We start from the raw sequence: 72089 nt of genomic DNA, 5'->3' as shown, positions 1-72089 counted from the left end.
GTAAATAAAAGAGGCATAACTATTTTATTTCCTCATGAAAGGGACAGTGAATCACAATGCTTTCCTCAGATAAATATAAATGGTAAAATAAAGAAGGGCTGTCTGCCTGCCCCCAAATTTCCAAGTCCTGGGCCAGCTTAGGACATATTTCCCCAGGCAGATACCTATTTCTCATTTCCTCAGGCCTTCTGTGGAGAGGTGCTACAGTTGGATGAAACCCTTGTTCCCCTGATGAGGTCATCTTCACCAACAGAGGAGAAGAAACACTGACCACTGGCAAGGTCAAGAATGGTTCAAGAGTGGCTTAATTTCTATTTAGGAACCAAGACAACACTCAAAACAAACAAACAAAACAAAACAAAAAAACAAAACCCCAAAACAACAACAAAAACCTGAGACTTCTTAGATATCAAGGTATCTTTTGCTTAAGGCAATGTTCAAAAATCAATTCTGTTTTCCAAAACTGTCAGCCTTACTTTGCAGCACCTGCTTGAACTGGTTAAAACTGACCTCAAGATAAAACCACTTGCATGACACCCCCCAGTTTTATTTAACACTGTATGCTTGGGCACTACAATCATTCTCAATGAGATGTCCGCATCCCTGCACCAATGAGATGTCATTTCCTCCCTGGAAGCGGCCCTGTGGTTTTGAGTATGTGTGCTCTCAGTTCCTTAGCACTCCAGAATATTATCACTCATTCATCCCTAAGAAGCCCTCATATGTGAGTCAATAGTCCTCAGAATGTATCACACACCACCTCCAACGTTGCTTCTACCTGGTAGACCTGTGGGTTACAGCCCCTTGTCCTTCTTCTCCTCTCCTCCTCCCTCTCCTCCCCCCTCCTCCCTTCCCCTCCCTCTCCTCCTCCCCTCCCCTCCTCTCCTCCTCCCCTCCCTCTTCTTTCTCTCCTCCCATTCCTCTCCTCCCCTCCCTCTTCTCTCTCTCTCTCTTCTCTTTAATTTTTTTCTTTATCTTTTCTTCTCCCATCCACTTTTCTTTCCTTCTGAAGATGGGCATTTAAATTTTCCATTTTTATTGTCATGCAATTAACAAAAAGTGTGCATTTTCAATGTATAAAATATGACGTTTTGGTATACACATGTTATGAAACAATTGCCACACAAGCCAATTAACATATTAATCACATATTAATAATTTTATTTATAGTAATAATAGTTAACATCTGCTCAGCAAATTTCAAGTATACAATACTTATATCTTCAGAATTCACTCATCCTATAACTTCAAGATTGTGCCTTTGGCCAGCACCTCCCCATTTTCCACTCACTGATTCCTCATTTCTAGATTTTTGTACTCGCTAGTTGTGTGTCAACTAGACACAAGCTGGAGTTATCACAGAGAAAAGAGCCTAGAGGAAATGCCTCCATGAGATCCAGCTGTAAGGCATTTTCTCAATTAGTGATCAAGGGTGGGAGGGCTCATTGTGGGTGGTGCCATCCCTGGGCTGGTAGTCATGGGTTCTATAAGAAAGCAAGCTGAGCAAATCAGGGGAAGCAAGACAGTAACATCCCTCCATGGCCTCTGCATCAGCTCCTGTGTGACCTGTGTGAGTTCCTGTCCTGACTTCTATTGTCTGCTACACAACCACACAATTGAAGAAATGTGCTTGCTGTTCTCCCTTTAAAGCAATTAACTTCAGGGGTTCCCTTTGTGATTTCTGTGAGTTGGTCTACAGTCTCCTGATGTTTCAGATGACGATGTCAGAGCTGCTTTTCTCTTCCCAAGTGTCCACCATCTCCTTGCAAGTGAGTTCATTCACTCCAGAGAAGCATTATTTTTAGGTGCTCAGTCTGGGTTCCTTCCAATTTCATCCTTGTAAATTTCCAGTGAGATTTCCCTCTCTTTCCTACTCTTCTGGCGTGAACACTTGTTCCCTTTAAAACTCATGTTCACATTTAGTGCCATTGTAACAATATCAAGACAGGGAATCATCAAGGGGGTAGTTAGGTCATGAGGGCATTGTCTTGATGGGCGGGATTGACATCATTATAAAAGGGTGAATTTAGACCCCATTTGTCCCCTTAGACCATGAGATACCAGAAAAAAAGGCCCTTGACACATGACTGAACATTTATGTGGACATGGTAGTCACCGGAATGGTAAGCCTATAATTGTCTTTATTAGAAATTTCTTAGTCTCAAGTGTTCTGTTAGAATATGCACAACAGACTAAGACACATTATCAAAAATTCCCCTCTCTCAAACACACTCTAATCTTTAATTTGGAAACATTTGTTATCTATTAGTTACCTTTATGAGCGTGTTGAAGATGTGAAAAAGAGAAAAGATCATAGCATACTATGCCCCATAGACCAGAGGAGAGATTCTGTAAGAAATAGTTAGGGTTAAAAATTATAGCATAATGAATTATAGCACTTTAATACTATCTGCAGATTTCCATAATACTCACTTTTTATTGACTAGGTGATGCCTCCTATGGAGGTCATTTTGCTCACAGTAAAACACTTTATGAGGTTATATCCCAGCTTCTGTTACTAGAAGTGAGAGCATGAATTCTTATGCAGTGCCTCACTGTTTTCCTTACAGAGGAGAAGGTCTTATTTTTAAATTGAAGTAGGGGTGATGCTCATTGTTATGAGATTTTTGAATGCTAATAAATACACAGAGGGCAGACTCTAGGCTCAGAGTTTTCCCAGAGTTTGTTCATTTAATCCTCCTAGCAATCTTGTGAGGCAGGTAATATTTCCTTAATTGACAGGTAGATAACTGTGAAACAGAATTTTTTTATTTTTAATAAAGTTTTTCTCTATGAGTTTTATAAAATTTTAATTTTGAGTAGAAAAACATGCAAATTCTAGTTTGGATAGTCAAAGGAAAAAAAAAAAACCAGTATGCATGCAGATGGTCTGAACTAAAATAAATCCTATGCACTTGAAAAAGAATGTCTTCTTATGAAAGAGAATGCGTTAATGGCTTCAATGGAGTTACTTGCCAATGGCTTCCGCATTGTACCAGAATCAGAACAATGACAGACCAATTTAGCCAACAAATAGCCAGGGGGATGTAAGGGCAAGGATGTGAAAGAAGGAAGGGGCTCTCAGTTACTGTTAAGGTAGTGTGTGTGTGTGTGTGTGTGTGTGTGTGTGTGTGTGTGTGTGTCATGGTGTCATGTACCAGGCTGGCTTCACACTTGTTCTGTCGCTGAGGATGACCCTGAATCACTGATCCCCTGTGTCTCCCTCCCACAGCCCATGCCAGGACAACAGGCATCCATCACTGTGCTGCTGCTGTGCGGAGCTTGGACTCAGGGCTTTGGCGTGAGCTTGTGCATCTCTTGTCATTTCCAGTTGTACATTTTCACACTCGTTGCAAAAGCAGGGGAAACAGTACAGTGAAGATACTATTTGCATAGATTTGAAAATGCGTAATGTTTTGCCACACCTGCTTTTCTCTATGCATTTATTTGATTCATTTTTAAAAAGTGATTGCTGGTACTGAGGATGTAGCTCAGCGATCGAGCAAATGCTCAACAGATGGGACCTTTGGTTCTATTCTACACACACACACACACACACACACACACACACACACACACACACACACACACACGGGGGGGCGGGGAGAGAATATAAATGCTCTATACTTTAGCACATATTTCTCAAGGGCAAGAGAATTATTCACAATAAGAATTAGGCTCAAGCTGAACGTGGAATTACCACTCTTATCGTCTTTTATAGTCTTTGCTCACACGCTGCCAACTGTCCCAAAGCATCCTACACACACCATTTTGTTTTCCATCTAATTCTGATTCCTGTCACAGCTCCCTCACAGCTTTTCTTTGAAAAGCCTTCTTAGTACTCATTAATCTAGAACACCTCCCAGACTTTCTTGTCTTTCATAACGCTCATCTCACAGAAGAACCCAAGTCAGTTGTTCTTTAGGTCGTTCCTCTATTTAGATTAATGCTATGTTTTTCCTCACAATTAGGTTTACATTAAGCATCTTAGCAGGAAGACCAAATAGATGACATTGAGATTAGTCTGTAATAGATTCTAGATTTACTCAGTGAATAACATAAATATTTTCCATTTCAGAATTAAATACATTTTATTTATTTTTTTATTTACAAAAATGTTTGACTCGCTCTTCTAGGGGCTTGGAACGTGAGAGTGTGTTGAGCGCCCAGTGGGGGCTTTCTATGCTGCAGGATTGCACGGGAGAGGCCTTCAGGCATCTTTCTCCTTTTACAGTCATGTAGGCCACTATGGGTGCCCTGACCTCATGATGTCATCTGATCCTGATTAGTCTCTGAAAGCCTCATGCTCAGGCACCAACTACCCCCAATTTGGGGATCATGTTTCCAACACATAAACTTTGAGCAATACATTTTAAACCTAGCAATGGCTGAAGTTGACGAACATAGGTCTCAGAGTGTACAGGTGAGCCAGGGATTCTCGCTTTTGCCAGGAGACCTAACGAAGGTGTTCTCTTATGTTATCCAGTGTCTCTCTGAATTGGTTACCTTATTTGAATATTTATTTTCAGGGCCAACAAGACAGCTCAGTGTTTGACACCAAGCCCGATAGCCTGAATTTAATCCCAGGACCCACACAAGTAGAAAAAGAAAATCAATTTCTGAAAGTTGTCCTGACCTTTACAGATGCACTGTTGTATACACACACACACACACACACACACACACACACACACACACACACAAAATAAATAAATGTAATAAAATATTTTTTGTTAAGTAAAATTTTACTCAAAATTGCTAAAGATAAGATGCAATTTTTCTATATAAATAACTCAAGAAATCCTTTGCATATTAGAAAGGAATACACATATTTGAATATGTTCTTATTTTATTTTATGTGCATCAATGTTTCGCCTGCCTGTGTGTACACATGCATAGAACAAGTGTGCCTTGTGCCCACAGAGACCAGAAGAGCATGTCAGATTCCCTGGAACTGGAGTTTCAGATGGTCCTGAGTCTTCATATAGGTGCTGGGACTTGAACCTGGGTCTTCTGAGAGAGAGACAAGTACTCTAAACCACTGAGGCATCTCTCCAGCCTCCTAATACACAACTTTTAAGAATAGCATAATGTGCCTTCAAAATATGAATGTCACTGGTTCAAATTATTTACACATTTACTATGTTTTAAACAATTAATTCACTTTCATTTTTGTCTAAATGGTGATGAAGCTCTAATGACGGGAGACTTTTCTTGGTAAATGTTGCTAGAAAGTAGAGTAAGCTAATAGGTTGTTTGGGCAGAATTGCTAACGCTGTTAGCAATGAAAATGAGACTCAGAAGAAACCCCCTGACACAGGCTTAACATATCTGCAAATTTTTAATGCATGTTTTACAATAGTCATAGCTGTTGTTTATTGAGTACACGCCATGTCTTTTATATGTATCTTCTATAATTAGTACAATAACTTAGGAGCAAACTATAATTACTACAATTTATAGACTGGAAACAAAAAACCTAAACCATTATGCCAAAGGCCTTCAGTTATTCAGTCTACGATATGTTATATTGTCTTGCTCTGATAGATGCCAGAGTGGTATCAAAATTCCAAGTGGTATCTGTGTACATGTACACATGCTTTTCCATGAAAAAAAGAAGAACAAACTTAAATTTACATCTGTGTAAACTATTTTTGTTGTTTTGTAGTACAGAATAATAACTCTGAAAATAGTTATATTTTTGTTATATATTTTATTGTCATTTAATTTTTCAATAAATGATATTAATCTGTTATAATGTAAACACTTATACCAATAACCAAAATGGTTAAAAAACAGAGGTGCTAATAATAATCTCATACTTAATAAGTTTTATGTTTGCTTCGGATGAATTATCACCTTGGCAAACTATCATTGTTTTTTTTTTTTGGTTCTTTTTTTTTTTTTTTCCGAACCCAGGGCCTTGCGCTTCCTAGGTAAGCGCTCTACCACTGAGCTAAGTCCCCAGCCCCGCTATCATTGTTTTTGCCACATTTTCCCCATGGAAAACATAGATTCGAAGAAGTAAAAAATTTATTTATTTATTTATTTTTAATTTTAATTTTCTCTAAATTTTAAATCAAAATCTGGGATAAATGTTATAACAATTAATCACAGCATGAATATATTTGAAACAAAGCATGACTAAACTCATGTGGTGGTTTGAATGAAAATGGTACCCGTAGGCTCAGATATTTAAATGCTTGGTCATCAGGGAGTGGAGCTGTTTGAAAGGATTAGAAGGATCAGGAGGTGTGGCCTTGCTGTAGAAGTGTGTCACTGAGAGTGGGTTTTGAGGGTACAAAAGCCTATGCCCTGCCTATTTTCCTTTCTCTGGATCAAGATGCAGCTTTCAACTATTTCTTGGCACCATGGCTGCCTCCATCCTCCCCTCCATTGATGATAATGGACTAAACCTCTGAAACTGTGAGCAAGCCGCAGTGAAATGCTTTCTTTTATACGAGATGCCTTGGCCATGGTGTCTTTTCACTGTGACAGAACAGAAATTAAGGCAACTCATAATACTAAAGTAGCTGTTTCAGACAGAAAGTCTATATAGTAAGCCTACAGAAGTACAAGGCTACCATGAATTGGGTTTATAAACAGTAAAAATAATTCTTACTTCAAATTATCAGCCAGCATAAGATTATAATTTCTGTGTATTTGTGTAAATAACTTTTCTACATCTAATAGTGTAACCAGACTGGTAGCTGGGGGAAGGCATGTGTAAATAAGATTTGTTTGAATATACCCGCGAAGCCACTGAGAGAGGATTTCTCCCAATGTTTGACTAAGTAATTTGAGAGTGACAGGCCCGGGGAGGAGAGAACTTCTGTACATATAGCACGCACGCCCCAGGGATTATGTAGGAAACCCGGATAAAAATGTCTGGCGAAACTGCTGTAATCTGACTCGCTTGTTTGATGTGATGACTTAAAACTGTGATAAGAGGCAGACAAAATGCGGTGTCAAGTTCAAAGCGTGGGTGGTCTGCCTTGCTTCCCACTTGTTGATCTCTGATGAAAATACTTTTCCACAAGCAAGACTGATGAGCAGATGGTGCAAATAAGGCCAAGTAAGCGCTAAGCTTCTGGAAGTGTTTGGCTGAGGGATCTCTTCAGGCTGGTTTCCGCTAATGGGCATCCTACGGCGTGCGTTTTTTCATTTTAAGAATGCAAATTCAAATACAGCAAATGCTATGCCTTTCTCCCTAGTTCCCAACTAAGAGTGGGACGTTGAGTCATGAATCTCACCCTACTGGAGAGAGTCAGTCTAGGTGATCGTTCTCTAGTAACTAGGGTATATGGGAATTTTCTACCATCTGGAATAAAATCTGGGAATGCACATTCAAAGTAAAGGGATGCCACAGGTGGAGGGGGCGATTTTGTCTCTGTTCATTTTTACCCGCACCCCCCTTTGGGAGTCTTTGAGTTCTTCTCGTTGATTTTAAATCTACATACTACGGTTTATTTGGATCATAGGCAAAGAAATTGAATTAATCATAACACATTGTCATTCTTGGCTCATGGATGATCTTTATTTGTTTTCTTTTTCTTTTTTTTCAGAGCTGGGGACCGAACCCAGGGCCTTGCGTTTGCTAGGCAAGCACTCTACCACTGAGCTAAATCCCCAACCCCTTTATTTGTTTTCTTAATGTTAGTTTTGTATTGTATTTTATTTGGATACTGGGGTTTGAGTTTGGGCTTTGAGTATGCTAGACAAGCTCTCTTCGACTGAGCCGTACCCACAGCCCTGGCTTCTACTTTATTTTTAAATTTCCCTTCCTTCAAAAAATTATTGTTTGTATCAATACTTCTTGTAGACTGATTTTTCTTCTTTCTCAATGTGCCCTTTAAATGATATTCTTTCTTCTGTGAAAGCCTGTGAGTAGCAAACTCTTGGTGCTGATGTGTGGTTCAGTTATCGAGTGCTGGATAATAAACTACAACACTTAGTGGCCTGACATAACAGGCATTATTTGCCCACAGTATGTGATTTGTTCAGAGCTTGGTTGGGATAGTGTGTCTCTTCTCTATACGTAATACACTGGGTGGCTTAACTGAGCAAAGAAAGAACTGAGCCCAACATAGTTCCCTCATGCGGCTGTCAGCTGGGCACAGAGGTAGGGCTGCAGTCAGGAGGACTGGGTTCCTCTCATGGCCCACTCTCATGTCATCCACGTCTAAGGGCAGGCAAATGATTGCCACTTATAACCTTCTCTCAGAAGTCACCTAACCCTGCTTCTACCAAGTTATAAAGCCCCAAGAGTCTCAAGGGGAAAGACTGCATTTGTTGGGTTTGCAAAGAGCTATAAAACAACAAAAATGATCAGCCATTTAAAAAAAATCATTATAAGAGGTTGGCAAAATGGGTCAGCAGGTAAAGGTGCTTGCCACCAAGCCTGATGAAATGAGTTTGATCTCCAAGACTCAGATAGTGGAAGGAGAGAACACATTCCTGAAAGTTTGCCTCTGGTCTCTGTATGCACACACGCATACACACGAACACTACAAAATAAATAAATAATTAAATGTATCTATAGAGAAAAAGTAAGTTTAACAGCACAATATCAAGATACATATTTCTATTTATGTATTTTAATTCTAGGACATTCTAAACACTTTCTCCAGACTTTGTTTCTAGAGTTCATTAACACATGCAGCGACAGTTCAATATAAAGCTGAACTTCCCATATATTTTCCCATGCTGTGTTAAGTGTTGATTCCAAAGCATTTTTCCCCTGTGTGAAAGAAATTTTAGTGACTATGATTTTTGAGACAAGGGCCATGTAGCCCAGGCTAGCCTTGAACTTCCAGTCCCCCTGCCTTGCCTTCCCCAGTGTTGGGATATAGGCATGTGCCACTAAACCCAGCAATAACTTGTTGATTTTAAAATTATTCCTACAATGGCTAATTTTTTAATGTAAAAGTATACCTGTTCATATTTAACTTCTTCCCGTGTTTTCTTTTATTGCTGCTTTTCTTGCCATTGCCTTTGAAGATATAAAATGAACCTGTTTCTAAGCACTTCCCTCATCCATAGTCTTTCAGTATAACAGTTTCTGTTATGTGTTGATGTTATTCATTATTATTATTATTATTATTATTATTATTATTATTATTATTATTATTCCTTCTTCTTTTGGAATCATATTTCCTCCTCCAGTTTCTTTCTAACAGTTGTGGAGTTGATAACATCTCCCCCTCTCCCCATGAGCATTCCGATTTAGAACACAGTTTTATATTTGTAAATTGATCCTCTTAGGAACTACTAAAGCACACTGTCTCTCAGAATTCCTTCAGCCTGGTCCTGGGACTTGTGACTCCAGCCCCATTACTGTGGCACGGGTTCTAATGTTCTGCACTTCACCGAGTGAGCCTGGCTACAGTGTCACTTCTGCTTTACTCTAACAAAGTATCTGACTTGAACAGGTTAAGTCAGGAAGGATTTATTTGGCTGTAGGGTTCCGGTGTTTCCAATCATTATGTCAGCAAGGCCACAGCAGAGCACAGCAGCCTACATCCTGACCACCAAGAAACAGAGCGCTGAGAATAGACTGGGAACTAGGAGTAACCTTCAAGTTCGTGCCCCCGGTGACCTATTTCCTTCAACTGGTTCTCACTTCCTCAAGTTCTCACTACCTTCACCTAGTCCCATTGGCTGGGAATGGAGCATGCGCTGAGCCTGGGGTGGGGTGGGGTGGTGCATTTCATAGCCAAGCCATAACAACCAGTAGAGCACTTTGAATTCTCATCGGTTTGAATGAGGTCATTTGAGTCATCTGAATTCCTGGTGCTCACTGCTCATAACCAGTACTAAAGCCCAGACCCTGCTTACTGTTGTTCTGTCTTGTTCCACGGAGCCAATGCTTAAAATTTGTGTAACCCTTCCCGAAAGTCGGAGGTAGGTACTATCTGCATTTAAAGATGTCTCATTAGCTTCCAATCTGGTTTTTACTAAATGAGGTTACATATATTCTGTCTAAATGGCTGCTTCTTGCTCTGGGATAGATGTCCTTTATATTACTTCGGTATTAAAGGGCCTTTTATTACAACCATAAAGATAGCCACGTGTCCTAACGTCCTTCCTTACCAGTTGAGAGACTGACAGTTTTACGTTAGGTCTCAGAGAGGTTATGAAATCTTGTTAGTCTACGATAACCAAGGTTTGAAAGCCATGGACTAACCATCCACCTATCTTTGATGAAAGGTACATCTGTGACTATCAGTCACTTATCAAAACAATTTAGCTATATGCAAGTGGTCACAATGTTGTGCTACTGCAGTAAAAATGATGCGTTCAGCCTTTCTCTTTTGAAATTTAAAATCGGCTAGAATACTACATACGCCAGAGTGTGTTCTCTTGCTCTGGTACTCAAGATTGAGGACCATGTCTGATTTATACTCTGAATATCTAATCACACTGAAAATGCGCTGTGGCTGTATTTAATTTTTAATTCACTTTTCTTTTTATCTGGATCATCATAACCACTATAAAGTACCATAAACCAGAGTTACAAAGCAGACAATGAATAAGTCTCTGGCCTCGAGGAACTCATAATCTAGTTAGAAAGACAGGAGGCGTGGGCAGAAAGATTAATAACTCAGAAAGTTAGTGCATGATTAACTTTGAACCAGTGGCGCGGGGACTAGGCAGGAGATTGCTAACGAAATGGGGTGAGTTGTGCCTGTGGCATGTGGACGCCATAAGCACTGTAAAACTCAGTGCCTCCCCAAACTCATCATTTAAAAAAGCTCTGCAGGGCAGGGTGATAAAAGTGGGATGTAACACCTGTCCCTTATGCCCAGAAGAATTCTACATCGCTAAAACGTACGCGCACATTCAATGGCGAAAAATGAGCAACTGCTGGACGCACTCTTCTTTGGGATGCAGCGGCTTTCTGCTCTTGTAAGAGCTTGCTGCTTACTCTGAGCGATTTATCAAGGTATTTCAGTCGCCGTCTCCCGCGGGAGTTATCTTGGTGTCTCGGCGATGTTTGGGCGCGCTTTACAGATTACTGCTATCGTCCTGCTTCATGGGAAAGACGACAGGAGGAACAGTAGAGGATTCCAGAAAGAGTCACAAAAGATATGGCATGAAGGAAGATGTAATGTGACAAAGACTGTGGTAGAGGCTATAACTGGCCATTGATTTTTGCAAATGAGATGGACTTTATGAGAAAACTCTCAGAAACGGAAGTTCACTCTGAACCTGGCCATTGATTTTAGTCGCCTGATAGGCGCCTGACCAAATTTGCCACACTGTGCTCTATTTCTAAAGTTGCTGATTGATACATTAGCTTTCTAGTGCAAGCATGATAAAGAGCTGCAAATAAGTAGCTTAAGAAATAAGTATTGGGGGGGAGGGGATGGGGTTGGTGGGGGGGGGAACTGGGAAGGGGGGTAACATTTGAAATGTAAATCAATAAAACAACCAATTAAAAAAAAAAAAAAAAGAAACAAGAAGTTACTGTTTCAGCTCCAGAGAAGTCCAAAACGGAAGTGTTAGGGAGGACTAGAGTTAGATTCCTTTGGAGGGCTGGAGTGGAAGATCAGGTGCCGGTCTTTCTCTACACCTTGTGGGTGGCGCTCTTCATCTGTACACAGTGTTCTTCCTGCATGTGTTCTGTGTGTCTGCAGGTTTCCTCCGTTTACAAGGATGCTGTCCATGTTGAAGTAGGGTTCACACTAGTGACTCGATCACCACTGTAAAGACCCCATGTCTTAACAAAGTCACATATGGCAGTTTGGAGATTCGGGACTGCAGCATTTGGATTTTGACGGTTAAACAATGGGATCTACTACAATAGAGAAATTATCTATTATTAGTATCAAAGTTATCAATGAACTCCTTAAAATACATCAGAGAGGATCAATGGAACTGAACAAAACCCTTGATTATGACATATGTATGTAACTGATATTAACAAAGATGGGGGGGCAAAGGCATAGGGAAGGGTAGTTGTTTCAGGGTTTATGGTAGCATATTAATTGTACAGAAATTGCTTTGTTATATGATTCCTTTAGATTAACATAATGTACTTTGATCATATCCACCATCTATTAGTGTTTCCTCCTCCAGACAAAGTAGTCAACAAGTGGTGACAGAACAGACAGAAAAATGTTGAAAAACTATCATAAAACCAAAACTGCCTACCCTTTACCTCACTCACACACATGCACAAGTTTATTTTAAATACTGTACCATCGTAAATCTAAGCATCAAAGCCATAAAAGCTTTAGAAGTAAACACAGTGTGAAATGTTAGATTTGGCAAAGGCTTTTTTAAAAGTATAGAGAAATAACAAGTATAAAAGGAAAAGATTTAAAAAAAAATAGAAAAAAAAACCCCGAAACCCATTCCTGCTTAAATGACATAGTTACAAAGTTCAAAATGCAAGCCACAGTCTGGAGGAAATCATTTGTCAAATATATACCCAACGGGGAATGTTTACCTAGCAATAAAATACGAATAAATCGATTGAAAAATGCCTAAAAGATTTGAAGAGCTTTCGCCAGGAATTGTTAATAACAAACCGACACGTGGGGAGGCTCGACATTATTACTTATTAGGAAGTTCAATTTGAAGTTTGAAAGAGCAGACTGTGCGGGCTGTTAGCGAGAGTAGAGCAGCTGGCAGTGTGAGGAGGGAAATGAAATGTACAACCACTTGGGAGCCCGGTAGGTCTGCCTTGTTTTATTTTATTTTACTCTTAAGGCAGGGTGTTGCTATAGATCTAAAGCTTGCCTGGAACTCACTATGTAGCCCAGGCTGGCTTCAAATTCATGATCTGCCTGTCTTAGCCTCCAGAGTACCAGCTGCCAGTTTCCTCATGACTTCTTAGCTCTATAAGGCTGTATACATTAAATAGTTTCCCACTTAAACGGCCCTGTTGTAAAAGTGAAAAGATAATTTTACTTGAAAATTCCTGAAAGGTGCTGTTTATTATGTGCCAATTATACCTCAGGAAAGCTGTTTCTAAAGGATTCCTTTTCTGTACTTTATAATTCTTGGAATGCCTGAAAAACTATATTATGTTTTCCTCCTCCTCCTCCTCCTCCTCCTCCTCCTCCTTCCCTCCTCCTCCTCCTCCTCCTCCTCCTCCTCCTCCTCTCCTTCTCTTCCTCATTCACATTTTGTTAAAGCAATAACAGCCCTGCAACTAGAACGAGACACGAGAAAACGAAGGAGGGGACTGGAGCGGAGGGCAGCTTGGTACTGGAGAGCAGGGACTTCTCTCCAGAGGATCAGAATTTAGTCTGCAGCACCCATATCGGATGCTCACAATTGCCTGTAACCTAACTCCAGGGGATCCGGCATTCTTCTCAACCTCCTGGGACACATAGTTCACATACAAACACTCATGCGCACATACTTCCACACAGATACACACGTATGAATACAGCTAAGAATAAAGCTTTTAGAAATGAAAACAGCATTAATTCGTTCTGCTTTAACATTTAAAAATTAGGTGATAAGACAATGATTTGTTTAATAAATTCTATTAACATGTGTAAACATTACTTATTTTTTTCTTCTGCTAATTTATGTATTCACTTTACGTCCCAATTGTAGTCCGTCCTCCCAGTCCCACCCTCATAGTTGGCCCCTCTCCCAACCCCCCTTCCCCTTTATCTCTGAGATGTGGGAGGTACCTGCTGGGTACCAGCTCACCCTGGCACCTCAGGTCGCTTGCAAGACTAGGCACATCTTCTCCCTCCAAGGCCAGACAAGGCAGACCAGCTGGGGAAACAGGATCCACAGGCCTGTTTAAACCTTACTTTAAATGCAACATTTTAACCTGCATGTATTCTATGTACCAAATAACATAAATCCTGCATTATTTAAAATTTTATGACATGTATTGCTATGTTAACACACCTGTTAGACAACAATGAACACAGCTGATACTGTTAATGCTATTGGTTCGTTGATCCAAAAGGTAGGTGAAAATTAATACAAAAAATACACAGCATATTTTTTCCTTTTTGTTTTGTTTTGTTTTTCAAGACAGGGTTTCTCTGTGTACCCTAGCAGTCCTGGAACTAGCTCTATAGACCAGGCTGGCCTCTTCTGCCTCCTGAGTGCTGGGACTAAAGGCGTTCACCACCACCACCTGCCTGAAGTTTGTATCTTATGACCTAATTCATGGAGTTTTCGGGGGAGCTGGAATTCTTCCTCTGAGTTTGGTCCTCGGTTGATGTTTTGCACTCTTCTTCTTCATACACTATAATCTCATTTTAAACTCCTGGTTCCCATTTCTTTAGTATGCACACACATGTACAGAACATTGTGAGTACAGGGTCCTCCCAGGGCTCCTAACTTCAGTTGCTTCATCTACATGCAATTTAAGGATGACTTTCAGCAACTAAATGTTGAAGCATTTTGAAGAATTTTAAAATTTCTTCTACAATCTTAGTGTCATAGTGCAACCAGTACAAATTGCACCAGTATATTTGGGAATAACTCTTTATTAGCATAAATGTCAAATATAGGAGCAGAAGTCCTAGGTTCAGTTTTGAATACTCCCAATTTCTTGCCCCCACAGTCAATATGTTTTATTTGTGAGAGTCAATTTGAAGCATTTTAACTTTATGCTCTGTATTTTTGTGTAAATAAAAGTAAACTCAAAATCAAAGGTAATGTAATTACAAAGAAATGAAGTCTGGTAGTTAATTTAGAGTAAAAGTGCTCAAAATATTAAAACAAAGCACCATGCTACACAGATTGATTTGAGTTATAATTTTGCAAGCAAATAGAATTAACTTAGTGAAATATTAACTGTATAAGCATATTAAAATGTTTCATGTGATCCCAGGGGAAATAATAATCAATACTGGAGCTCTTTTAGAAGCAGTTTAGGCTTAATTCAGAAACAGTAATTTTTCATACATTACAGAATTAATAATTGTTACTGAATATTTCAGATAATAGAAACATTCATTTATATTGTTTATCAATTCTCTCAGTTTATCTAGTTATTGATCTTATGTACTGATTTACAGATGTCTTTTGGTATGTTCTATTATTATGGGGTATATGACAGTTTAATTTTGAAAATTTTTTTGGAGTTATGAAAAAGAAAAACTCTTGCAACAATAGGTAATTTATCATTTTCATCAATGTCTGAAGGGATTTCCAGGAAACATAAAGATACATTTATACTAACAGACATTATATTGCATAGGAACACAGATGGGACCAAACTCAGAGATTTCTTGGTAAATTGTCTCCTAAGAGGTAAAACACTGAAAAAATACATATTTATTTGATATATAATTTCCACAAATGAGTTTATAAGTAATAAAATGCACATTGGCTCTGTGAATAACATTGCTATCTTTCTCCAACTCAGCTGTTATTTCAATAGCATGAAATGTGTTTACAAGAGCTTATAAAACAAGGTAAATTAATTCATTTAACTAGTAATCTAACTGATGTTTCAAAAAACTATGCTGCTCAGAATTCCAAGGAAAACGGGAGACTTTTAAAATTCCTTTTTGTTTTATTTAACTTTCCAATTGTGCCCTTTTGGCAAGGCAACCAGATAAAACATCGATATAGTAGAATTTCATACTTTGCAAGCATTATTTTCTCAGACATTCTGTCCTGAGCTCGGGGTCTCAGCGCTTGTGAAACTGTAGCAAAAGCACTGCTGTGAGTTCGAGGCCAACCTGGGCTACAGTTTGAGCCCCTGTCTCAAACACAAAACTAAACTAAATTAAACAAACGGAAATGAACTATAATAAAAAAAAAAAAGAAGATGCATTACTTTAAAATGTTTTGTATATTTTTAAGTGATTTCTAAACTTGTTTTAATGAATGGACAAAGTAATGGGCATCACTATGGCATCTTCCATATTAACTTAAAATTGTATAGTCGTGTTTAAACTTTTGAGAAAATAAACTAACTTAATATTGATGGATTTTGTTTAATAATATTCACAGTGTAAACAACTCAGCTTGCGATCAATATATTATTAAGATGCGTCTCTCCTTTGAAACTGAGTTGTATTTTATTTTTAATTTTTTACGTGTACCCGTGTTTTGCCTGCAGACATACGCGTATGTCTGTGGGAGGGTGTTGGGCTCCCGGAACTGGAGTTACAGATAGTTGTGAGCTGCAATGTGGGTGCTGGGAATTGGGTCTGTGTCCTCTGGAAGAGCTGCCAGTGCTCTCAACTGCTGAGCCATTTCTCCAGCCCCGTGTTTTTCTTAAACTTTATGAGCAGATCCCAAATTTGGTTAGTTACATCCAGATGTGACTAATGGCTGCTATAAGTAACAGAGTATCTTTCCTCTCCTTTTTAGTTTGAAAATTTCATACGCGAGTAAACTATATTTGCATCTTTGCCACCCCTCCGACCCCTGCAACTCCTGTGTCTCTGAGCACTTAAATCCATGTCCTATATTTATTCTTTGTGAGTGTGTATGTGTGTGTGTTGGGGGGTGGGGGGTGTGCACATGATCTACCGAGACCCATTAGTTTTGCCCTCTTTTGCATGTGGGATGGCTGACCACTTTTGGACCCGGGGTCTTATTCCTGAAAAAAAAAAGAACCAAAATCAAAACAACTCCTCTCTCCTCAGCAACCATTAGCTGCAGCTCTGTAGCTTTTCCTCTAGAGGTGGGGCTTGGGCGTTTCCCCTCATCTTTGTTGGCATGTGGACTGATGTGGTCTTTGCCGGCCTTGTGCAGGCAGCCATATTGCTGGAAGTTGATGGAGCGACAATCACTGTTCCATGTACAAGACCCTGTCCCACATCAGTCATCCTGCTCCTCAGGCTCTTAGCACCCCTCTACACCCCTTTTCATGATGTGGCTGTAGGGGTTGGGCAATCGATGTCCCAGTTGTGGTCTGGGGCTCCGCAGTCGTGATTCTCCGCGTTTTGACGAGTTATGTATCTCTATTAGTCTCCACTGGCTGCAAAAAGAAGCTTCTTTGAAGAGTGTGAGAGCTTCACCTGTCTACAGCATAAGGACTCGTATTTGGAAGGCAGTTGGGCGCTGTATTTGATAATGACGTTTAGATGCTCCCCTAGAATCTGTGGACTCTTCAGCCATGCGTTCTTGGCTAGGATTACAGGAGGCAAGGATTTCGTCTAACTGACCAGGTTTTAGGTCCTGTTAGACAGCTGTTGATTGTCCCCAAGATACAAAGGCCATTGTCGTACATTGGGGGCTGTCTCGTTGGTCCATTTTGTTATGGCTTTCAGTCCTTACAGATGACTAGGTCTGTGATAACTTTTCTTCCTTGGCGTTTACATAAATCTTCCACCACATGAGAGCTGGTCCTCTTAGAGAAGGCTACCAGGTCATTACCAGCTTGATTTCTCCGTCTCGTGTCTCATATGCGTGATGTCTTCACCTTTAATAGGATCCTACTTTGATCTTCATCTAGGGGTGATTTGACTTCACCTGGCAGTAATCAAGCAAGAGCAATGGCCACTGCCTATGTGGTTCTGAGGATCGTTTTGATGCTCCTGACCAATGACTCAAATGGAAGTACCACTGCCTGATATTATGGTTTTTTATTAGTTTATGGCTCCTAGTGGGATGGGAGCACAGTGTCCCACCATACGGGTTGACACCATTAAAAGTTTGTGAGGGTGCGCATTTCCATGCATGTGCTTGTGTGAGTGTGTATGTGCATGTGTGTGTATGTGCATGCATGTGTGTGTGTTACGCATATGTTTAAATAGGCTCATAAAATCACAAACTTTCTATAGCTCTTCTTAAACATCCTTAGTGATAGTTTCCCCTTCCTTCCTTCTCCCTCTGCATCATCCTCCCTCTTCAATTAGGTTTTCTTCAGTTTTTGATTTCCCTTCAGAACACTCCCCTGTCAGTCTCCTTTGTGGTGCTCCTTCCTGGCTTCTCCAGACCCTAACTTCCTGGCTTTTCTAGCTATTCCCGTTTATATCTTAAACCTAAAGATTAGAATCTAGGTTGTAAACTATAATAATCCATTTTTCCTTTCCTGCCCCAGCTTCTAGCATGACAACTCCAAGACTATTTATTTATTATTAAATGCCTAGTCCGTAAGTTTGGGCTCAATCCCTGACTAGTTCATAACTTATTTAACGCATTTAAACTATACTATGTCTACTACATGGTTAGTTATGTCTCCTTCAGTCACAGCCTGCTCCTCACCTCTGCCTCTAGAGTTCATCCACCTGCTGGTTTATGTCCGTCTCCTCTGTCCATCACTTGGTCTGGACCATTTCTTCCACATCTCTCTTTCACCTCTTACTATTTCTCAGAATCCTCTCTTCCTGCCAGTGTCCCACCTCCTATTTCCTGCCTCAGCTCATGGGCCGCTGGCTTTTTTTTTTTTTTTTTGGACAGGTGATGTTTATAAGAGATTTTTTTTCTATATAAGATCCACAAATTAGAGAGAACATATGGCATTTATCTTCCTGGATCTGGGTAACTTCACCCAGTATAATATTTTCAACTTCCAACCATTTACCTGAGTATTTCATAATTTCATTTCTCTTCCATTTGAATGGAATTCCACTGTGTATAAATGTACCACATTCCCACGACCTGTTCATTAGTTAAAGCACAACTTGGCTATTTCCACTTCCTAGGTATTATGAACAGAGCAACAATAAACAGCTAGAATAAAAACTTTAAATATTAGAGAAAAGAGATCGTGGAAGTCATTAGAGGATGAGAAGATCTTCCATGCTCATGGGACACCAGGACTGATGTTGGGAAAATGCCCATCATATGAAAAGGGACCTACAGAGTCAGTGCAATCCCAGTGAGAATCCTCATGACATTCTCCACAGTAATAGATTAAAAACCCTGAAATTCATGTGGAACCACAAAAGACCCGGAATAACCAGAGCAATTCAGGGTTATACCAGATTTCAAGTTCTATTACAGAACCATAGAAAAATTTAAAAGCCTCGTTCTGGCGTGCGCGCGTATACACACACACACACACACACACACACACACACACACACACACACACAAATGGACTTTTAGATCAATGGGACAAAACCAAGGAGCCAGTCATAAGTGTACATAATTACAGCCACCCAATATCCAACAAAGGCAGCAAAAACATGCTCTTCAGGAAAGGCAGCATCTGCAACAAACGGTGCTGGGAAAGCTGCATATCCACATGCAGAAGAATGAAATTAGACCAACATGTAGGACCCTGCACAGAAATAAATAAAGAAAGAAAGAAAGAAAGGAAGGAAGGAAGGAAGGAAGGAAGAAAGAAAGAAAGAAAGAAAGAAAGAAAGAAAGAAAGAAAGAAAGAAAGAAAGGAAAATCAGTTTCACTGGCTTAAAGACCTCAGTGTGAAACCCAAAACTCTGAAACAGCTATCTGAGAACACAGGCAGTGCCCAACAAGATAGGGGGTCAGGTGCTTTCTAAAGAGGCTTCCACTTGCTTGGTAATTAAGGCCAACAAATGGGACCTTTGTAGAGCAAAGAAAGAATGTAGTGAAGGGAAGGCTCACAGAGAGGGAGAGAGAATCGTTGCCATCTATTTATCCAATGGGAGATAAAGATCCAGAATAACGATCTTAAAAAACAGAGAGTCAGGACAACAAAAGAAGGAACCAAAAACTTGGCTATCCATCTGAGCACGGAGTTCTTGAAAGAAGAAATAAGATGAAGAAATATCTTAAAGTGTTTGACATCCCTAACAATTAGGGAAATGCCAATTAAAACTACTTTGAGATTCCATATTACTCTAGTCAGAATGGCTAAGATCAAGGAAACGACGGCAACAAATCTTGGCAGTGATGTGTTTAGTGGAAGCCGCACTGACTGTTGGTTGGGGCTCGAACTGTGGCAGCCACTGTGGAGATCAGTGTGGACCATTCTTACAAAGCTAAAAGCACAGTGACACCATTCATTGGCACATACCCAAGGGCTTGGTATCCTGATACAGAGATATTTGCACAGTTGTGTGTGAGAGAACATATACCATAGACTTCATCATTTATCTACTTTGAAGAGTTCAATTCAGTGACATTCACAGTCATCACACAATTAGCAATTTCCCAAACTTTTTAATCACTCTAGACAGAAACTCTCTGAAAACAACAACTTCCCATTCATTTCCTCGTGTTACTGGCACCTGGAAACCTCTATATTCTTTTCTATCTCTATGGATTTGCCTGCTGTAGATGTTTCCTATAAGTAGAATCATAGGCTATTTTTCTTTCTTTGCCTGACTTATTTTCTTTACTAACTTGCCTTCCAGGTTTACCTGTGTTATAAAAGCAGGCTGCATTTAAAGGCAGATTCCATTGTGTGTCTATACCACTTCCTGTTTATACACCTAGTAGGTGGTTTCTGGCTCTCAGCTATCGTAAATAATGCAGCAATGAACATTAGTGGGCAAATATCTCCTTCTAGATCCTCAGAGGGGTCCAGTTTTGGAACCTATGGTAAATTTTGTGTTTAATGTTTTGCAGAACCATTATACTTCTTTTTTTTTTAGCAGTAGCGACACCATTTTACATTCCTGCTAGCAAAGCACAAGGCTTCCCTGTTTCTCCATATCCTTCCCAACCTTAGTATTTTCCAGTTTGTAAATGACAGTCACCCTACTGAGTGTAACGTGCTATTTCATGGTGGCACCGACTTACCTGGAATTCCTCGATGGCCAACAATGGTGGGCATCTTAACGTGTTTGCACACTGTCTATATTTATGTCCACTCTTTGGTGGAATATTTGTTGGTTCACTTTTCAGTTGGGTTGTTCTTTGTTGTTGCTAAGTTACAGGTCTTTATATACTCTTAAGCACCGATCCCTTCATATGTCTGAATTCCAGATATTTTCTCCCATTCTGAGAGTTGTCTTTGTGCTTTTCACAGTGTGTGTGTGTGTGTGTGTGTGTGTGTGTGTGTGTGTGTGCGCGTGTTACTCTTGGCCCAGATGTCTTAGTATTATGAAGAGCAAAGCAAACACTAACATCGAGTATGTGATAAATTATGTACAAAATTAGTCCACATTTGAAAAATATCCTGGTAAAAATGTCCTCATAGGATTAAAAATTATATACTTTTAGAAGTCATATAACTAACTCTTCTGGACCAAGAGCACTGATACACTGAAGAAATAATGAAGAAGAAGATAATAGATATGGAACTGAAAGAGTTAACATGACTTGTGAAAATATAGTTGGTTCTCAGAGGGTGAAAGACCCTAAAATTCACGTGGATTATGCATTAGAATTTGACCTAACACATGCATATTTTTGTTTCGTTTAGCTATTTTCCCTTTCCAACTATCAAACACTGTAGAAAGGCAAAGGAGAAACGATGGAAGGCGGATCTGGCAGCCTTTGGAGTCCCAGTGTTAACCGAGCAGTTATCTTGACAGACCTCTGCTTAGCTATCAACAGTGAGAGTCTTGCTTTAGGTGTGCTGGGGGGGGGGTTCAAAGTCTAGAAGAAAACCTCAGAGCCAAGCAAGGCAAGGGCAGGAGCACATTACGTGTTGGGTATATAATTTTAGTGCATGTAAGAATCGAGTGCCCAGAGAGCTAACAAGCAGGCACCATGTCTGTCTTCAGAGATGTAGGAGAATGTCTGGGAAGCTGCCAGGCATTTGATTTTGTGACAAGCACTCTTTGTAACTCTGAATTCAATGATCCATGGGACGCAGAGTAAGAAACTCTGCTGGGTCCTTTAGTTTACCCAGAAACCTGCTATGAAACATTCCCTACAATATATCAAGATGGTATAACATTATACCATTCAGCTGATGAAAAGAAACATAGTTTTCAATAGCATGGTAGACATACATGGGAATACACGAAGTCAGTTATATAAATTGGGAGATAAAAAGTCTTGTTCTGTTTATTCTGTGAAAGTGTAAAGTCATTGTGTGTGTGTGTGTATGTGTGTGTGTGTGTGTGTGTGTGTGTGTGTGTGCACGCACACATGTGTGTGAGTGCAGTTGCCTTGGGTGCCTATGTAGAGGTTAAAGGCTGACATTCTTGAGTACCTTCCTTTCTTGCTCTCCACCTGATTTTTCAACGTAGGGCCCCTCTCTGAACTTGGAGCTCTGTGCAGCGCATCCAGTGATCTTAATAACTGAGCCATTTCTCCAATCCATCAAACCACTACTTAATCAAAATAGAAACATAAACTATAAATCTACCCTGAATATTTCAAATTGTTATACATAACGGGACAATTTTTTTTGAGTTTTGTGTTTTGTTGGATGCTTCTGAGCTTGTAAAGAAGTGCCGTCCTCAGATACCATATTCTTCCAGCTGATTTTCCTGATTGGTATCTTCTGGCAACCAAGTATCCATGACTTGGATGGTTTTGCAACAGCAAAGTAGCTCGATGATAATTTCTCAATTCTAGTGTGAAAGCTGGTAACTCAGACTCTCAAGTATTTTTATATCACTTTCTTCACAGGAAAGCATACATCTGAAACCAAAGTTCCAGATGGGAAAAAGTGTTACAGTGAATTAATTCAACACAGAGATGGATTTCTACCAGTACCTTCACAGTGGTGCTTTCAATTTTGTGTTAAATCCAAATGAGGGTTTACCACCAAATTCTATTACTAGGAGACCTGTGGCAGCATTGATCATAGTAAAGTAAACAAACACTCAAATCCAAGTACACAACAACCAAATACTAATTGTATTACACAATGGAGCACTACTTGGTCATTCATTGTCTTAGGGTTTCTATTGCTGTGAACAGACACCATGATCAAGCCAACTCTTATACGGACAGCATTTAATTGGGACAGACTTACAGGTTCAGAGGCTCAGTCCATTATCATCAAGGTGGACGGCATGACAACGTCCAAGCAGGCGTCGTGCAGGAGGAGCTGAGAAGTCTACATCTTCATCTGAAGGTCACTAGAAGACAACGGTCTCACAGACAGCTAGGAGGAGGGTCTCAAAGCCCACTGCTACAGTGACACACTTCCTCCAACAAGGCCATGCCTCCTGACAGTACCACTCCCTATAGCCAAGGATATTCAAACCACCACAGTCTTTTTTTTTAAGATTATATTTATTTATTTAATGTGCACTGATGCTGTCTTCAGACACACCAGAAGAGGTGTGAGGGCATTGGATCTCATTACAGATGGTTGTGAGCCACCATGTGGTTGTTGGGAATTGAACTCAGGACCTCTGGAAGAGCAGCCAGTTCTCTTAACTACTGAGCCATCTCACCAGCCCTCCATCACAGTCTTAAATTACAGAAAGGTAGGTAGAACTGAGAAAAATAAAACAGATTTAGAAAGGTAACTACCACATTTTCTTCAATACATGGACTCAAAAAGGAGGGTATAAAAGTTAAAAGGGGGGCTGTCAGAGATGAGAAACAGGATTGGGGGCAGGGTATGAGAAAGGTAAGAGGGGGATGGGTAACTTCAAAGTACATTATCTGCATACATGAAAGTGTCCCAATGAGTGTCATTATTTTGTATAATTAATATGTGCTAATAAACTATTTTCTAAAAGAACAATTAGCTGGGGATGGTTCACAGGTGGAAAGTGTATGAGACTTCTATATGACTCTGAAAGAAAATTAGCTTTGAAGCCAGGTGTGGCTTCATATTCTAGTTTTTCTACCTTTTTTAAAAAACAAGAAGTCATTCCTGAGTCTGTCTTACTATTCAAATGTCTGAGACCAATATGCAAATGTCTGATACCACGATGCAAATGTCAGACCAATATGCAAATGTCTGAGACCAATATGCAAATGTCTGAGTCCAATATGCAAATGCCTGAGATCAATATACCTTCAGTGCCACTGTAGGCACTGGGAATAGATTTCCCAGTGATACTAAAATTTCTGCAGCTTACATTTTGTGAGGAGAGGAAAAAATCAGCAAGCAAATAACTGTAAAAATGACAGATTTTGTGATCCTTGCTTTGGAGGAAAGGTGACAGAAAAGAACTGACAGTACCTACTCCAGCTAAGATGACAATGAATGGCTGATTTAGGAAATGACTTGAAAGAATGAGGACCCAAGGTGGGAGGAGGAGGGCCAGCAGAACAAACACCTTCAAGTTGGACAAGCTCCACGGATCCACGGCCAAATGGAAACAGAGGCTAAAACGAACCGTGCACGTTTGGTTAGGCAATTTGGAGCCGTCTTACAGACCTGAGTGAGGCCTCTCGGAAATTCTAATTTGATTTTCAAAGCAATGGGAAGGCTTGAGGCACGTGGAGAACATATGATCTGTGTTTTAAGCATCTCAGCCTAGAAAATAACTTTGAATTACAGAGCATCTTGTAAATTCAGCTCAGGGACAATGAAAAGCTTAGGTCAGAAAGCAAAAGTGGAAATGGAAAAGAGTAGATGGATTTAAGATGGAGCGTGGTAGCTTGAGCTCCCTATCAATGTGATTAGACTGAAAAGTCCCTAGTACAGTCGTTCTTAACACTGCAACCCTTTAACACGGTTCCTCGTATTGTGGTAATCCCCAACAACAAAATTATTTCACCGCTACCTCATAACTGTAATCTTACTACTGTTATGAATCATAATGTAAATATCCGATGTGCAGGAGAGCTGATATTCGAACCCCCAAAGGGGTCGCAACCCACAGATTGAGAACTGATGCTCTAGGAGATTAGAGAAACCTGTCACTGAATGCATCTGTGAGGTCTTTCTTTGGAAAGAAATGACTAAGATACTCTGACTGTGGTTGCCTCATCCCATAGGCTGGGAGCACAGGTGGACTAGGAAGGGGGAAGAAGTCCCAACATTCAGGCATTCTCCCTGTCCACTTTCCGGCCACCAGAACTTAAGCTGTCCTGCCTTATTATACCCTCCTTGCTGTGAGAGAACAAAACTATGAGCAAAACCCACTCCTCCTCCTTTACGGTGCTTCTGTCAGGAGTTTTGGTGTAGTGAGGAATAGCACACAGGGCTTGGCTGGATGTGAGTTATAGATAGGGCTGAGAGGGGAGGGTGAGATAGAGGAGGAGGACACAGCAAGGGCAACATTTGAATTTTCAGCCAGGACTCCTGTTTGAATGAGTAATTGGATCATCTGCAGACTTGGGGGAGAAGGGACACATGTCAATGATTTGTCTTAGGAGGATGTTTATGGTACCTATTGTTCATAATTAACAATTTTATTAAAAACTATAAATAATCCAAACACTCAACAGTTAGTTCTAAATGAGTAAATTATACACCTGGCTATAGAAAGGAACATAGAAGACAATGTATAAAATGGAAATCAGGGTAGGCAAACTGTGTTGGTATGTACCATTTACGTAAAGTACACATGTAATGCAAGCGTGATGGAGATTTCTGGTTCATTCTTGTATGTTCCTCCTGTTCCTCCTAGACTCACTCTACTTTATTAAGTCGATGTGTGACTAGTTCCATCTCGATGTGATCCCATCTGGGTAAGAGAGATATATGTCCAACCCATCTCTCTGTCTCTGTTTCTGTCTCTCTGTCTCTCTGTCTCTCTGTCTCTCTGTCTCTCTGTCTCTCTCTCTGGAAGCCTTGCCTCACAAATCAAAGCAGGTTTAAGATGTATTTCGATTTGGAAGCAATCTCTACTGTATTCAGCTACTAGTATTTTGCATTAAATTTGCTGCATCATAACCCAATTTGTCTTGGCTAATCTGCTCTAGGGAGGAGATTAAAAATAAAAACAAGAGGGATTGGGTCGGGTTGAATGGAGGAGTACTGGGAAAGATAGCTGGAACTGGGCAACAACTTGGGGATTGACCTAGAAACCAAGTGCAATGGGAACTCCCAGAAATTCGTGAGAGTGACCCTAGACCCTAGCTAAGACTCCTAGTAATATGGGATACAGTATCTGAACTGGCCATCTTCTGTACCCAGGCCAGTCTTCTGTTGAGGAACTAAACACTAACACAGCCACAATTTGACCTACAATTTGTCCTGCCTGAAAGATGTATTGGGATAGAGGTGGTGCAGAAATTGTGGAAGTGGCCAACCAATGACTAGTCAAGCTTGAGACCCATACCACAGGAGGGAGCCGACCCCTGAAACTATGTAGAGAGCCAGGAACCAGACGCTGAATAACCCAGAGACCCAGGATAGAACCAAACACAAGCAGCAATTAAAAAAGAAAATCAATGAGATGATTCTTAATGATATTCTGCTATACTCATAGAGAGGAGTTTAGCATAAACATCATTAGAAAGGCTTCATCCAGCAGCTGATGGAAACAGATGCTGAAACACACAGCTGGACATTATGTGGAGCTTGGGGAATCCTGAATAAGAGGGGGAAGGAGGATTGTAGAAGCTAAAGGGGTCAAGGACACCACAAGAAAACCCACAGAATCAACTAACCTGGGTTCACAAGGGCTCAGAACGACTTAACCAACATCCAGGGAGCCTGCATGGGTCTGACCTGGGCCTCTGCGTATATGCTGTGGTTGTGCTGTGGTTGGGCGATTTGTGGGTCTCCTAACAGCAGGGGCAGGACTGTCTCTGACTCTTTTGCCAGCTTTTGGGACCCTTTTCCTCCTACTGGGTCTCTATGCCCAGCTTAATACTGAGGGGAGGTGCCTAGTCTCATTGCAATTTGTATGCCATACTTGATTGATATCCCCCCCCCCGGGGGTTTCCCTTTTCTGAAGAAAAAGGGAGGAGTAGATTGGGGGAGGGGGAGAGGGGAGGGAGAGACTGGTATGGAACAAGAGAGGGAAAATAGCAGTCAGAATGTAATATAGGAGAGAAAAATAAATTTAAATAACAAGTAGGCCAGAGAGATGACTCAGTAACTAAGTGCACTGGTTGTCTCGAAGAAGACCCAGGCTCAGTTCCCCGAGCCCACATTTTGTCTGTAACTCCACTCCCTGGGGATTTGATGACCTCCTCTGAACTCTGTAGGCAGGTACCAAGTACCTACTTGGTGCACATACATAAAGGCAGGCAAAAACACTCATGCACGTAAATAAGAAAATAAATAAATCTAAAACAAAAAACCCAACCAACTAACCAAACAAACAAAACAGCAGCAGCAGAAGTAAACACCAGGGTTGTACTTGGGACAAAAACCAGGGCTGAGTTTCAGAGATTGAGGGGACCTATTTTGTTCTCTATTCTCTTCCAGGTTACTTGAAGGTTAAAACTGTGAGTAAAAATTTAAAAACAAATAGACAAATAGAGGAAAATACAACACTCCTATCCTTGGAGGTAACGGCAGCTACAGAGGATCCAGTGCCTTCCTCTGGTGTCTGTAGGGACACACACACACACACACACACACACACACACACACACACACACACACACCAAATGAAAAGCAAAAAATAAAAATCTTAATAAAAAATGATAAAAGAGCTCCTCTCCATCATAAGAAGACAAAACTGCGGAAAATCCTTGAGCCTGATGATGTTTCCTCCAGAGATTTTTTTTTTTTTTTTTTTCCAGAGCCGGGGACCGAACCCAGGGCCTTGTGCTTCCTAGGCAAGCGCTCTACCACTGAGCTAAATCCCCAACCCCTCCAGAGATGTTCTTTAGCCTGAGAAAAAATGCAGAAAGAGAAACTCTGGGCAGGGAAGACAGCAAGGGCAGGAGGGCTGTAGTCTGGACAGTAACTGAATGGCTCTGATGGTCTCACAGGGGCTGAAGAGCTTTGCAGTCATAGAGAATATGGGAGACCATTTGTGACCTTATGGGATCCTGGAAGATGGGAATTGCTAGTCATAACGGCCTAGGTGGCAGGCAAGTAGGGGGTAAAGTCAAAGTTAAAGTGATCTAAGTATTCTAATACACACATCATAACATTTGAGTTTGTTTTCTGTCTCATTGCACCATTGATGTTCTGAGTGATTGTAAAATGCAGGCCATATTTCAGAACATCAGTGGGGACAAGAAAGAAAGAAAGGAAGAAAGAAAGGAAGGAAGGAAGAAAGAAATATTTATCACTTCACCTCCAGGAGATTTTTTGCAAAGGAATTGCTGATTTTTCTACAATTTCATATTGTAAGTAAGGATGGTGTGATAAATTATTAACAATAGCAGCCCTAACAGATATTTGCAGGATAGTCATGAAAAAAAGAAGACAGCAGTTTCTCAATGGTCATGGTAAAGGCAACCTTGATAGAACTGGAAGGTACCTAAGGCTCCCAGTTCATATGAGTAGATCCCTCATTGAGATTACATCCAAAATAATAAACAATATTTACATAGATAATTTCCTAGGATCAAAGAAAAATTTTCTTGATGGTTAGAGAAATATGGCATTTTAGAAAATAAAGAGTATTATTAAAAGAAATGATGGAACTATTCTTTCAAACTAAAGTAAAAATTAAGATATAACTACATAATTTCCCTGTTCTTTTTTCCCTTACAACCATGCCATGTACACTCCCCTTTTCTCTCTCTCACATTCCTGATGTCTTTTACGTTTTATATATTTATATATAAAAATATGTATTCCTAAACACATAAATAGAGCCTTCACAGTCTACATAATGCTACTTGTGTATTTATAATTCAGGGCTGCCCACTTGGATTGGATAGCATTTGGTGTGCTCTTCCCTGGGAAAGACTCCTGCTCTCAGCATTCCCTAGTCGCCTGTATTTCTTTATGTAATGTTCAGGCCCTGCAGTCTTTCACATATTAGCATGTCTCTTGGTGTAACCCTTGTTCAGGTGGAAGTATTCTTAACAACATTTGATAAACTGGCGGGATCCCGAAATTATTCAATGAAAGTGGTTCTTTAGTAGGTACAGGATGTATAAACAAGATTGCTGCCATTTGAAATCTTCATGATTCTCCATCTTAACATATTGATACATCTGGAATGGTACAGAATGATAGAATATTGCTTTCTCTCACAAGAAAGCAAGAGAGGAACCATTGATGAATCCAAGATAAAGAAGAAAAATGGCATTTCCGGAAAGAATGAGTCCAGGAGAGCCGCCATTTATATTGAGGCCTCAATAGAACTCACTGGCAGCTGAATCTGGAATTAGAAGACCTGGGTTAGGGCCTGGTACGGTTCTGGATCTGAACAATTTTGTTCTGAAAAGGTTCTCCCTGTTTACACTCAGATCTATTTACTGTCCTCTCTGTTTCACAGAAGAATGTGTAAGTTGGTAGTGTGGGCAAGGGGTAGAGGAGTTAAAGGAGAAGTCTCATTTCTTTGTGATTCTATGAATTTGTTCCCTCTCCACCCAACTCATGTTGCAATTCTGACCCCATTCATGACAGTATCTGGAAACAGTATCTTTTGGAAGATACATGAGGTGGGAAAAGTAGGGTCTGTATCAGCAGCTTTTGTTACTACTGAGAACAAATACTTGACAGGAAGCAGCTCAAGGGAGGTAGGATTTGTTTGGACTCACGGTTGGTCAGGAGGAAGTGTGGGGTGTGAGAGGCAGAGCTATGGAGCAGCTTGAAGCTGTGGCTGCAGGAGCCGGAGGCTGCTTACTCACTTCCGGGCTTTTCGCCACGAAATAGAGGCAACAGGAAATGAGGCCACGCTATAAAATCTTTGACTCTTTCGCCCAGTGACCCACTTCCTCTCTCTAGGCTCCACTTCCCAAAGGTTCCACAGTCTCCCAAAATAGTGGCACCAGCTTAGATTCAAAGGATGAAACACTTGAGCCTTTTCACACTAAAACTTTGATGGATCCCTAATCTGACAGGGTCATGATTTTATAAAAAGAAAAAAGTGCACAGGTCTCTTTTGAACACACAAAGATACAGTAAGAAGACAGCTGTCTCCAGGCTAGAAAGAGAGCTGGCACACTGACCTTCAACTTCAGGGCCCTGGAACTGCAAGCAGAGATAGATGTCTGTTGTTTAAACTGGCTAGTCCGTGGTGTTCTGTTATAGCAACCTAAACAAACATGGACGCTGGGTTCCTATGTCAGGCCACAGTGAGCACGATGACATTGAAACAGGAAAAGAATGGAATTGCTGGGGTATTTCGTCCCTTCTGGTTGCTCCAGCAGCACCTCCAGTAGCAGGTATGGCTCTGGGATGACTTCAGACAGGCCATGGGTAGTATCTACTGGGTAAGTATCTTCTTTTTGTCCTTCCAGCCCATGGTACCAATAGCCCATGGCTGGTACTGGATGCTGCCTATCGATTATGTTCAACTTCTCCATCTCCTATGTTACCACTCTTTTGTATTAAAGTCCCTTTGATATAAATAAACGGATGCTTCTTGTTTGAAATTTGACTAAGAAAAAGAGTACATTTTAAGATGTAATAAATACTATGAAGCCAATGGTTGGAAAGATGGCTCAGTGGTGAAGTGCACTTACTATTCTTGCAAAGGGTGCACCCCCCCTCCCCGTCCATTTCCCAACACTTCTACAGGGCAACTGGCAATAGCAATAACTCCAGTTTCAGGAGATCTGATAACCCTTGTGCTCCTTGGACACCTGCCTACATGTGGCACATATAAACTCCTTCAGGAACATGTACCTACACATAAACAAGCACGTGGGAAAATGAAGTAACTCTTAAAATAATATGCCATGAAGTTATGCTGCAATGTGCCATTCAAGGAGTAGCAGCTAATCATTCACAGATGTCAGTCTGCAAACGTCTGCCTTTGCCTTTCTTGTTCGTGAAGGCAGCATGCTGGTGGTCTGTCTACTCTGATCTAATTGATCGTGCCAGAGAACTCAAAGGGATCCATCACAGGTCATGTTACTGACTCACTCACGGCCCCACCCCACCCCCCCTGAGGCTCACAATGGATCATTTCAGCTGAGATGGGCAGAGGAACTGAGAGGCCAGAGTAGGAAGTAATGCTGAGGAGGTGAATTCTGGAGAGAGAGAGAGAGAGAGAGAGAGAGAGAGAGAGAGAGAGAGAGAGAGAGAGAGAGACTGACTGACTGACTCAAGGATCAGGTTGTGGCTTGTAGAAAAGGTAGCCTTAGTTACAGATAGTTCTCCACTTCTCAGTTTTATTTTTCATAAAGCTTGCTACCCCTTCCCTCAGATCCCATGGAATTCTTTGCATGGTATCCATAAAAGCCCCCTCAGTGAAACTAACTAGATGGGCACCTGTGTTGTTGAATCCTGATTAGAATATCACATGTATGTATTCCTCTCTGTCTGTCTGTCTGTCTGTCTCCCTCTCCCCTCTCTTTCTTTTCCCCCTCATCTCCCTCCCTCTCTCCCTCCTTCCCTCCCTCTGACTTTTGAGCTGCCCTTTAACAACATTTAGCCTATGACTTGGCAATGAGAGTTATGTGGAATCACATCCAGGAAGAACAACACAAAGAAAAGTTAATAGACAGGAGATGCTATTCTAGAATAGCTTTGACTCTTTGCTTGGTTTAACCACGCAGAGTTTATCAAGAACCATTAAAGACCCAGGCAAGATTCTTTTAAAGTTAAATGTAGCTAGAATTTTACAGCCTTTGCTTTCTGTAGTTGGCTAATAATGTTGGTGTTCCCTGAAGCCCATTTTAAAAATAACCTAATTATACAATATTCAAAACAGAACAGTGGTGACCATAACATTAAGATACATTTAAAACAGATCTACAATTAGTGCATGTCTTTGGTTTCCAGGAAGGTCTTCTCATCAGGTTGTTTAAAAATCAGGTCAGGGAAAATAAAAAGGAAATAAGGGCTTTCTCTGGAAACCAACTTTGCAATTTTCTAAAGATACCTTTTTTTTTTTCAGTTCCCCACCCCCACACCCCTAAAGATGAACTTTTAAAATTTACTCAGAGAACCTAACAGATTACCATTCACAGCATTGGTGTGTGTGTGTTTGTGTGTGTGTGTGTGTTTGTGTGTGTGTGTGTGTGTTTGTGTGTGTGTGTGTGTGTGTTTGTGTGTGTGTGCGCGCGCGCGCACGCGCGCACGTGCATTCTGGTTTGCCCTGTGATTAGGTAGTTTGTAGCCGTTTGTTTTCTGTCCAGAGGACTCCTGCTATTTAGATAAAACCATTCCCATGCTGATTAACTGGCCGCATTTGGGAGTAGCTAATTTCTGTTCGGCTGTTTTAACATGACATAATGGGGCGAACACTTGAAGTGTGAAATGAGCTGACAGAGACAAGTTTGGTTTCAAGGTTTGAAGCAATGATCACCCTCACCTATATACCTGCAATTTTCCTGAAGTTGTTTATTTTTTTATTATATTTATTGCTTTATTGGGGAGAGGGGAGCCCATGTGCCAATGCCCACACTGTGGTCAGAGGCTAACTTCTGGAAGTAGGTTTTTTTCTTCTACCTATTGGGTACTGGGGATCAAACATGTTGTCAGGGTTGGTGTCCAGTGCCTTCATTCGCTGAGCCATCTCAGTGGCCCAGCAGCTCTTTTTTAAAGAAGGAAAATTCTGTACACAATATTTGTGTGTGATGATTACACACACTCATTCGTTGTCAGGCGACATGCATCTTAAACTGTTTAGCTGCATTGTTATGTTCTACTACGTAAGTTTAACTTCCACTGCATAATCCAAGCTGGCATTAACCTTAAGGACAGCCCATATGAGAAAGCACAAGACTGTCTCCCTTCTCTATGTATTAAATAACACCAACGACATGTAATCATTTATGTGTTTTACAAACTTGGCCACTCTTATGAATTGAATATTCTGCTCTTATGGTTGAATATCCAGGCTGAGATATAGAATGTTATCCCCTGAATCCCTGCCAATACCAGAACAATAGTGATTACTTAGAGGGGAGGCTCATCCCAGGTCTCTAGACTTGTTTCTCTGTCTTTAAGACAGAATCATACTTTTCAGAGAAGAAATCATTTTATAGAAGTAAACTTTATAGAATAGGACAAACCAGCTTTCTACTGATGTTTGGGAAACATGTTAAAAATTGGTACAAAGTATTTTCTAAATAGCAGATGTTTTCTATATTTTAAAGTTCAATGTTACCGTTGTTGTTTTTTCAAGATAGGGTTTCTCTGTGCAACCCTGGTTGTTCTGGAACTTACTGTGTAGACAAGCCTGGCCTTGAACTCAGAGATTTGTGTCTGCCTTCTGATTAATTTATGTCCCACTGTCACCCCAATTCGGGGTTTTTAAAGCCTATGAGTTCATTGATCTAAGACCCTGCCACCTTAGCAGGGGATATCCTAATATTTATTAGTTTGCACTGATTATTGTCAGGCTCTCTCCTTTAAATTCTGTTTCCCAGGAATGGTTATTCTTATTGCTCTGCGTCTCTGGAATGTTCTGTATTTTCTTGAGAGGTATATAAGCCTTTGCAGTGGTTCCTGGGATCTGCAGCCCTCCTGGTCAACTGTGATTTCTCTAATCTTTCACAGCATTTCTGACTTTCCCTGACCTGCTGCAGTCATGTGTCCCCTGGTTCCTGCCAGATTCCTGTACACCCCAAGACCAAGCCTCTTTAACTTGGTGGACACCAAAGGAGCAAGGTAGACTGTCTTGTGCCCCAGACCTTGCCTGCTCCATGTTCTTGTGCATTCTGTCTGTTCATGTTCCAGTTCTCAGCATCACTGCCATCTATTCCTGGCTTTTAACCCTTGGCATTTAATTCCCCACTCTCCCACTCTCCCTAACATCTATTTGTCTCACACTTAATTTACATCATTTGAATGTCAGGCTCATCGATTTGAACATGGGTTTTTGACAAACCTTGGCTTTATCTTGTGAACAACAGACTGGTGAGCAAATTCTAGTTTGCCCTCCAGACCGTGAGACTGACCTTCTCCCTAGGACAAAGCCCTTCTTGACCTATCACATTTCCACGTCTGAGCTCACCACTTGCTGCTCTTCTATTAGAGGTGTAGAGCATCTGGTGTAGAGCATCTAGGACTCCTCAGCATGCACTTTGCCTACTGGTTTATCACTTTCCTTCTCACCAACCAGCATCACCTGCTGGCCTTTGCTCCCTTGTGATTGTTTGCATATGCTTGGCCCAGGGAGTGGCACTATTAGAAGGTGTGACCTTGTTGGAGGAAGTATGTCACCGTGGCTGTGGGCTTGGAGACCCTCCTCCTAGCTGCCTGAGGATGCTCAGTCTGTTCCTGGCTTCCTTCGGGTGAAGATGTAGAACTCAGCTCCCCCTGCACCATGCCTGCCTGGATGCTGCCATGCTCCTGCCTTGATAACAATGGACTGAACCTCTGAATCTGTAAGCCAGCCCCAATTAAACGTTGTCCTTTATAAAACTCGCATTGGTCATGGTGTCTGTTCACAGCAGTAAAACCCTAAGTAAGACAGCCCTCCAGATGCTCTTTGAGTCCGACAGGTCCTATTGCTGAGTTATAGCTTCCTCCAGATCTCCAGGCCTGTGTCCCGTCCTTGCCTTACAGTTCCAGCATGATTGATCATGAGAAATGAGCACAAGAACTAATGCCCTCCATACACACTCATCAAGGTCTTCAGCAGCAAACACAAAGAAGAATGACATCTGCACACACCTTCTCAAGTTATCCTTTGAGACTTGATATTGTTCCAGGAAGGCAGCATAAACATGGAAATCAGTAAGCAATGTGTCCTATTTTATCTTGACCCTTGCTTAACGTACAAAATGCAAAACCTATCTGCTTCTGTGAGAGATCTTTTTCTAGGAGTACTTTTATATCGCATAACATTTAAAACTCAAACGAAATTTTTAGAGGATTAGTTTCTCAAATTCGTGCTTAGTAAAGATCACAGCTACACGTGACTCCACTGAAGCGTGTGTTTGGCATACAGGCAATCTTGTGGGGGAGACTCCTTGGATCCTACTCTATGTTCTGGTAGCCCATGTCCTAGAACCCACCATAGTGAGGTGTTTGGGGACTGCTATAGCTTGCAAATATCACAAGAGCCAGTAAAACTCAAATAGCCTAAAGTCATGGAGACAGTGTTGAGGGTGTCTAGTTGGGTATGTTGGGTGTGTTGGGTGTGTTGGGTGTGTTGGGTGTGTTGGGTGTACTTAAATAGTACTTGATCTTCTTTCCTTCTTCTTAGTGTGATAACTGGCACAATAGAGGCTCATGCACAGCTATGGTTTCCATATTTAATTAGGGATATTAATGACATGCACTTGTGTGGATTTTAAATAAAGATACACAGTGCAGGTTACTTCATACTGCTTTTGGCTATGTTATAATGTCAAATACAGTTATAGATATTTGTCTGCAGGAATGTTGCAATTTCCAGTTATTTGGGTATTCGGGACTAAGTACAAGGCAAATGGTGACAGTTATGTGTTCCAATGTCTTCTTAATTGCTTCAGAACAGACACGGGTCTCCTTCCTCCTCCTCTTACTTCCCCCTCTTCTTCTTCTTCTTCCTCCTCCTATCACTCCTCTTTCTTCCCTTCCTCCTCCTTTTTCCTCCTCCCACTCTTCTGTCTTCTCTTCCTACTCCCCTTCCTTCTAGGACAGGGTCCAGGTAATCCTAGAACTTGTGAGCTTCCAGGCTCAGGCTCTTGTGTGCCAGGGCGACAGTGTAGGCCACTAATCACAGAAAGGGCCTCTTGACTGTAGTGTTCTCACCATTCTTTGGGCTTGTTTGGTCAGCTCCACACTCACATACGCACAAAGGACATATAATTTTATTTTCCTTCTAGTTGTCTTCCACTGATAGGACCTTGAATGATACTCCTTACAACGTGTTAAAAAAAAAAAAAACAGTTAAGAGCCCTTTCCTGAGTATCTCCTCCCTCTCTAGTCTTCCTCAGATGGATGCATATGTAATAATAAGGGCAGCTTCCCAAGAATAGAGGTGTATGGGGAGCGGAAGTTATGTCACCACATTTCTCTTTATCAAAAGGGAATGAAGGTCTAGCAGGCTTGGGCCTTCAGAAAGAAGGGATCTCACACCAACCCCCTTCCCTTTCTTCCCATCCCTCATTCTATGCTCTCTTACTCAAATGTTACAGCCTTATGTTTGCTTTTCATCACTAAGGAATACCTAAAACAATCATCTTAAAGGGATGAAGAATATAGTTTGGATCACAGTTTCAGAGATTTCAGGTCATGGTCACTTTGTTCTGTTGCTTGGAGCCCATGTTGGTACAGTGGCTGCACATAGTAAATAAGGACTGTTCACTTCTTGGTGGCCAGAAAGAAAAGACAGACAGGCCGTGATCCCTGTATCTGCTTCTGGGGCTACCTCAAGTGTTCTAATGTCATGCTAGGTCCCAGTAGTACTGGAGGATACCAACCACCAAAGCTTTGACACATTATCCTTTAAGGAACCTGTCTAAGTTAGGGTTTTACTGCTGTGACCAGACACCATGACCAAGGCAACCCTTATAAGGACAACATTTTAATTGGGGCTGGCTTACAGGTTCAGAGGTTCCATCCAGTATCATCAAGGCAGGAGTATGGCAGAGTCCAGGCAGACATGGCGCTAGAGGAGCTGAGATTTCCACCTCTTGTTCCAAAGGCAGCTAGGGGAAGACTGACTTCCAGGCAGCTGGGATGAGGGTCTTAAAGTCCACACCCACAGGGACAACTTCCAACAAGGCCACACCTTCTCCAACAAGGCCACACCTCTTAATAGTGCTACTCCCTGGGCCAAGCATATTCGAACCATCACAGGGCCCTTTTGACCCTAGCTGGGGCAGTCCTTTTTTTCCTACCTAAGGTCTTTCCATTTCTTCTAAGCCCCTCAATTGGTGCTGATTAACTCTCCCTACAGAGGTGAGTGCATCAGGTTCCTCAATCCCTTGCTGTGTGCACGGACTCTCTGGCTTAGCTGTGCTGACATCTTGTTATCTGTCCAGGTTTTCACTAGGAAGGGAACAAAATTGGAGCTGAAATAGGTCCATGACTCCATGTTGGACCCTTGACCAGTGATAGCAGTGGGCAATTTCTCTCTTTCTTGCCAAAGACAGACAGACAGACAGACAGACACACACACACACACACACACACACACACACACACACACACACAGAGAGAGAGAGAGAGAGAGAGAACAAGATGTAGAACTCTCAGCTCCTCCAGCCCCATGTCTGCCTGGACATTGCTGTGCTCCCACCTTGATGATAATGAATGGAACCTCTGAACCTGTAACCTGGCCTCAATTAAATGTTTTCCTTTATAAGACTTGCCTTGGTCATGGTGTCTCTTCATAGCAGTAAAACCCTAAGATGGGTTCCTTAAAGGATAATGTCCCAATGGCCATAGTCTGGACTCATCAGTTACAAGACATAGATTCCCCTGACCTTCTTCATGCTTGAATATCTCTCATAAGCACCCATTCTACTCTCCAGATCACTCCTTTGGTTGTAAAATAGGAAGGATATCTTTATTTGTTTTACTACATTGTTTCTACTTAGATTAATACAGATTTGAACCAAACCCTGGTTTAGGAAATTCTCTGAAGCCCTGGAATTTGTTCTTTATACATTGTAGATATTTTATAGTTAGGCTCTGACTTCTCATGCATTACCTTACATTATTAGGTTAATAAACCATAGGCCAAATACTGTAGTTTCTTCATTATCATCTACACAGTTAGCTGGAAGGTAGCACTAACACAAAACAGCTATGTCTCTCTCCATGCTAAAAGGATAATAGTTTAATCTTTGGAACCTTCCCTATTTGTATTCATGAATAGACCTTCTCCAGGCTTGCCTCAGAAATGGCCCGCCTGGTAAGGACATAAGCCAGGGTACTAGGGTGTGCTGAGCACTAGATTGCTACTGTGGAATACAGACTTGTAGCACCCAGCCCATGTTCATGGGGTTTTCAGCCTCTAGACTTTCAGTCACCAGCGTCTGGGTGTCTTTCCAAGGGTTCTGCATCCTACTTTTCAGCTAAAACTGTGGAGAACCATGTATTTCAATCACAGCGACTCGGAGTGCAAAGGGGAATTAGCTTTCTGCTTCCTCACTGCAATAATCCAGAATTACTGCTCTTGTATAAATGTTTTAAATCTTCACATGTCGTGCTTAAGTCCTTCATCTCCTAACCGGGGCTATTCTGAGATGCTGTGCATTATTTCCAAAGGACTGAACTCCAGCTCTCACTGAGGTAGCTGATCCAACAGTTCCTCTTCTATAGCTGACTTCCCTGTGCCCTCTTCCCTGTGCCCTCTTTGAAGCATCATCATCATCATCACCATCGTCATCATCATCATCATCATCATCATCATCATCATCATTGATATTGTCTCCACTTCTGAAATACTCAAAATACATCTCCAGTTGGTTTAAGAGAAAGCATCCCCGATGGCTCAGTGCATTTCTTATTCCCCACCTGAATACCTCCTTAGTGAGTGTATCATACATACCATAATGAGACTAGACTAAGAAGCTCATGGAGACTTCTTGGCAATGCACCATGTTGCATGTGAAGCCATCCATCTTTACCTTTATACATCCTTCCTATATAAGAAGACAACTATCCAACTATTTAAAAAAAAAAAGCCATCCTTCAGCTTTCCTTCAAATTGCTAGGGTCTGAAGTTTCTGAGCTACATTCTGAAGACTGAACGTGGACATAGGTGCTCTCTCCATAACTGTCAAAAGAAAAAAGTCCACTGTCCTAATGGATTAATTGCAATGGATATGGGATAGACGAAGAGGGTAAAGAACCAGTGTGGGGCAAAGCAAAGCAGAGGAGTGCAAGACACTTGTTCAAAGAAGAACAGGACCGACTTTTGTTGAGTGTTTGTGCTGATTATGTATGTGCAATGGGTGAGTCGAAGCTAATGGAACATTTGAGATGAACCTTAACCTTTAAATCAGAGCAAAGTATAATAGCATGTGTGTATAACAGTGTATGAGGGAGAGATGGCTCAGAAGTTGAGTGTATACTGCTCTTGCAGAGGACCCAAATTTGGTTCTCAGCACTCATGTCAGATGGCTTACAAACTGCCTATAACTCCAGCTTCAGGAAATCTGATGCCTATGGCCTCTTTAGGCACCTGCATTCACAATTAAAAATAATGAAATATTTTCTAAAAGAAAATGTCATAATGAAACCTATTCCTATGTATGCTAACCTCAAAAAATTGAAGTATCACCTTGACTGTCTTATAAGAATATTATGTCACTGTAGTCGATAAGATTCTTTTAGCCAGGTGTGTTGGTGTTGTTTGTATTTAATCCCAGGACTCAGGTGGGAGAGGCAGGTGGATCTCTTCAGTTCAAAGCCAGCCTGGCCTACAGAGTGAGTTCAGGACAGTCAGGGCTACACAAAGAAACTTTGTCCAAAAAAAAAAAAAAAAAAAAAAAAAAAAAAAGGAGGATGAGGAAGAGGAGGAGAAGGAGGAGGAGGGTGAGGAAGAAGAGGAAGAGGAAGAGGAAAGAAGAGTCTTCTCAATTAACAAAAACAACAACAAAGAAGATACTTTTTAGGCCCGAGGCCCATGTTTCTTTTCTCACAGTAGTAATGACTACATTAGGAGAAAAAAGTTCCTCCAGGAAGTCGGTTTTAAGGAGTTACCATGGGCACTCCCTATTGAGTTTTGCTCACTCTAGTTTCTGTCTTTGCTTCTGTAACCATTAGTCCTGTATCCCTGACTCTAACCAAGTGCTCATAGTCCATATAAATAATTTAAATGGAGGGTAGAAATCATCATACAATGTCATAACTCAAGTACTGTGGAGTCATGTAAGTCAGACAGAGTACCTGGTTCTTTCTGTGAGGGAGCATGGTAGACGGAAGAGCAAACATGTTCTGACAAATGGACAGGAGGTGTACAAGCAAGGAGGTGCAGCGGGGACACATCTCAGATGGAAGGTCTGTGTCCACTCACTGTGCTTCCTTGTTAGGCAAGTCAATCTTGTTAGGCTGGTTGCAGACTTGAAAAGACTTGAGCTGACTCTCTTGACAGCTATTGAGGGAAGGGAATCCATTTGGGAAGTTAGTGTTATGATTTTTAAAGATTAAAACGTAAACTTAGCCAGATATGGTGATCCCCATCTTTAATCCCAGCATCTAAAGGTTACTTCCCAAAGTAGGCCTTTAGAGATTAAAGCTGGCACGTGTGGAGGCAAGCTTGTATTATAGACAGGACTCCGACCTTGGTGGGGGCCAGGCTGCCTGCAGTCTATCTATTAAGGAGTACAGAGTGGTTAATTATACCCTCTAGACGTGTGTGTGTGTGTGTGTGTGCGTGTGTGTGTGTGCGTGTGTGTGTGTGTGTGTGTGTCTGTCTGTCTGTATGTATGTATGTCTGTATGTCTGTCTGCGTCTCTGTGCCCGTGTGTTTGTCTGTATTTGAAACAGACTCTATGCAGCCCCGTTTGGCTTCAGACTAATAACCCTGCACCAGCATCCAGAGTACAGGCAATGTGACTAAACGCATATTTTATCAGATGGAACAGAAATAACTCAGGGCCTCTATACCAGATTGTGGCAGTCATTGCTATAAATGTAAATTATGACTCAAAATTGACCCCTAAACAAAGCACATGCCTTTCAGCTTGTGAATAAATATTTTGTTATATGCTTTTTTTTTTCTTTTCTATTTTTCGGAGCTGGGGACGGAACCCAGGGCCTTGCGCTTGTTATATGCTTTTAATTTAAAGTATCAATTTATTGTAGTAGAAATTTATTTATCTGTTGTCACAAAATCTGTAATTTTTAGTACTGAATAAAATTGTATCAGCTATTTGTCTTTGATGAATTGGTCATTGTTGCTCTCACTGTGAAGTCCCTTTAAAAACAACATTGTTTCCAAAAGTAATAAAATAAATACCTTAATAGGGATAAAAAAAAAAAAAGAGGCATAGACAGGTGGATCTCTGTCAGCCTGGTCTACAGGGTGAGTTCTAGGAAGGCCAGAGCTACATGGTGAGGCAAAACAAAACTCACACAAACAACAAATATTTGATAAACCATTGGGTCATGGTTAGGGTTATCATTGCTATGATGAAATACCATGACTAAAACAGTTTGGAGAGGAAGGATTTATTTGACTTACACTTCATCACTGATCATCAATAAAGGAAGTCAGGATAGGAACCTGGAGGCAGGAGGCCATGAAGGGGTGCTGCTTCCTGACTTGCTCAGCCTGCTTTCTTACAGAACCCAGGACCACCAGACAGAGGTGGCCCCTCCCACAATGGCTGTGCCCTCCCTGTCATTAATCAATCGAGGCTCTGTCCTCTCCAATGACTCTAGCCTGTGTCGAGTTGACATAAAAAACAGCTGGCACACATTGCTTATGGGTAACTTCCAAAAAGTGACATTTATTTCTCATGAATTAGCACTTCAATGGATGAGCTACATAATTTGAAATTTTACCCACAGGAAACATTAGTGAGGCTCAAAGCACAAATACAAAATCAGTAGGCGTGTGCGCTGCTTTTTGAGGGGGTGGGGGGTGGGGATGGCCAATGTTCGGATTTCAAAAGCAATTATCATGGAAGCTTGGGCAAGGTGTAAGTTCAGGTCTGACCCTTCATCTAAAGGGAAAGGAAGGGAAACACATCATTAAAGTATTAAGAAAAACATCTCTTAATGTTTTGCCCTGAAATGAAGATTTTAAAGAGTTACGAGTAGGTCATGATTAGATTACTTTTGCTACGGGCTAAACATAGATTGGTGACTCTTCATTTTCTTCTTGATGGAAATATTTAAAACAACTTAAGGGCACTTTTCATTCTCTTTATTATTAAAATGGAAAAATAGTTCTGATTGTAAGTCTGCATATAGGCTAGATACTATGAAGGACACCACCAGGGGATGTGTAACTGCAGTTCTGTCACTCATTAGGAGCCTGAAGAGTATGCTAAACTCTGGGTTACTGTAATTGCTAAGTACCAGTAAAAGTATGCTTCTCCATGACATCAGGAGCCCCATCCCGCAGCCCTGAGGTTACTGACACTCATATTCTACCCCCTGGGTGAAAATTCTTGTTGCAACTTCTCCTGGTGATTAATTTATTATAAAACGAATAAGGCTTCAGTTCTAGATCCTTCCGTGTCTTGTACACTTGGGTAGGTTATAAGCTTTATAGCAATCAGATGGCAGGTCGTGGAGTTTTTCTTTTAACCTTTGGCAGTTTGGTTAAATCTACAGACCAGTCTAGGGAATAGTTTCAAGACAGAAGTTTTAAGTAAACGCAGTGTTACAAAGAGTACCGCTTAAATATTAAAGTCAATTATAAAACATTTGAATGGGTGACATAGAAACGTATGCATGCTTTTATAAGACTTAGTGGTGAGCCTAATGGCCACCATACTTTTGAAGGATAAGGAACAGAAATGATATTTGATATTTGGTTTAATTATGACACCAAGTGAAAGTGTCTTGTTTCATTTGGTGACGTACTCACAGGTAAAGCAAATATTTCCTTATATATGACAATAAATAACCTAGTTTATTGCCTATATTTAGTGGAGTAAAAATCTTCACTGTTTACTATTGCTACCTTAGGATTTTTTTCCTCTGTTCAAGATTTTAGTAGTGGCTTGCTTTGCTTCTTTTATATTTACCTGTTCTCTAAGATGTAATTTACTTCACTTCAGTTTTCCATGCATCTACAACATCTTTGTTTTATTTTATTTCCATCTTTCTCTTTTTTTGAAACCCAAGGCAAACATTTTTTAAAAAGATTTATTTATTTTATATATGTGAGTACACTGTCGCTGTCTTCAGACGCACCAGAAGAGGGCATCAGATCCCATTACAGATGGTTGTGAGCCACCATGTGGTTGCTGGGAATTGAACTCAGGACCTCTGGAAGAGCAGTCCATGCTCTTAACCTCTGAGCCATCTCTCCAGTCCTTATCTCTGTCTCCATTTGAACTTTGCTTTAGTTAATTACTGATCTCATTCATTTTGGAAGAATTCCCCTCTGTTCCTTGCTTTCCTCTGGTTTCCCTCTCTTCCTTTTCTCTTTTATCCCGTTCTTTTTCCGGGTTATGTCTCCTAGTTTCTGCTACTGGTTTTCATGCTCAACTCCGTCTTGTCTTGTGCTCTACTAACTCTGGTACAGGTGAAGGGGTTAATTGACTTCCTTTCTGCAATATCCGAGACCAATCTCCTTCTGAGTTCTAATGCAGAGGAGAGGGCTCTGTTTTCTGCTTATTATCCAACTGGATGTGTGCATGCTGATGTCTTTGTCCTTGAGTTAAGTTCCATTAAAGAGGCTTTAATGAGCATACATCATCCCAGGGGATATGCTGGGTAGAATGTTGAAGCCTTTACTCTGTTAAATAATAAAACTCGTGTTTTAGTTCGATTTCTTCTTAGTGGAAAGAAAGAGCTATGAAGACAGTAGTGGCAAGGATGAACAGTCAGTTGCTTTTCTCCAGATGTAAGGCAATGGGTGAGAATGGGTGTAATGAGGAGGTGACAAGGTGGCACTGGAGACCTGCATTAGTTGCTTCTCTATTCTGCCCCAGACTCCATGTTTCTTTTGCAGGTCTATTTTTTAAAACATGTATTTAAAGCATTCTTTTCAACATCTTTTCTCATTTGGTGGCTGCTAGTAAATTTTATGGATAATCCTATTGGATGATATTGAAATTATCTGGAAAAATTTAATCTCATCTTCTCCCAGAAGTGTGAGCCTCGGTTTTTGAACAATAAAATGGACTTAACTGTACCTACCTCAACGATTAATGTCACCAGACATGTTGGTGGTGTCAGTAAGCCCAGCAGTTAGGAGGCAGAGAAAGGAGAGAAGTTTGAGGCTAGCCTGGGCTTTATAGCAAACTCCTGACTCAAAAACAGGTAATATTTGTGGGGTACCCTAAAAGGTAGCCAATGATGGATATTTCTAATTTAAATGAAATGAACAACTAAAGTAGTATCTTTATACATACTGCAAAGCAAAATATGCATAATTTTCAACCTCATTCAAGATATCAGTATTTTTAATTCAGGCTTACACATGTTAATGCCTTAAATGACACTTAATCATTGTGTGTGTCCAGGTGGGGGTGTGCATGTGTTGTGGTCAGAGGACAAGTTGCCAAGAGTTGATCGTTTCCTTCCACCAAGGGAGTCTGGAAGATCAAGCTTGGGTGGGCAGGCTTGACAGCAAACACGTTTACCTGCTTAGCCATCTCACCCGAGGCTCAATAAATACCTTTATTGCTAACAAAAGACACATGATCAAATGGAACATCCAAAGCAAGTATCATGTTTAGGCCAATGATTTACAAATTATAATTGCCTAAATTAAGATCGTTTTAGGCCAGTTGAAAGAATCAAGAGTAATAACGTGTGAGAAACATGTTAATACATTCAAGCTAATTTTTGTTATACACATGGTGGTTTCTTAAATATTTGATCATAAGGGCCTTCCAGAGCATACGTGGAAAACAAAACAAAATAAATAAAGTGAAATTTAGACTGGACAATGATTTCCAAGCGACCCTCCAATTCAAGAGGTTCTATAAAAGGAACATCTCTTTCCACACTACTCTCAAGTTAGACATTTGTGCCGCCTCCTCCCTTATGAAATAATGACACAGTTGTGTCTACTAAATGGAAAGTAGACAGAGCAAGTCTTACAGAGTCACTTGTTCAAAGAACCAGATGTGTGTATGTGGAAGGAGCTTAATTTTTTTTTCTTTAAAGAGACGAGAGGATAATTTACCTGCCTCCCCGTTCTTTCCCCATCCCTGGTGTCCCTCACCTAGTGGGTGTCAGTTCCTCAGGAGGGAGGAGCTGTACTCCCTCCCCCCCTTCCAGTTTCCCACTCCCCTCCCTAGTGCAGGTGCAGTCACTGGATATTCAAGTACGCAAATACTAGTTGAAGAAACGGCATGGGGATTTAATGTGGGAGCTGTGCCAATACCCCAGTTGAGTGTCATTCATCTGGCCAAATCTAAAAGAATATTTTTCATTTTCATTATTCACGTGCAGAAATGAATTTCATCATTACCTGACGCCACCGAAGAAACTATAGTTGCAACTGTTCTTAAAAGGCTAGAAGGTTTCTAAGCTTCCTAACCAGCAGGTCTGAAATGTATCCTTTTGTTACATCCTTCTGGGCAGGCTAGCTTCTAGGAGCCATTTGGAGAATATATTGTGGATATGGGTGATTTTTTTTTCCAGGTAGTGATAGTATTTGTAATACAATTATTAGAAATTCCTGAGGGGTTTTTGTATTATTTGTTTTTTCATTCATTTATTATTGTTGTATGTTGTTTATGATATAGGGTTGGGATTCATGTGCCATGGCTTATGTGTGTTTGTGTGTGTGTGTGTGTGTGTGTGTGTGTGTGTAAGTCAGAAAACAACTCTCTGATACTGGTTCTTTCTTTGCACTTTCCCAGATCAAACTGAGGTCACTAGGCTTGCATGCACAGCAAGTGCCTTCATCCCATTAGCCTTCTTACCAGCCCTGGATTATCCTCTTTCCTGTTCCTAATCAGTCAAGGAAATTCAGGATTCACATACTCTTTGGTGTTCCCTGTGTTTTGGTCAATGGATGGCTTTTGTAAGTCAAAGCAATTGCATTCTACAAAATTACAGATATTGTACTGTAAAGAACCGTCTCTCACAGTAGGCAACACTGTTGACTTGGGAAAGATATCTAGTGCTAAAACCACCTGCATTTCCCAGCCATTGTTCCCTTTCTGATTTTTCCACAGTGACTACCACCTGGTAGCACCATGGATCTGTTGAGATCATTTCTAGCCTCCAAGTCCAAATATACTAAATATATTCATTTTTCATTATAGCATCATTTGTCTCCATTAAAAGTTTTAATTCATCATTGTCGTCATCATCGTCATCATTGTATGTGTGGAGGCAGGTTCCAGACAATCAGACCTAGGTCACTCGGCTTGTCCAGCAAGTGCTTATACATGCTTGACCATGTTGCCTGCCCCACAGACAGGTTGTAAAATGAAAATGTGTAAGTAGCTTTGAAATAAAGAAAAGCTGATGTGATGGAGGACGGAGTCTCCTGGGTACAGATAGACCAGCAAAGCGTACGGAAAAACAATAACGGATAGCCTGCGTGTTGATGTCGATGCACTGGGACACATAGTTAAAATCCAGCAGTGTTACTCCCTTCCCTTCCGCCTCAAGTTCCCCCATTTTCCATTTTAGTGGGCAGGTTGGGGCTAAGTTTTACTTTATCAGATCTTGCATATTGGGCCTGAAAACTGTTATGGGCTCTCATCATCTAAGGGCACAAAAGACGGTCATTTAGGTCTAGCAGAATGTCGAAGTTTTAGATTAACTTTGAAATGACTGCTATCTGGGCTGATAACATTCTTGTTCAAGCAATAAAATCTCATGTTCGTTAGCTGTATTAATCTATTAGTTAATACAAGGAGTTCCATTTATACCAGTAACTGTGCTGATAGCTATAAATTCTCTTCGTTTTTGTAATATGTCTCTAGTTTCATTAGCTGCTCTTTTTGCATTGACAGAAATGTGTGAAATATCTTTGAACTCTCTGAAATACCTTGGTAACTAGGATGGTCTTGTTTTTGCTTCGGCTGGAATCCAAGACATCGCCTATTCCACCACGCTCACGTGTTGAACGCTTAGTCCCCACTTCTGACATCATGCTGAAGGCTATGGGGCCTTTAGGGGCGAGGCCTACATGGTTGAAGTAGATCACCAGGAACAGGCCTCATAGGTGCTCCTGTCAGAGCTACAACTGTCTCCGTCTTCCCACTACCGCCATAAACAAGCAGTTGCCAGCTCTTGCTGCTGTGGGCTGACCTCCTTCTGACATACTTCTCTCCCGCAGTAGACTGAGAGTCTTGGAAACCGTGAACCACAGTAAGTCCTTCCTCCCCTAAACTGCTTTCGTCGGGTACTTTGTCACAGTGACAAGGGAAGTAACTAATGTATTTTAAGGTGGGTGCTCCTTAAAATAAATTCATCGCTCTTCTTATATAATGAATTGAAATTATGTTTAAGTACTCTCATTTTCTTCTTCAATGAATCCAGTAAGGCAACTCAGACTCCTCTGTTCCCTTAGCGGACGCTTTAAAACAACCCATCTACATTTTTAACTGCTTTGTGAATTTCGCTCCTTTAAACAATGATAAGAGTCTTTAATTTTGGATCATAGCAAAGAAAGGTCTATAGTTTCATTGTAGTTTTAAATATTTTGTTTTTTTGAAATAAGATCTCCCTATGTAACCCTAGCTGTCCTACGACGTGCTATGTGGACCAGGCCAGCCTCAAACTCACAAAGATTAACCTTCTTCTGCCCTCCCGCATGCTGGGATTTAAAGGTATGTATCACCAGGCCTGACTGTAAAAAGAAGTATCTCTATGTGTATGGGTGTTTCGCCTACATATATCTCTGTGTACTAGTGCATGCCTTGTGCCTGTTGAGACCAGAAAAGGGTGTTAGATCCCCCCAGGACTGGAGTTACAGACAAATGAGAGCTGCCCTGTGGTTTCAGGAAATTGAACCTGGATTGCCTGGAAGACCCACCGGCACTCCTAACTACTGAACCATCCTTCCCTGTCTCAGGTCTGTAGTTTTTCTATTTATCCAGCATTAAAAAAGAAAAAATCATGGCATTGGTTGAACATGGAAACAAATGTCAACGTTATCCTAGACAGTGTTAGGAAAGGCAAATTAACCTTCATTAAACTTTGCCTTTGAAGAGGAAACATTGAGATGACAGAAGGAAGATTAAAGAAATGTAATCAGTTTCCAAGAGAGAAGAGATAACCCAATTTGAGGTTTTGAAATTGCTCCTAATGACGGGGAGGTCTTTAGATATTACAGGCTAACTGCACTGAAACTGTGCAAAGTAATATGTTTTCATACCATTGAGAATTATGTGGTGGTTTAAAGCATGTCTACTACTTCTTTGACATAACCGTTCCCTTCAAAAAATTGAGCCTAAATTACTTCTCCTTGGGAGTTGGCTGGGCTTAGTGATTTGCCTCTAACAAATGCAATGATGCAGAGATGAAATAAAAGGTCATACAAAACACCAAAGCATCTAGTCCAATCTCTTCCTTGGCTTTCCTGTTCTGGGAGAATCCAGCTACTGTCCTGTAGTCAAGCAACCCCATGGGACACTGAGGCTTACTGCCAATAGCAACTGAGGCATCCTCTTAATGGCCTTGTTAGTGAGTATTCTTGGGAATGGAAGCCCCAGGCCCAGGAAGCCCTTCACAGAGTTGCTTGTATCTCTAGCTGATAATGTAATTGTAACCACAAAAGAACTTCTGATCTGCAATCATCAAGCTAATCTGTTCCCAATTTCCTGGCCTGGACAGAACTATGAGATAATAAGGATTATTTTAAAACACCAAGTTTTAGAGAGGATAGTTTGTTACACAGCAAGAACTGACTAATACTAATTCCTTTAACAGGATTTATTCTCAAGAAGTTGAGATATTATCAAATGTTTTCATGCGAAAGCAATCTGGGGAGCTGTCAGGACTGGCACATTGGTATTTAGGTCACATTTGCATAATAATAGCAGCATATTTAGCCCTAAGGACAGCACTGACCTCTGCTACTATTAGGAAGAAAAAAAACCCAATGAGATTCCCCTGTAACTGCTGGTTTCAGTAGCCTTTGTTAGGTGTATTAGGAAGAGCTTGCCACTATAACACGGCTGCAGTACCATAGGGTTCCTCTCTAGCTACACCAAAGAACCCAGAGAATGAAATTTTTAATCTTCAGCATCAAGTAAAGTGCTGGGGAAAACGCTTCTTTGTTTCCACCTTTCAGATCACATAAAATACACTCGGTTGGCAGAAAACCAAACCAAACCAAACCAAGTTGAAATCTGCCTTGAGGACCTCAGTCATAAGGGAACCTAGGAAATGTTCTTTTTCTTTTAACACACGGCGACACAGTACGATCCTTTCGGGCTTTCTTGGGGAGTTTGTTAAATTGAAGTTAGCATAAGGCTAGCTCCTTCCCGCTGTTAAGAGAAGACTCCTCCCTGCATTCTCTCCAGTGTCCAACTTCTAAGCCTTTCTAGGATGGCTGAGTCCCTTTAGACCAGTGGTCCTCTACTTTCCCAATGCTGTGACATTTTAATACAGTTCCTCGTTCCTCGTGTTGTGATGACCCCAACCATAAAATTATTTTTGTCCCTTCTTTATAACTGTAAGTCCACAACTACTATGAATAGCAATGTAATTTTTTTTTTTTTGAGATAGAAGTTTGCCAGAGAGGTTGAGACCCACAGAGAACCATCCTTGACCTAGGAATTTACTCACACACAAACAGGATGACACGCAGAACCTCTGTAGGTCTGTGGGGGTGTTTTCTATGTGAATCTCTTCTTTCATAGACAGTGTCTTATGAGTTTTGTCACTTTGGTGTTCTGGACCCTTGGCTGTATCTCCTTTAGTCAGGAGGCTTTAGTCAGGAGGCTCCTCCTCCTGGGTCTCTGCTCCCTGCACTGCAGGCAGCCTGGAAATCATCAGCATAGCAAGCTCTGGTGTCTGGGCTTACCTCCCATGCTTCTTGTTCTCAGGGGTCCACTTGTATCTTTGTTGTTGTTACAGCCGGAAGGATAAATTTGGTCCTTAGTGCTTCATCTTGGCCCCTTGGTTTTGCTTGTTTTTTAATCTTGCCTGTATCATCCTGTAGGAAAGCATTCAAGCCTAATGCAGTATTATTTCCTGAGACTTCAATAAGCCACTCCACAGTTTTCCAAGGCTGACTGCTTCTGGGCAATAAGTCATTGTATGTCAGTGACTGTCACAGGCATCCGTTCACCACATGTTCATCATTCCAGACATTTAGCTCTTTGGTCAGTATTTGAGCAAACAAGGCATTTAGCAAGTCTGTAGATGGCACGGCTGGTAGAAATAAGACAAACTGACTGTTGGGAAAAATAACCCGTATCTTTCTGAGATGGAAGGCTTTGGATGTAGGTAAGCAAATGCCTTCTTATATGACTACGTTGTAGATTCCTTGCTGCTTAGTCAGGAGACTCCTCCTGCGTTTCTGCTCCTTGTACTGCTGCCTGGAGGTCATCAGCATAGCAGGCTGTTGGGAGGGTGAGTACTTACCCAAGGAAATAGCCAGATAAGCCTTGCTAAAGGAGTGGTCACCCTCTAGGAGAGATGGTTCAGGGGTTAAGAACACTGACTGCTCTTCCAGAGGTCCTGAGTTCAATTCCCAGCAACCGCATGGTGGCTCGCAACCGTCTGTAACAGAATCTGATGCCCTCTACTGGTGTGCCTGAAAACGGTGACAGTGTACTTATATGCATAAAATAAATAAACAAATCTTTAAAACATTCTGCTCATAGGCTCACTGAGTAAACGCAGTTTAAAGGTTGGATTGACAGCCCAGAACAGTTTTACTCATCCTGCAGATTTCTTTTTTTTTCTTTTCTTTTCTTTTTTTTCAGAGCTGGGGATCGAACCCAGGGCCTTGCGCTTGCTAGGCAAGCGCTCTACCATTGAGCTAAATCCCCAACCCTCATCCTGCAGATTTCTAATAGCCGTGTCTGTGATTATTGACTTCTGATTAGTACCAATAATGGAAATAGATAACTTTACCCTTTGAGACAATTCCAAGAGTTTTTATTATCTGTCTTCTAGTGCTGTATAACAACCCCAAATTTAATGGTTTAAAACTACATTTATTTTGATCATGAATCTTCTACATAAGCAGGTCACTCAGGGTCAGGACACTTCCACTGCTGCTTGGGGTAATTAAAGTAGAAGGCTGGATTATTCTGAAGGCTTGTGTACTTAGGCCCAGAGGTTGGTACAGGTCTTCAGCTGGGTCTGAGGCTAGACCATCTGTGTGTATCTTTTTCATATTACTTGGCTTCCTTGTAGTCTGGTTGCAGGACACCACAGGTGTCCTGTGAGTACCAGAAGGAAGGAATATTACCCTTTATAGCTTAGAATTCATATGACATCATTCCTGCCATAATTATGGACTTGCCCAGGCTGAAGGAGAAAAGTGAAATCTGACCCTTCAGTGGAGGATTACCATTGTCACATTGTGAAGGATATGTTGGTATAGCCAACTCTGGAAAGTATAACCTGTGTGGCCATTATACAGCTGCTACACCCAATGTAGCACCACTCTTATTTCTCTCAAGTCCTTGCCTTTCTGGCCAGAGTGTTAGCCTTACCTGTGCACTATAGCCTTTTAGGCATTTCTATTTCCAAACAAGGACAGTAAGACCATACATTGCTCAAAATTCTATTCACTGAATTTATCTGCCTCATCGTTCTTCCTAGCACATACAAATGCCACAATGCATACAAGAGCATTGATTGCTCTACCTATAGAAGGCACATAGAGGCTCTGAAGAGTGATTCGAGAACTCTTCACTGAGAGGTGACTATTTGGGGAAGGAGAACTATATGGCAGTGTCTCGGGAATAAAGCACAGAGAGTGCCTGCTTCTGTTGCTGTGACAAACACCATGACCAAAAGCATCTTGGAGAGGAGAGGGTTTATTTCAGCTCACAGGTATAGTTCATCATCCAGGAAAGCCAGGGTAGGAACTCCAGGCAGGAACCTGGAGGCAGGACTTGAAGCAAAAACCCTGGAGTGGCCAGGTGTTGGTGGCACACATCTTTAATCCCATCACTCGGGAGACAGAGGCAGATGAATCTCTGAGTTCAAAGCTAACTTAATCTACAGAGTGAGTTTCAGGACAACCTGAGCTACACAGAGAAATCCTGTCTTGAAAAATAAAAAGATGAAAAACAAAGCAACAACAACAAAAACTAACCCTGGAACAATGATGCTTATGCGGTTCTACCAGACTCACATTCAGCTGTCTATGTTATGAAGCCTAGGCCTACCTGCCTAAGGATTGTAACACCCACAGTGGGGCTAAGCCCTTCTACATATCAATTAAGAAAATGTCCCACAGACATGGCCACAGGCTGATCTGATTGAAACAATTATTCAGGCAAGGTCTCCTCTTCTCAGGTGACTGAAGGTGTGTGTCAAGTTGACAGTTAAAGCTGTAACCACATGTATATGAAAAATTCCAGTGTCTGCACAATGACTTCAATGTTATCACATTCTCTGAGGATGGAGTTCAGCGGCAAAGAACTTCAGGGTGTTTTGGTAGCACACTAGCTCTCTGTGGGTATTATGGGTTTTATAGATATTTGGCATCTAATGACTGCAAAGTATATGGTAGGCTTAATAATGACTCTCAAATATACCTATCCTGAATCCCCAAACCTGTAGATGTCACATTATGTGGCCTTTGCACAAGTGATGAGCTTAAGTACTTTGAGATGGAGAGCTACCTTGGAATCTCTGGACAGACCTAATGTAACAACATTCTGGATGAGGACAGGAGAGGATAAGCCAGGGAGGTAATCAGTGCAAAAACTGGAACAGAAACTAGACTGATAAATTTTGAAGGAAAAGAAAGATTCCAGAATCCCAAGGAAGGATAATCACTGAAAACCTGAAAAGGGCTGACTGTCCTCAGAGTTTCCAGAAGGAATCAGGTCTTCCAACACTTTGGCTTTAGCCCAGGAAAACTGACTTCAAACTTTCGGAATAGAATCCGAGTGAATTCACATCGTGTTGCATATTTGTATCAGTTTCCTGCTGCTGCTGTAACAAGTCACTGGGGATTTAGAGGCTGGGAGAGGCAGATTTATCTCCTCCATGACTGTTCTAGAGACCAGAGAATTGAATCAATGTAACCAGGCTAGAAACCAAGGTTTGTATGCAAGGCTGGGAAAATCTCTCCCTCACCTCTGCCAGCTGCTGCCGTCTGCTGCCATTCCTTGAAGCTTGTGGCGGAGTCACTCCAGTCTCTACCTTGATCGTCAGGTTCATCTCTTGCTGCTTTATCAAGTTGTCATCTATCATACATTTTTCATTTAAGGACCACCTAAATAACCCAGAAAAAGACAACCCATCTTAAGATCTTGGACTTAATTACATGTGCAAAGGCCACTTCTCCTTACAGCTTACATTTCCAGCTTACTCTTTGGAACCTGGTATTCCTGGATAGCCAGGCTTTCACTTACTATAGCCATGGTGATTCGCAACATGGAACAACCAATGCAGCCAGGCAGTAAAGCTCTACTAGGGCTCAACAGAAACCCAAAAGCTATTTCACTGAAGGAGAATAATCATTTTTTCAAGGCAAATATGGTCTAAATGAAATGCTAGGATCTTGAGCTACGATTCTTTGAGTGTCTTTTTCCCCAGGTCAGACATCGTCATTTGAGACTTTGCCAGTCTGACACTCTTATGCCACTCCTTAGCTAAGACAGCTAGGGAACATCTCTCCTCCTCCATTCAAAGCAGACTGTACTGAGGACCATGCAGGTCATAGGCAGTAATCGAATAATAAAAAATGCTGCTAAATCCTAGGAAGTGTGTGATGCTTTGTTTCTGTTTTGTTAGGAAGGGGGACAAAGTGTGGGATCCTTGGGGATGGGGAGAGATATTCTAGCAAATTCCAGTGTTCCAGATGCCCAGAAACTTCACTGAATTTATCTTCAGTATGTGTCTCACAAAGGCATCCCACTACAGTTGGCCATTGTTGTGTAATCTATCGAGCCCTTTATTTTCATTTATATACACACAGATGTTCTACGCTTCTTTACTTCTTACCCAGCTGTTCTCCATCTTCTCCCCGCCCCCCAGCTATAAAATATACAACAATGGATTAATAACTCTGACATCTACGTTCTCAACTCCCACACTCAGAGTCCTCTGTGAATTGAATGAAGAGGCATCCTGGAGTGAGAATCCGCAATGGACTGATAACTGGCTACAGCTCGGCTACACCAGATGCAAAACAGGATTTGTTTTTGAGTGTGATGGGTGTGGCTTGTCTTTTCCATGTGATTAGATTAGGGGATTTGCAGGTGGGTCCGACTACAGGGTTCTTCTGTTTTTGAGCCAGATGTGCTCACAAACACAAGTGGTGCCCATTAACTGTGTGCGTATTTGCATGAATAAGTTCCTCCCTCATTAAAAGCCAAGGACGGGAATACTGAAAACACCGTTCTTTCTTCATTTCAGAAATATGACAAGGTGACATGGGTACTTATCTCTCACAGTGTAACTTTTAGAAGAACTGGATATTTTCACAGCCACTCTGACTCTGTGGCTTGTCACCAGCCCCTGTTGTTTACAGTCTTATCTGTGCATGAAGTTCGATCCCTTTGAAAACGATTGAAAAACAAAGGCGCATTCAAAATCTCTGCGTCCGATGAGAAAATATGTTCAGTTTAAGTAAAATTGAAGCACGTGTCTGCACATCGTCTTTCACTAAAGGAAACAATCCTGAAATGCAGTGGAAACTTTGTTAACTTTCCACCACTGGGACAAAATCACTTTCGGGAAAGAATTTGTGATGGTTTGGATGTGCTAGGCCCAGAGAGTGGCACAATTAGAAGGTGTGGCCTTGTTGGAGTGGGTGTGGCCTTGTTGGAGTGGGTGTGGCCTTGTTGGAGTGGGTGTGGCCTTGTTGGAGTGGGTGTGGCCTTGTTGGAGTGGGTGTGGCCTTGTTGGTATGGGCTTGGAGACCTTTATCCTAGCTACCTGGAAGCCAGTCTTCCACTAGCAGCCTTCAGATGAAGATGTAGAACTCTCAGCTCCTCCTGCACCATGCCTGCCTGAGTGCTGTCATGCTCCCACCTTGATGATAATGGACTGAACCTCGGAACCTACAAGCCAGCCCCAATTAAGTGTTGTCCTTCATAAGAGTTGCCTTGATGGAAAACAAGCATCACAGCAGTAAAACCCTAAGACAGAATAAATGAGAAGCAAAGATCTATTCCAGCTCATGATTCTCAGAGCTTCAAGTCCATGGCCACTTAACCCCTGTTTCCTTGGGTCTGTGGCAGCACAGGAGGAGCACACAGCAGAACACCCTGTTCACTTCAAGGATCCTGGGAAATAAGAGAGAGAGGAGGGGGCTGAAATCCTAATATTCCTTTCAAAGTGCCGATGTAAAACAGGGCAGATGGTTTGTTTTTGAGCTAACTCTGAGCGACCATGTCTCACAGGGAGCACAGTCAACCTGTAAACCAGCTTTCTTACGCTAGGCCCCATTGCTTAAAGGCGCCATTGCTTCCCAGTACTTATCCCAGGCTAGCAACCAAACCTTTCAAAAACGGATCTTTGGGGACAATTGCCACCCAAACTATAACAAATACTGAGAAGCTGGGAACTTACAGGATATAGGGAAAAGAATTTCATTTTGTAGGTAGCACAACGAAATCTTATAAAGACTAAAGTAGAAATTCAAAATGATTTTCTTTGCCTCTACAGGAAGTAGAAAACTACTACTAATAATAACTATTATTATTTTAACAAAACTTCGACAATAACAAAGGTATTTGCTTAAAATCAAAGTAAGAATCATACAATAAATCATTACCCAGTTATCAGAATGATTTTGGTTATCAGGGATGATTCTGATGCCTTTGGCAACATAGATGAAGACTGAAATGGTAGTAAGTGAAAGGGTCTGTGTATCACACAAATATGGCTTAATTTATGTGAGATGCTCAGGATAGGAAAATTCAGAGAGAAAAAGTGGATTCATGGCTGTGAAGGTTGGTGGCAGGAATGGGGAATGGTGCTCAGGGCTGTGGGTTTCTTCTAGGGGTTGGACCTGTTCTAGAGTAGGCTGATGCTAGTGGATGCACAGCTTTGACTACCCTATAAGTGACAGGGTTTATGCTTTAGAAGGTTGAATGATGTAATATGTGCATATTTCTCTGGAGCTATGGTATAAAAGCATGAGGTAAAATATGAAAAGAGATTTTCCTAATGAAACATTTCTCCAACTCTTCCCCAAACGCACCATTTCCTCAAACCTTTAAAGGCAGAAGTAACAATACTAGAAATGGGCTTTTTAAACAATCATGTTCATTTAATTAATCCGATGTATAACCTAACCAAAACCAAAGGCTAAATATCACCAACAAAGTCAAGGGTTTGTCTTTAATTCATCCAAGGGAGGTTAAAACAATCTGACACTATAATGGTTAAGGAAAAGAATTGTCCTTAATCTAGCTTTCAGATTTGTGAGAAAATACATTCCATTGTTCAAAGTGTCCTGGTTAGGATTCTTTGTTACAGTAGCCATAGTAAACTAAAGCTCCCCTCTCCTTCCTCTTCCTCTCTTTGTGTTTCTATTGCTAATAGAATGTATTTCCTATAAATACCCTGGTTACTTAGTAATTATAATTATCTGATATCTTGGAAAAGAACTGGGAATTACTGGGTATAGTTGAACAACCTAATTGCAGGTGGTGAGGGACAGAACATGTCTTGGAATCATCTTTTAGTTAGAGAGTTACCACTTTCTCACTTGGGAGCAAATTTCAAATTAATTCAATAGTTATAAACAGATGCTCACCTTTAAACTCGTACACACCCACACCCACAAATGCACTGTATCGGTATCGTTCAGGACGGTCTCAAAGGAGTCACAACTCAGTAGCCAGTACAGTTACATCTGAAGAAAGCACTTCCTGAACCAGGAGTGAACTCCAGAAATCCATAGGCTTTCTTTGCTATGTTATCTTAGGTTGGTGTCTGTTGCCTAGCCTCTGTGACCTGTTAACCTGTGTAGCCTGAAGGCGAACTACAGATTTCTGAGCTGTTATCAGGTATCAAAGAGTAGATAAGAAACTTGTTCCTGCAAATCAACTATGTCCCTGTTCAGACTGGTTAGTGTAGTTCAGTTTACTTTTTTAATTTTGTGTGTGTGTGTGTGTGTGTGTGTGTGTGTGTGTGTGTGTTCGTGCGCGCGCGAGCGTGCGTGCATGTATAGATATCTAGATGAAGGAAACAATGTGTTGTTTTAGATTGTGGAATAGTCTCCTTATCTCGTTGTGGATTGACAGTAAAACAGATAACTTGCTTACATATAATCAGTTTGTGTGAGGCCCCTGACTTGAGTGTTTGCCCTCGGCCTTCTGCAGATCCACTGTCTGTCAGTGCTGTTAAAACCATATCTATGTTGGATCTGGGCGGTGAGTTGGAGAAAGGGAGAAGAATATGACCAAAATATATTGTATGAGAAGTTAAAAAATTAAGGTAAAGAAGAAAGGGCTGGAGAGATGGCTTAGTGGTTAAGAGCACTGACGGCTCTTCCAAAGGTCCTGAGTTCAATTCCCAGCAGCCACAAGGTGGCTCACGACCATCTGTAATGGGATCCGATGCCCTCTGAAGATAGCTACAGAGTACTTATATAAATAAAATAAAAAATCTTTAAAAAAGAAAAGAAAAGAAAAAATCCAGTTTATATTGGATTTTTGTACGGGAGAATTTGTTCAGAAAATGTTCTCTTCCTCTCTCTCCCTCCTCCTTCCCTCTAGCCCCAACCCAGGGAGATGGCTCAATCAATTAAGTGCTTGTTATGCAAGTATGAGTTTGATTCCAGACCTCCAGCTAAAGAGCTGAGCATGGTAGCATATTCAGTAGTTCCAGTGCTGGGGGAGCAGAGACAGGAGCTTCCGGAGGCCTGCTGGCTAGCCTAGCCATGAGCCCCAGGTCCCAGACCTCACATCAGAAAAGAAAGTGGACAGCTCCTGAGGAAGAACATGTGAGGGGTTGGGGATTTAGCTCAGTGGTAGAGCGCTTGCCTAGGAAGCACAAGGCCCTGGGTTCGATCCCCAGCTCCGAAAAAAAGAACCAAAAAAAAAAAGAACATGTGAAATTGTCTTCTGGCCTGCACAGGCATCTGTGTATGGGCTGGAGTACACACGCATGCGCACACACACACACACACACACACACACACACACACACACACACGCACGCACGCATGAATATATATGTATACGTACACAAATGAATGCTACAATTAATACTTACAATAAAGCATCATCACATCCTAGCCTGTGAAGTGAATCATCTCTATGGTGGAGCATTATTATTTAGGTTCCATAGGCTTGTCAGTGATGGAGTCCGCGTCCACTAGTATCCTCAGCCTTGAGGTGTTTGGTATTCCTATCTGTTACTGCTATTTTGGAGGAAAATAGCAGTAAGCTTGAAAAGAGCTTCCCATTTCTGCAGTCCAGGCTCTCTCTACCCGGGGGATTTCCAGTGTCAGCACTTCATCAGCTTTGGAATTTTCCCATCAGGGAACATGGGTTTTCCTGGTTCTCTGGAATCCGGGCTTCTCAGGACTTGTTTGAATAAGAACAGGATGGAGACACAGGGAAACCACAGGTCTGGATCTTAGATGTGCAGTTTCTGGTACTGGCTGGCAGAGGGAAAATCAATTCTCCAATAAAGTCTTGCTGGCTATATCAACCACACTCCAGGCAGGACCAGGATCAGCAAGAATAAACTCAAGGGTATTTTTGTGCTGCTTTTGTTTTTGCTTTGTTTTAACTTTCCCCCACTTCTTAGTTTTTGGTTTTTTTTTTTTTTTTTTTTTTTTTTTTTTTTTTTTTTTTGCCTGTTTGTGTTGATTTTGGTTTTGTGATTTTAGGGTGGGTTGGGTTGATTTTTGAATTCTTCTTGTTCTTTCGTTTTTTGAGAGAGGGGAGAGAGGGAGAGAGAGGTTGGGTAGGTAGGGAGGTGGGGAAAATATTGAAGCAGTGGAGGGAGGGAAAAACATGATCAAAATATATTTTATGGGGGAAAAAACTCAATGTGTAGCTGCTGATTTTGTTTGTAACCCTGCAGTCTTGTATAGAGGACCACACAGAGAACTAAATTCCCTAACCGGCAGCCCACACCTTAACTGGAGGCTATCAGCCGGTGCCTGCCAACCGCCTAAATGATGCTGTGTTTATTCCAGCTCTCCTAGTCCTCTGGATGGTACCAGCTAGAGTGAAAGGGCTTCTCAGTGCACAGAATCATGGGAAACAAGAAAGTCGTCGATCTGATTCACCATGTCGTGTAGCTCGTTATGTAACAGGCGATAACTAAACGGTCAATAAGGAGCGACTTAGAGATGTCAAATGAGGAATCATTCTGATCTAATTCAAGTCATCCATTCTCTGCAAAGGGAGGTGAGATGTTACCTAAAATACGCCACCATTGTTCCCCAGGAGGTTTCTATTTTAGAGACTGCAAGGGTAGAAGATTTGAAATAAATAGTTTTCTACAGTCATCTGAAGTTGGGTGCTTCTGGAATTTTCCTCCATGAGGCAATAGGAAGCTCGCGCCTACTGGAACTGTTCTACATTAGGTGACGCAACCTACACTCTGAGGCAACAGGACTTAACGGCGAGAGAGTTAAAACTACAGCCCATCAGTTCCAATTCTCGGCCTCGCTTGCACTCCGCTTGGACTCAGAGATTTTTCCCAACTTCTTCCCTGGGCTAGCTATTACCTTTGTCCCACTAGACTTCTTGGGAAAGACCTGGGCTGCCTGTCTCCAACTGTCTTTTTTTCCTTTGTCTACATGTACTTGATCTTCATCTGTCTGCATCTAAAAACAACATATCCTCACCATCCATGAGTACTCACCAGAACTTTCCCAATATCAAAGTCTGAGTATAATGATTTAAAAAAGGATGGATGTAGGAGGCTCAGGAGTTCAAGGTCAACTACACAGCAGGTCGTTTCTTGGATTCTTTTTGCTGTTCTTACTTTTTCCAAGAGAGAGGAGGGAAGGAGAGAGAGGTTGGGTGGGTAGGGAGGTGGGGAGAATATTGAGGGAGTGGAGGGGAGGGTGAGGGTAACCTGTACTACAGGAGACCTTGCCTCAAAGGGGAAAATAGCAAGGGCTATAGACCTTTCCCATTATCATCCATGCTGATTAAAACAAATGATTCTAGGATTTGCACTTCCCACAATTTAAAGAGCTATTTGTGTTAGTCTAGGTATTTTAGGACTCTTTGGTCTTTTCTGTGCATGTACCCTGGATAATGTTCTCCAAATGCATTTGCACTGATCTTCAAATATGCAGTTCTATTAATTTAGAAGGAATCAACAAACCAAAAAGAAAGAAAGAAAGAAAGAAAGAAAGAAAGGAAGGAAGGAAGGAAGGAAGGAAGGAAGCTGATTATTATATGCTTAGGAGTTTGTTTTCTAAACTTTCCTTTTCCTTCTGAGGCAATTTGACAGTCTCTGGAGACACAGATTTTTGTCTTCTGAGGAAGGGCAGTCTCTTTCCTCAGCAGCACCAGGAAAACCAGTTTGGACTGGCAGGCTTCAATCCTATTAGAAAATTCAGGAATTCCATATCTTAGCAAAAACTGAGCTCTCTGAAGTGTTTGCAAACCTAGCGAGGGTGGGGTGGGGGTGGTAGTCTCAGACAAGTGGGACGGGATATATGGATCCTGAAACAGGGCTAGAGAAACCGTCTTTATTCACACAAGACCAAATGTGTATTTACTGAAAACAACACATGGAGGGGACAGGGAACTGGAACTCTCTTTGTTAAACTAAAGCTTTGGAAATATTGTAATTGGAGATCCACCTGGTGTGTTCAGAGCACATTCTAGAAGCTCATGGAGAAGCGAAGAATTGTTGTCTGTGGACTTCAGGTTGTTTCTAGGAGCATGGCCCAGATGACTTGATGTATTCAAAGCAAATCACAATTTGGTCTCCTGTATGGTCTCCCCCTCCCTCCCCCTTCCCATTCTCTCTCCCTTCCCTCCCCCTCCCCTTCCTCTCCTCTCAGTTTTAAAGCACATGTTGACAGACCGAATAATGGCTCCAGATTTGCTCCTATTCTAATTCCAGAACCTTACTGAGGAGAAGGAACTTCTCAGAGGTTAAGTTAAGGCTCTTGAGGTGGGGGAGGTCATCTGCTCAGGTCATGACCTCAGTCACAAGTGTTCTTACAAGAGGACTTGACCTAGAAAAAAACGAGAAGATAATGTTGCCATGAAACTGGAGGGGAACCGCCACAAGCCAAGACATGTTTGTAGCTCCCCCAAACTAGAAGTTGATAACAGTTTCGGGAGAGCCTACAGTCCCACTGACTCCTTGCTTTCTTCCAGTGAAACTGTTTTTGGGCCTAGAGTCCCAAGAACTGTGAAAAAATAAATGTCCTGTGGTTTTGAGCCACTGAGTTTGTGGTAGTCCATTAGCACCAGGAAACAAAATATACAATGAAATATCATCCTGGCCCAGTACAGGCGGTGACCCAGTTCAGTTAAGGGCAGGGCCACCTTAGAGCCTGTGCAATGCCATTTGTACTGTGAACCTCTAGAGCTGTGAGCTAAATAAACTACTCTTTAGGTAGTTAGCTGCCTGGGCAGAGGGAGGGAGGGGAGGCTTTTGTTTTAGTAATGGAAAGCAGACCAGTGCATTGACAGCAGACTCTCCCTTCTTGATAGTGTATCATGTTCTTGTAGTTAAAGAGTCCTTCACCCTGTGAAAGATTAACAGTGTTTCTAGTTGGATGCTGGGATCCCCACTAGTTGTTATTACTTTGTTTATTCTGTTACTTTGCTTTAGCTGTTATCGTTACTTCAGCAAAGAGCATGTATTGCTCTCCTTAATAGGCCATCCTTTTTGAAAGATATATCTATGTTAGGTTTATCTATTCACACACATATATGTATTTACAAGTTTCACTTAAGATAACGCCCAGATGCAGAATTGGGGTGGAATTCATAGGCTTTCTACTACATGGAGGTCTGGGATGCAGCTCTTTGGCGGAGTGCTTGCCAAGCATATGCAAAGCTTGAGTTTGATTCCCCAACATCATATAAGGTGGATGTGGTCAGGTCAGCCACATCTCAGCACTGAGGAGTTGAAGGCAGGGTGATCAGGAGTTGAAGACTGTCCTCAATACACAGCCAAGTGTGAGGACGGCCTGAGACACACAAAACCCCACCTGAGAAAATAAAACATAGAACAGAAGACACGGACCAACATGGGCATGCTGGTTTCTCACACTGTGTCCTTTGGACACCTGTCACATGGTAATGGCTTGCTTTGTCTCTGGCTGTTGAAATTAGTGTGAAAACCTGGAGTTTCTTCATAACCCCGTATTTAGTAGGATAAGGCACCAGGGTATAAAGAAAGCTAACGTTTGTAGATCAGAAAGATTCATTTGCTACAGGAGAAGTTTATGATCTAATGTTGAGTGTGAAACTGGGACACAGGTGTTAACAAATATAATATCAGTTATAATGAAGAGAAATTATATATCTCATGGCTCTGTTTCCATGGTGGGCTTGTGAGTATAATGCATTTTCTTCTCTGTTCTTTTAGAAGTCTTAGGACAACTAGTCCATACTTCAGAAATAAATATATTCAGAATTTTCCCATACTTATTCAGTGAGATGCATTTTGTTTTTTCAATTATTTTTAATTTATTTAATTTATTTTTAAAAGTAGGCTGAGGGTGTAATTCAGTCAGTAAAATGCATGCCTACAATATTACAAAGCCTGGAGTTCAAACACACACTGTAAAATCAGACAGTTCACATCAAGAATCCTAATACTCTGGAGGTGGAGACAGGAGATTGGAAATTCAAGATCATATTCTGCCACATATCAAGTTCTCAGCTAGCCTTTGTTCAAGTGATGTCCTGTCTAAGGTGGAAAAAAAGTGATATGTACATATATAAATATATCTATACACACATGTACACCATATACATACATATAAACATACACATATACATCATATTCATATACACATACATCATATACACATACACCATATACATATACACATACATATACATGTACACCATATACACATGCACGTACATACATGTACATCATATACATACACATACATCATACACATATACACATATGTACATATACATCATATATAAATACAAACATATATATACATTAGACATATGTACATATCCCCTTAGTGTAAAATTATATATCTCAATCCCAGCATCTCATCTCATATACAGGTAAAAATGAAGGTAAAAATATGACTCTCAGGGCTGGAGAGATGGCTCAGAGGTTAAGAGCACCGACTGCGGGGTTGGGGATTTAGCTCAGTGGTAGAGCACTTGCCTAGGAAGCGCAAGGCCCTGGGTTCGATCCCCAGCTCTGAAAAAAAGAACAAACAAACAAACAAAAAAAAGAGCACTGACTGCTCTTCCAGAGGTCCTGAGTTCAAATCCCAGCAACCACATGGTGGCTCACAACCATCTGTAATGAGATCTGATGCTCTCTTCTGGTGTGTCTGATGACAGCTACAGTGTACTTATATATAACAAATAAATAAATCCTTTAAAAAATGTCTGTCTCAGCTTAAGTCTGTGGATCCCTTCTGGGCCTGCTTTCTGATTAGAAGCTTCCTTCTGCTCCACACAGACGTCTGTACTTTCCAAGTGGCTCTCAGTAAATCCTCCTTGTCTTTGCCCTTAGCCTGCGGGTTTTCTTGTAGTCTCTAAACATCAACAACCACCGTAAGTCTGATGCTCTTAAATTAACACACTTTTATTTCTGGATTTTGCTTCCAGAAGCCTGTGTGGGCATCTAGGCTAATACTCATCTGCATCCCCCCTTGCCTTATTTTTTTATTCCTTTTCTTTGAACTACCTATTTGTCTTTTGTGTAATGCAGCTGAGATAATTTCTCTAACTACAGGACATTTCTTAGGCTCAGTAAAATTGCTGCGATTTGATCCAATCTCCGCTAACTCTCTGACTGGAAGAGCCATAGAGTTGAACTCTATCCACGACTGAAGAGACCGTCAAGTTGTGTCCTCATCCATTTAAGAACAGACTGCAGCATACTGGGTACCCTCATTCAGACCCCCGAGTGACAGTGGAACTGCAGTGCAGCTGACAATCACACAGTAACGGCACAGGGGTTTCTAAAAAAGAGTGACTGAACGTTAGTACCCAATTTGGTTGTGAGGTGAGCTGTGGGGCTCCAGAATGATTCTGAAACTTTAAATCACCCTCGTCATTTCTGTGTGTGTCGCCTGTCTCACTGGTGGTTGAAAAAAAAAATTGGAAGCTCATTTTTATCCAGACAACCTATTACTGTTTCTCTTTCCACAACCTTTTTTCTTAGTGTTTTCTCCCTTCATTGCTGCAACAAAACTCTGGCTTTCTCCTGAAGAACTCATTGCCTGTCTTCCTTGGGTTTATAAAGAAGAGTAGTGTGGCACTGCCATGTCCAGACTCCTTCCACGTCTCCACCTCCAGACTGCTCTGTGTTGGTCTCTGATACAACTATGCCCTTCTGAGATTTTCTCTACATCCTGTTCCCTAAGGCAGCTTCAGGGCATCTGCTGGACTTTTCTTACTGCTTTCACCAAATATGTGACAAGACACAACTTAAGGGAGGACGAGATTATTTTGGCTTGTAGTTATGAGTACAGTTCATCATGGTTCGTGTCTTAGTTAGGGCTTCTATTACCGTGAAGAGACACCACAGCCAACGCAACTCTTACAAAGGACATCATTTAGTTGGGGCTGGCTTACAGTTAAAAAGTTTAGTCCCTTGTCATTGTGGCAGGACATGGAGGCTTGCAGGTAGACATTGTGCTGGAGAAGGATCTGAGAGTTCTACACCTGAATCTGTAGACAAGAGGGACTGTTACTCTAGACATAGCTTTAAAACTTGACGACTCAAAGCCCCGCCCCCTTGTGACGCAGTTCCTCCAATAAAGCCACACCTCCTACAAGGCCGCGCTTCTGACAGCACCAGTCCATATGAGCCTATTCTCATTCACTGCCACAAGGAAGGGATGACAGCATGCAGGAGGATGAGGTGACTCATCACACTGCATTCACGACCAGGAAGCAGAGAGGAGACAGGAGGTCGAGACAAGCTGTCAAACGTTAAAGTCTTCCCCAGTGACTAAGAAAGGCTCTGTCTCCTTAGAAGTTAGGTCCACAAACTTCCAACACAGCTCCACCAACCGGGGACCAAGTTCAAGCACATGAGGACAAATGCCAGGTCATTTGACATTCAAACTACCCGGGAAGCTGCTGTAAATGCAAATTCTTGGGCACTGCTATAGATTTCTGACTTAGGGTCAGAGTCCAGCCATCTGTATCGCTGAGGTCCAAGCTGGGAGGCTACATCCAATGGCCCTTCCATTTAATGGCTATGGAAATCTTTTCATTCTTCCCCTTAATAGGGGATGGCTTTGTGGCGATGTTTGGGTTCTAGACTAATTTATTATCTTGGCCAAAATTCTCCGCTGCTCTATTACTTTAAGAGATACCGTGGGTTGAGTGACACCCTTGCCCCAAATATGTTGCTACGAAATTGAATGCGACGTAATTGGGAAACAGAGTTCTTGCAGGTATAATTAGTGCTGGAGTCGAGTAGATCCCTTCTCCAGCATGGCAGGTGCCTTTGTCCCCGAGAGGGACACAAAAAAAGTGACACATCTACAAATCATGGAGTCACAAAGATTGTTGGGTAGATCCAGAAGCCAAGAGAGAGGCGTGGGCAGATTCTTCATCAGTGCCCTCAGGAGGAAGCAACATGTAGACCCTTTTGACTCCAGACTTCCACCTTGGCAGAGGAAACAGAACACATTCCTGTTTCAAGCCATTCGGTTTATGCTACTTTCTTATGGCAGCTGTGAGAAATGAGTCGGAAGGCTTTTTGCCTCACCCCGTTCCCTCACTGACTCTCTTGCACATACAAGAGCCTTGCCTCAGGCTCCGCTCATGAGGACCTTAATCCAAGACAGAAGAGATTTTCCTGCTTTCCCACTGAACCAACTATCCGGTTGTAACGGCTGACACCTCTGAGTGCAGTACCTTTCAGCTATGCCATCTTTCTGAGCTGGTTACTGTCGCAACAGTGGCATGAAACCAGTTGAATCCGGCAGGAAGAGCTCAGGCCATCTCTTGTTTTTCTATTCCAGCAGGCTCAAGTACTCCATTGTAAATCCTGCTCTGCCCTCTGATAGTGTACCTTCCCATAGCTTTTCCAGTCATGTGTGGCTAGCAGAGCTGTTTCATTGTAGAGTGTTAAAAAGGTATTTGCATGTGCCATTCCGTTCAAAGCTGGCTGCTCATGCTGAGATGATGATTGGTGATGGTTCTGAAAACAGTAGGTCCTTTCTTATCCTCTGCATCCTCCCCAGCTCTCTCTGATGCCTCTGCCTCACCTGAAGCAAGCTGACAGCTGACTATCTCGGCACTATCCACATGTTGGGATGCAGACTTTTCTGACTGTGGGCTGTCCTGTGCATTATAGGATATTTAATGGTATACTTAATTTTTAACCACGATGTTTCAGTTTTAACCACAGCAGTCCCACACACCCACCTAGTCTTTAATGACCAAAAGTGCCTGAGTATTTCCAATGTGCTTGCTTGTGGGCAATTCTTAAATGGTCAGTGCCCAGATCAGCTAGCCATCGGGGTCGACTGTCCAAGCATATGTCTCTCAATGCTTGTTTCTCTATAAAGAATGTTCCGGGGTTCTCAGAGACACTCCCACTACTCAGCAGACCTCCTACTACATACCCTCATCACAACCCTGCTGAACTCCTAACACTCTTGCCTCTAATGGACACTGCCAAACCTAACCCCAGCAAGCAGTTCTTCTGGGTGGAGCCCATTCAAGAAATCTCATTCCCAGGTACCTCTGCAGGACAACTTGACCCCAAATAAACCCTGCCAGCTTCTCTTGTGCCCATGCCATGGCAGATAATGGTTTCAGACAACAGTTGATATCAGATTTCTCAGGGCCAGAACCAGGCACTGACCTTTGTCGCTCTACACTCCTAATGGAAAGAACTGTGTACCTCCTGGATTTCTTGCCGCTCCTCACGAGGACTCTATTTTCATCCTATTGCTGGGCAACTAATTGCCCTAATCTTAGCATTTTTTTGCAGTTTTATGGGTCAAGGGTTCTGAGTGGAGTTCATGAAAACCCCTGATAAAGGTGTCAGGCTGAGATTCCAAGATTTGGGGTCCTCCTTCATGCTCGTTCCTTATTGGCAAAATTCATTTCCTTCGTTTGTATGCCTGAAGTTCCCATCCAATGCTCTCACTTGTTGGCCCTCAGATGGGAACCATCTTCAACTTCCAGAGGTCACCCATGGCTCTTTGCCGTGTGATCCTCTTAGACTGTCCACAACATGGCTGTTTGCTTTCTCCTAGAGTGTATCCCATAGATTAGACATGGTTTGAGGTGTTCGTTTGACTAGGTAAGACCTACTTATCTTCCCTTTTAAATACGCCACTGATCAGAGGCTTTAATCATACCTGCAAGAATACTTCTTGTCACATAGTACATCATGGGTACAGCCATCTTAGCTGTATGTCTCACCTACTGAGAGGATTCTAGAAGGAAAGGGTATGGGTCCCTGGAAGGGCCATCTTAGAATTCCGCCAATTATAGCCCTCATGAGAGTTCCTCATTCTGCTTGAAGGTAGTAAGGATCAATCTCCTTTCTCTCCTAGAAAAGTGATATGAAATGAAGTTTCCATCCCACTTCCAAGAATGACAATTTTTTTTAGGAAAAATTTTTTTACAGGAAGAATCTTTAATTTTGTGGCCTAGAGATGGGCAGTGGCTAAGAGCTACCAGAATAGATTTTGTCCAACTTTTGACAGGTCCTAGATATTAATTCAACTCTCTGTAATTCATTAATTCAATTAGAATCAGCAGATGTTTATTTACTTATGTGGTGGTTTAAATGAAAATGACCCCCCTCAGAACCCCCATAGGCCCATATGTTTGACTACTTAGCCTTCAGTTGGTGGAACTGTTTGGAAAGGATTGGGAGGTGTGGCCCTGATGGAGGAGGTGTGTCACTGGGATGGACTTTGAGGTTTAAAAGGCTCTTGCTATTCCCAGGGTTCTTTTTGCCTTGTGGGTCAAGATGCGAGCTCTCAGTGTTCCACTGCACCATCAGAGTGGACTCTGATCCTTTGAAGCCTAAGCCAAGTTAAACTCTTTGATATGTTGCCTTGATTGTGATGCGTTATCACAGCAACAGTAAGGTAACCGAGACAACTTACTTTTTAATTTTTGAAACAGGCTCTCCCTAAGCATCGATTTTCCTCCTTCCTCTCTGCCTTCCAGGTGCTGTGATTAAAGGTGTGTTCCACCATATTTGCCCAAAGTCTGCAAATATTTCTAATCTGTTATTAATAAACTGGGATCTCAGAGAAAACTCAGAAGAAAGGAAATATCACTTAATTTTCTATCAATTTCAATATCCTGATCTTTTGAACCCACTCAAGTATCTACAACACTTGGTTTAAAATTCCCTCCTATTCCCATGCTAGCAGAGAAAGTCACCCAGTGGCCAGATCGCTCCCTAACACTTCCGCAGCTGATAACCTCAGCTGGGCCGGAACACCCTCCCCACATCTCCTAGTCTGTTCACTCTCTCTATTCTTGATATTTCAGACCTCAGTTCGCCATAGCTCCCTTTTCCTCTTGATCTAATTCTCGAGCACCTACTGTGTGTTAGGTAGTTAGCATGCGACACTGTTGTAGTGACCCAAAGGTCTATGGAACTGTTTTGTGTGGGGTGAGGGGAGGGGACTGAGACGTAACAGGTAACTCTATCCAATGTGAAAGGGGCAGCAGCAGGAGTCCATGTTCAGGACACTGTTAGAACACTGAGGGGGAGAATTAAGAAATACTTCCCAGTCGTTCCCAGAGTGGTTCTGAGTTGCCCTCATAAATGAATATTGTTAGGTCATATTATACACATTATCACTCCATGGTCTGGTTTCATTTTAGTGTGAGTGTACCCGCCCCTGTGTGGCTCTAAGCCCTGTGGAAGATTTGGGATGATTTTCCAGGGTTATCAGTGGTGTCTAAGCTTCATTGTTCTGTGGTTTCATATGGTTTATGACTTTTTGCTCCATTTGGAAATCCAGTATCATGGCAGAGTATGTTGGTGGGAAATCCTCTTTTTTTTTTTTTTTTTTGAAATTAAATTACACTTATCTGGGAGAGAGAGCATGTGTATGTCATGGTGTGTGTGTGTGTGTGTGTGTGTGTGTGTGTGTGTATGTGAATGTATGGTGTATGTGTGTGTGTGACTGTGTGTGTATGTATGGTGTGTGTGTGTGTATGTATGATGTATGCGTGAATGTGTGAGTGTGTATGAATGTGTGTGTGAGTATATGTATGGTGTGTGTGAATGTGTATGTGAATGTGTGAGTGTGTGTGTGAGTGTTTGTATGTACAGTGTGTGTGTGTGTGTATGAATGTGTGTGTGAGTGTATGTATGGTGTGTGTGAATATGTGTGGTGTGTGTGGTATATGTGAATGTGTAAGTATATGTGTGTCAATGTGTGTGTATGTATGCATGGTGTGTGAATGTGTGTGTGAATGTGTGAAATGTGTGTGTGTGTGTGAGTGTTTGAATGTGAAGTGTGTGTGTGTGTCTGTGTGTGTGTGTGTGTGTGTGTGTGTGTGTGTGTGTGTGTCAGAGAACAACTTGTGGGAGTGGGTTCTCTACTTCCACAGTGTAGGTTCTGATCTTAGGTTGTCAAGCATGGCCGCAAAACATCTGCCATTTTGCCAGCCCTGACACCTGCTCTGAAGCTACAGATACTTGCTGAGAGTTAACTGAATCTACAGTGTCCTGGAGGTATTCGGTTACTCATCTGTGGTTACCGCACTAATCTTAACCAGTATCTGACGTTACTCGCCTTGTCTCTGGAGAATAGTAAGTTACAGGCCACTTGTGGCCGACCCCTCAGAGTCAATATATTTGGAAGAAGCTACAGCTGTCTGCTCAGTGAAATTCAACTGAGCTGCTTTGTGGTACAAGCGCTGTTCTTACCTGGGCTAGTCTAGCTTTTCTTCTCAAATTTGTATCTCCCCCAGCTTTAAAAATTATATTAATGGGCATTAATTATGCAAAGCAATGAACATTACTGTGACATTTTCATATGTGTATATGTCATATTTTGATTGAATTCACCCTCTTTTCTCCCTCTTTCCCTCCTTCCCACCCCTTCTCATTCCCCTCCTAACACTTCCCAGTCACCCCTCATCCTTCCCTAGTAGTTCCTCTTCTCTTTCTTCTCTCAGGTGTTCTTAAACTTCATACACGAGACAAAACATGAGATCCTTGCATGAGGTCCCTCATACAGAACCTCTCTCTCCCCCTTCCCTCTCCCTCCTTCCCTCTTCCCTTCCTTTCTTTCTCCTCCTCCTTCTCTCTCTCCCTCCCTCTCTCCCTTCCCAGTCCCTCTTTCCCTCTCTCCACCCTGTACCGCACTCATTTCAAGTCTAAGATACCTTCCTTTATCCTCTGCCCCAGTACACACTTCTCAACTCCACCAGTGGAGTCCAGGGGGTTAGTATCCCACCTAAGGACAACTTGGAGATGCATGGCGGAGTTAGTCCCTGAGAGGGGGTGGGAATCAGTGGATAGATCCTGCTTCTTTTACCCCCCAAGAGAAGACGCAGTTGAATTCTTGATGGCGAAGGCAGTGGTTCCTGAGGAGCTGTGACTGTCTATGTGTTGGATCTCCTTGCTTCCCTATCTCAGCCCATCACTGCTGTTTCCTGGGGCTACACTTCCTAATTAAATATTATTACCTCTGCCTCGGGCTCTGCTTTCTGACAAACTTATGCTAAGACACTGCATATTTAATTAAGATATGGTTAAATGAATAAGCTCTGAGGTCGGAGAAATGTGGTTTCTATCCTAGTGAGTTACTTAACCTCTTCCTGCCTCAGTTTTATAACCTATGAACCGTGGAAAATGTCTACTTGAAGATACTGTTATAACTATTGAGGTTTAAATAGCTCCGGGTATGTTAGCCAATCAACCGTTAGTTGCCGTTTCTATTGCTAGGGTGGTGCAGGGTAAATAGTCCCAAATATCAAGATGGTGGTAGTGGCACGATACTTCAAGCCACAATTTCTCCATGCTTCACATCCCAGTGAGACTTCATCAACCCATGGAGGAGGTACCTGTGGCCTCCTCCTCCTCCACCTGTGACTTAACAGCTACTTCTAGTCAACTTGGTTTGCAGAGCTCAGTAAGAAAGGAGGCAAGACTAAGGGCGTGAGCACCTGGCACAACATGGCAGCTCTGGGCACTGAGAGGAGACAGGCAAAGCTGTGCACTCTCCAGGGTCCTGTGCACAGCTGTTGGCGACTTCTACTGGTTGTCACTCCTGGGGCTTGTACCAGTCACAAGTTCTTTCAGGGTCTTTCCAAATGGTGCCTAGTAGGCTGAGCTACCCCCCAAAAACAATTTCATGGTGACAGAGTGGCACTGCTCTCAGGACTCCTGCAAAGAGAGGGATCTCAAGTTCTACTGCTCTGCTCAGAGTTGGATTCTTTCGGTGATGAATAGGATTGCTTTAGAGTGGAATCTCGGAAAGCTCTGGCTTTGGTCCTTAAGCAAAGTCAGGCAAGAGCTCACAGGAAGTACAGCAGGGAGGTTTCCAGGGTGGTACTGCACTGGTTTGGATGCCCTCGCAGCTGGAACCACTGCAGTGCAAGCTTTTAGGTCATGTTTTGCTTGCAGAATTTTGTTATAGCTCATATTTGGCTTCTCCAACTGGTGCTTTCCCCGGATGAAAAAATTCAATAACTAAAGAAAGCAAACATTTGACCAGTTGCTGAAACATGCTCGCAGTGAAAGACACATTTTTTTTAACTGTGTCGTTCAAACATAAGGTTTCTAAAGCAGCCTTTCCAAGGTAATAAACCACTATTTGCGAATTAGTCACTAAAGATACACTGTGTAGCTTGAGCTCTCTTTTGTTTGGTGTTGAATAATTCTATATACTTCAAGGCCAAATTTTCTTCACTTAGCTTAATTGTCAGTTATGTGAATGGAAAAATAGCATGCAACTAATTCCAATTTATTTTGCTTTGATATAGTCAAAAATTCATGCAGCAAGGAAGAAAAGGAGGTCAGACTATGATCTGACAACTTTTTCATTTTTGTTATTCGTGTTTTGCTATAATTGCTAGCATTTACCTAATGATTCAATTAAATTACAAATAAAATACACAGTTGTTGACATTTTCCTCATGAAAAGAAAATATAAAGTCTAGTATAATTACAGAGAATAAAAAGGACTTACTTGAACAGTTAATTTTTTGCATTTTCTGTGAAGTAATACCCTGTCTGAGGAGAACCTTTGTAAACGGGTTTAAGTTGATTCTGTTTTGGTCAAAGCTGCTTCAAGTGATTGCCTAGTTTTGAATTACTCTTCTCAAAGGCCAATCAGCTCTTATTATTCTCAAGGAGACCGGTTCTCCTCAAGTCATCAGGGGACCTTGTAGCTTTACTTGTTCTTATGTGTACCCAGTGCCATTTTTCTGCTCAGAATGGCCCTCATAATTGTGTGAGTGGATTGGTGGTCTGTCCACAGGTCTTCTATAATAAAGTAAGCTCAGAACTATTCATGATTAGAATGGATTTTGCAAAACTCATTAAATTATATGGCACCGATGCTGGGGGGACCTCTTTCTTTCCTTTGGAACAGGATTTGTTCTAGGGAGTTGCCTGTTGTCTG

This window comes from Rattus rattus, chromosome 3, assembly GCF_011064425.1.
Source record: "Rattus rattus isolate New Zealand chromosome 3, Rrattus_CSIRO_v1, whole genome shotgun sequence".
Classification (NCBI taxonomy): domain Eukaryota; kingdom Metazoa; phylum Chordata; class Mammalia; order Rodentia; family Muridae; genus Rattus; species Rattus rattus.
This window is presented reverse-complemented; position numbering follows the sequence as displayed.